Genomic DNA, 72,089 nt, shown 5'->3' with positions numbered 1-72,089 from the left:
GGAGGAAAGGCCTGTGGAGTGGTAATCCCGACCTCTGAGGAAGCAGAAATGTTGCCCTGTCGAGGTCTGTAACTCTGAGAAAGCTCTTTGAGGCTGACTCTGGGAGGTGGAGCCTGCATCGACACCCGGTGTGAGGTGACATTGGCAGGCACCATAGGTAAAAAGGGTGAGGGAAATGCATTGTCCATTCTCTCCTGCTCTCTATCTCTCTCCAGTGCCCTTAATGATAGAACCTCTTAAAAAGCAGCTAGCAAAGGTAAAAATGTCATTTGTGGAGTATCCTTTGGCATCAGAAGCAGAGTATAGGTTTAGAGCAGGGGGACAACAGCTTACTGCCTCACGCAGGTATGTAGGACACCTTCAGATTACCAGAGGATGCATCAGTCACTGGTAGGGACATTTGGTATCAGGAAGAGGTTGATTTAATGGGAAGTCTCCCGGTCATGTAGGTATGGCCTACAGCCGGCATATGAGTCACTGGGACTTCAGAGTTCCTGGGGCCTCTCTCCTGTTTGCATAGTCCTGTTGCTTGGGGCAGAGAGTGGGGCTGGTGTGGAAAGAACAAGATTGCGGCATACAGAGCTGTGGGTGGTGGTGCCAGTGCCCCTTGTTCAGCCATGAAGGTTCTAGAAACTCCACAGTAGTCAGAACCAGCCTTACTGGGCCGAGCTGCAGTCTGGGGTTTGGCAGGGAAGAAACTAACAGAATATCTGAAGGACCACGCTAATATCATTTTCATGAGCAATCAGTGTATTGGTCTAGAGAAGCATCTGCACCTGCTCATGGCTCAGGTTTCTGGAATTATAAGGAATACAGAGAACCTTGGTAATCTAAATCTACAGATTCATGTACTCGTCAAGTACTTATGGAATATCTAGCAGACTCTGTCCACCATGCTGGATGAATCAGGTAAAGACGAATCGGCCTTCAGGGGAGTTCAGACATTAACAGACGTGTGCAATAGTGTTACAGTCACTTTTGTTCTGGCAGAGTGGGAACGGAGGTGAAGGAAAGGTAATGAGGGCACATCAGGGACAGCTTCAGAGAGAAGATATGACCTGGGTCTTGATATAAGAATGGACACCTAGTCGGTGACAAGGAGGCAAGAAGAAGCAACATGAACAGAGATCCAGAGAAATAGGACAGCCTGGCGCACATGAGAAAGTGGGAGAAATAACATGAGAAGCTTAGGGTTCCCATTAACAGAGGAGCTTCTGCCTCTTCCTTTGCTCAAACATGCTACCAGGTAGCAGCAACCTGACCGGTTTGGGTTTCACCTCCTGCTCACCTCTGATGAGAGCAATAATCATCACTATCCCAGAGAGCAACCAAAGGAAGAGGAAATGCGGAAGATTTGGACAATACATCATTGGCCTAATCGGCTCTTTGGATAATTGAGACAAAGCAGCCATGTGAACAGTCTTGATGTACTGGTGAAGTCAGAGTACAATGCCCTTGGCATCTGACTTTTTCTAGAACCAGTCCTTGTGGTCTTTTTGGTCTTTTTCACATTTTAGAGAGGATGGATCCACAGCATCTGGGTACGCGGGATGTGATGAGCAGGTCTCTCTGAATGAGCTGGCCATTGGAGTCAATCACTTCCAGGAAGCTGTCCTATGATTTAAGCTCTAGCAGCCTCCTCTCACCTCCCTCCCCCACAGAACCTTTGGCTTCCATCTGACCAGCCTTGACACCCGGTGTCTAAACACCGATAAAATTGATTCCCCTAAGTGTGGGAAAGTCCTAGAGCATTGATTATTTCCTCCTCTTCACCCCCCATGCCCTGGTATTAACACTCTCCCAGAATGTACCTTGCTTGTTTGGTTGGAGGAGGTCAAAGCCCTGGTAAAGAATGAGTGGAATTCTACAGAACCAGGCCAGTCTTGATAAATGACAGCCGGGGGGGATGGTGTGGGGAGGGGAAAGGATCTAGTGCTCTTCGAGAGACCAAAGGTTTGCCATTCTAAATACTTCAAGTTTCAAAAAAGGATCTACAGAATATCTTTCTTTTTTCAAGATAAAATACTTTACAATTATTTTTGAGAGTGTTATTATTATGCCTCCGATAGCTAGAACCACTCAGGCAGGATTGGCTGTCACTCCTTTGGGGAGTCTTTTTATTTTGACACTTTTTTTTTTCTTATTTCTGTGAACCTGCTCAGTCCATTTCTAGCTGTGAATATCCCATTGTCCTCTGCCCAGGGCTCTGCCATGAAGTAGCTCGTGACCCTCCTCAACTTGCTGTAAAATGAGGGGTTGGTTGGTGGTCACTCGTGTTCCTTCCAGGTTTGACTTTTATGGTCTTTAATGTCAAGGAGCCTCACTGAGTCTGCACAATAAATATAGACAAGTTCTAACTTTCGGTGAGCTGTCTGCAAGGTGGTACCAGCACGAGACAGAGAGTCCTCACACGGTCTTTTATATCTTCTCAAACCCAGAGGTCACAATGGCAACGCACCATGGAAAATCATGGCAACGTTTTTGGTTATTCCGGCATGGGTAGGCCACAGGCTTCCCCCTGTGAAGAAGGTACATGCCCACATTATCAGGCAGTTACACATAGATCCAGATGCCTTGGTTACAAATGCTACTGAGATCTCCTAGTTAGGATCACAAGTGCAGAAAACCAAATGGCTCTTGAACACATCTTCTCTGAAAGGCCTCTCCAAGTCCTGAGAAATGTCTTTTTATTATTTCAGCTTCTGCATAGACCAAGGGGGAGCATCCGTCTCTGTTACCTCTGGATTTAAAAATAAGTGAAGGACTTTGGTGCCTAGGACTAAATAAGATAGGATTGTAGTTGTATACCCTCCGTTCTGTGACGATGAACATTTCTGTCCATTCAGTGCCGTGGTTCTCATCTGGAGATGATTTTGCCTCCGGTGGACCTTTGCAGTGTCTGTAGACATTTTTCATTGTCAGACTAGGGGGATGGGTGTTACTATTCACCTAGCGAACAGAGGCCAGGGATGCAACTAAACACCCTACAATGCCCAGGAAGACCCTGCACAACAAGGAATTATTTGGTCTCACCTGTCAATAGGGCTTGAGAAATCCTGTGAAATCCTGTGAGAAATAGTGATTGAGAAATCCTGATTTAGTGCCTCCAGGTTCCAGAGCAGTAGAATGGTGGTGGGGGTTGGGCTAAAGCTTTCCTGTTGTTTAGTGGGAAGATTCAAATTCAATATTTATATTTGGCTTTGTTTACGGCCAACAAGCATGGCTGGCTGTGGAGCCAAAGAAAACACCTCCTTTATCAAAACTGGCTTCAAAAGATGTCTGCCTCCCCTTTTCTGGTGAATCCTATCTCCACTCACAAGTGTGGAAAGAGGGAAGGAGGTCCCTGAGAGGCTCCCCAAGGATATGATAACTGGATGAAGAAACCCTCGAACTGAAGAGGCCTAGTGACCACATCCTCCATTCCTCTGCTTTGAAGCTCCAAAACCAGGGTTATCCAAGATGAAACCACGAATTATGCAATTTTCAACATTGCTCTCCATATCTACTCTTCCCTCCACCATTCACGCTCTTGTTGGTGCATCATTTTCTTCTGGACACTTTCCCCTCTTCCCTGAGCCATAATCTGGCTACTTTGGATCCCTGCATCTATGGGAAAACACAATCTAATTGGTTATTTCATGGCCAATGTCAGCAACTCATTGTGCTACCATTAGCAACCCTACTAACCTTTTAAAATGGAACTCTTGACGAAGAAATAATGCTTAGTCCACCTTTACAATGGCGGAGCACTAAATGATATTACACGCAGGAAGAAAACATTTTTGACTATGGACCTCTTTCATCCATCTTCAAATTGTTGTGTATAGGCAATCATTTACTCAATTGCTACCTTCTTGACGATAATATTCTGAGCAACACATTGTATATATTATACATTATAATATCATATATCTTCCTTGGAACCACACCTGGATATTTTAGCGGGTTGGAATTCTCCAGATAATATCACTATATTTGCTCAACTCTAAGCTCTTGAGTATAATGGAAAAGTAACCCGTCTGAATTGTCTCAGAATATTCATGATTTATAGCTGCTAAACTACAAACCAGTTAAGTCCCCTGGCATTAAACATGATTTGCCTTTGAGTATGCCTTATTAGCACTTCTCCAGCCTCCTCTGACATAGAGTCCCAGACCATAGATATGGCGTGTGTGGCCCGCTCCTCTGGCTCCTGAGTTTAACAGAAGGAAGGAGGGGGTACCTTCCTAATCAGGGAAAGAAAAGCCGAATGAAGTTCAGGAGCCTAGTCCCCTCTTTCCTCCAATTCCCTAAGAAAAGGCTGAGCCTGAGGTTCTCAGTGATGATGAACCACAGTCTGTTTTCATCTCCTCAGGCTTCCCCACACCTTTTATGACTCTGTTTTAGAGGAAGAAAACCGCCCTTCAAAGGCTTGGCTGTACCAAATTTTCCTACCATATGTTCTTATTAAAATGTTTATGATACTCTTTATCTTAGGATTATGATGTTAGGACTGCAATCAATTAACAAAATGTACTGCAAACTATAAATTACCACTGAGATTTTTAAAAAAATATGGCGGGAATACATGTATGGTTTTAATCAGTTTTAAAGCCAGTCCCAAAGTATTTTTAATATCAAAGAATGTTAGCAGGTCACTATTATTTTCAGGCTAGAAAAATACTGAATATATATTTGCTGATGTTGGGGTCACACCCCTTGTGATGTTGTTTGTCACAAGAATATATCAAGTACGTTTCAAGGCTGATAGCAGCAGAGCAGTTACTGACATAGCTTAGAAATTTTTCAGTTGTCCATAATTTGTCATTATTAGACAAATATGGCCTCTGCAATTCCTTTGATGTTGGTATTTTAGCAGAGCAGTAACGTGTGTTCATATATTAGCCTTCCAAGCATATGGTAAATAAGCTATTTCCATTAAATGTTTTGACTGATGATTAAAGTAATTATGCTTGTTGTAAAAATTTTGGAAATTTTACACTTTCTAATAAGTGTAAAGAAGAAAATCAATACCATTCACGATCCCATCACCCATTTATAACACCGTGAACTTTTTGATGAACATGTGGATACATGAACATTTAACGTATCACATACATGCACATTTATAAACAAGTAAAACATAGAAGTGTTTTGGTAATTCTATTGCATATATGATTTTCTATACTTTGATTAATATTTTACTCTGAGATTTCTCCTACTGGTACAGAATTCTTTATAAACAATTTTTAAAGGTCTGGTGTTAAAGCATTATGTGGGCACCACATAACGTTATTCTTAGCAGTTACACAAAAAGGCTGGTTTCTGTTTTTCACTCTTACAAACAATGCCACGAGCATCACTGTCTCAATCCTGTCGACTTCGTGAGGATGAAATGAGATGATGCACATAAAATTTCTTTTTTTTTAATTTGAAATTTAGTGTCAAATTGGTTTCCATACAACAAGTGCTCATCCCAACAGGTGCCCTCCTCCTCAATGCCCGTCACCCACTTTCCCCTCCCTCCCACCCCCATCAACCCTCAGTTTATTCTCAGCTTTTAAGAGTCTCTTATGGTTTGCCTCCTTCCCTCTCTGTAACTTTTTTTTCCCTCTTCCTCCCCCCCCCCCCCACCATGGTCTTCTGTTAAGTTTCTCAGGATCCACATAAGAGTGAAAACATACGGTATCTGTCTTTCTCTGTATGACTTATTTCACTTAGCACAACACTCTCCAGTTCCATCCACGCTCTACAAAGGGCCATACTTCATTCTTTCTCATTGCCAAGTAGTATTCCATTGTGTATATAAACCACAATTTCTTCATCCATTCATCAGTTGATGGACATTTAGGCTCTTTCCATAATTTGGCCATTGAAAGTTGGCTGTTGAAAGTGCTGCTATAAAGATTGGGGTACAAGTGCCCCTTTGCATCAGCACTCCTGTATCCCTTGGGTAAATTCCCAGCAGTGGTATTGCTGGGTCATAGGGTAGAAGAGGCAGCAGATTGAAAATTTCTAATATAATAGTGATAAACATTCAAACTGTTATTCTTTCCAACAGTCTCCCCACCCCACCCCACCCCCCATCTACTTTTCCTTTTCTCTGTCTTTCATGCATTTCTTTTCCCCTTAAGAATAAGACCCTAGAATTGTAGCTGTTTAGTTAAAGTAATATACATTTTTTTAAGGTCCCAGTATGGGTCACTAGGTTACTTAGTAGAGAGTTTATACCAATTTTTCTTCCACACTGAGTGTTGCTATTTGAATCCAGTTCCTGGCTGGTTTGTGCAACTTCATTATCCTCTGTTCCAGTCTAAGGTCATGTTAAAATACAAGAGGGCGGGGAGCAGGGTGCGCTCTGGAGTCAATTATCACGGAGTGGGAAGGCACGTGAGCACGTTGCCATGTCAAATCCTTGCTCGCTTCTGGCTTTATCCAGCTGAAACCACCAGAGGATCAGCCCAGCTGGTTCCTGAACCAATCGTGACAAGACTGGAGGTACATTAGGAGTTCCATCTCCTCCAAGAGTCAAGAATTAGGCTCATTGTGGGTGTCACTTCACTTCTTTCTTGTAGTGGAGACCCTGCCCTAAACACTAGCCTACCTGGTTGGGGGCTTGAGCCACTCTCTGGCTCCTGCTGATCCCTTACCCCTGGGGAAATGCAGTCTGTTTCCAACTGCACGGGCCACATGGAAGCACACCGCTGTCATTCTGTCACAGCAACTTAGAAATAAATGTTCGCTCCTCAGTCTCACCTACAAGAGCCAACCTCCTGGAGCATTTACTGTCTTTTCCATTCCTCTTTGGAGTTTTGGCCACCTCTGTTCCCAAAACACTGGCCTGGGGGCTGAGGTGACCCCACTGTTCCCAGCGTCCTCCCTGCATCCTCGGCCAATGCCGCTAAGTTCTGAGCCTGCTCGTGGCCAGCTCAGCTCACAAAACAACACCTTCTGATATGCTTCTTGCTATCTCGTGGCTATGAGGAGAAGCAGCAGCTGGCTGGAAACATGTTAAATAGACCTGGATCCTATGGGAATCACAGAGTTAACCATTCCCACCCGTTAGGCCACCTTTCACATTTGATTGATTTTTTTTGATTGGTTGTTTGCCTGACCTGATCAGAGAGTTTGGACAGCAGTTTCTGTTGACATTTTATTTCACTTTGGGTAAAGTTTAAACATGACTTATCACAACACTGACACATCTAGAAGGCCATGTTTTGCCCCCCCCCCCTTTCAGTTATGAGAACATTGAGTATCAAGACTTTTTTTTTTTTTTTTTTTTATACATAGGAAGCAAGTTCATTGCTTTGGATCTTTTTGGAGAAAATTCTTAGGCATTCCAGACTGTTACACTATTCTCTTTTGCTCCAGAGTCAAAAACTTTCACATACAGGTCAAAACCATCCATTTCTTGGAGCTATGATACTATGATGTTGCAAGTACCAGGACCAAGACTTCTGCGTGTCTCTTTTTTCCAAGTGAAGTGGCTGAAGATATGGAACTGAAGTTCAAGTGTCATAGCGCCCCTGAGTCTCAAGTCTGATAAAAGTTCCTAAAGGTCCTCTGCTTCAACCTGCTGCTTAGTGTGGATATGTTTCCTACAACATCCTTGCATGGGAATCACAGGTCCCTGTACTTGTCTAGCACACTCCATTTTGGGGCTTATTCTCCTAATGAAAACCTCTTTCTGGTGTTAAATGGGAAATTACCTCCAATTTCCATTCACTCCATATTTGCTCAATACCTGCTATATGCCAGCTGCTCGTCCCATGGACTACAAAGCTGGGTAAACCCCGGGATTTGCCTTGGAAGGGGTTAAGGGTGGAACAGTGGAAATGGTCAAGAGTATGGTGCTCAAATTTCCCAGGGGCAAAGGTGGAAGAGCACCTGGTTCTGCTAGGGGAGGTGGAAGAAGGCTCTGCAGAAGATGTGAGCTCAGAACTGAGGCTCGCGAGGTAGGGATGGGATCTCACCCACAAAGTCGAGGAAGAGGAAGAAAAGTGCCTTGCGTAGTGAGGAAAAGGCCATTATCTCTCCATCCATCCGTATCTGCCGCTTTCTGTTATGGGTGTGCTATGGCATGGATGATCCTGGAAAGCTGGGCTAGAGTGGACCTTGGGTGCCCTGCTGAGGGTTTCGAGCTTTTTGCTGCTGGGAAGAGGAGACATTAAAGTGAGGATGCATGGGCATCAGTGGTATAACTTCTGACTGAGCAGGAGAGCCAGGAGCTTGGGGCTGAGGCAGCACCGAATTCAATACATATTTGGAGGCAGGGTCACAGAACTTAGCGACCGCTGCATCTGAAGAGTGATGGAGAACATTGTTCTGAATTCTGCAGCACCCTGAACACAGTCCCGCTTCCCTAGGAGTCTTCCCTTCTCTGGCGCTCAACTGGTTTACACACCACATGTTTGCTGGAACCTTCAGCATCCTTGTCACTGCTCTAAACTCAGAGGTTTGTTGGGGCTCCTCTGGAATGTGGTCCCCAGAGTCAAACACATATACCCAAAGATACCCCACCAGGGGAGATGATAGTGTCTTTTCAAGTGAACAGGACACTCCTTCAATTCCATATTCTGTCCTTACCTCCCTTCATGCTTGGGAGAGGACCCATCCCCTCCCTAAGTCTCTGTCTGTTCATCAGCATGATCTATTCAATAGGGCACACGATCGCTTAAAGGAAAAGGGGTAATTTCTTTTTTACATTCACTTGTTCATTCAGTAAGAATTTATGGTATTTATAGTGTACAAAGCATTATAAGCATTGCAATCAAATACCTACTATGCACCAGGCACAGCACTGGGCCCATGGGATATAATGTTGGAAAAATTCTAGAATGTGCCTTTAATGAGTTCAGTCTAAATAAGCATCTAAATATCTAAAGAGATGTGTAAAACAAGTTTTCTACTAATAAGGGACTTAGAGCCTAGAAGGCAAGGACAGCCACCCATACTTTGATTCATATTTTACTAATACGTGGTGTGCATTGAGTGCTTTTTCTGGGCAGGTATCCTTCCAGGGGTTGACAGGAGTGCACTCACGTTGTTCTCATAAAACACTGTGAGGCAGGTAGATTATCTCCCTAACCTTCCCATTTTAGAGAGGAGGAAACGGAGGCACAGTTGCTCAAGGTCACACAACTATGAACGAGAGGAATCAGAACGTAAACACAAGAATTTTGCCTCCCGAGTCTGTACCCTTTACCGGTACGTTGTATAATCTCTTGCAGATAGGATTGAAAGAAATGCCGTGAAAGAGAAAGCGCCAACTCCTGTGCCTCGAAAAAAGTGGCCCGTTTTGATCCCTTTGTAAATGATTCATCCCCGGTGTGGGCTTTTCTCGGGCAAGCTTCCAGGTATGGGGGAGGAGGGCATCATTGCCTACCTTGTGCATCTATCTGCTGCGCCTGCATTTATAGCAGGAGAGCTCACACCCAGATGGGCCTCGGCGTTAAAGTGATAATGTTTTATGCTTTTTGCTTTCAGCAGGTGACAGTAAAAAAAAAAATCAATGGTTTATAATTACAGGTCCTTGAAGTTCAGCGTTGCCACAGACTGCAATGAAAATTCATTTGTAGTAGGACAGCCACAGATTAGCAATTTATCTCTCCCCAAATAGCAGGGTGGTTTATTATATTGCTGCTTTGCTACCTCTTACAGAAGGGACCAGATCATGTGCCAGGTTGCCCCAGTGAGTAATTGCCTGGTTTTATTATATGGGATAAATCAATCACATAGACTTCTTGCGTTGGCTTAATGAGGTTAGATCAGCAAGCATCGAGCTTGGGAAACAGTTGTTGGTCAACAGCCTCCAAACGCTGACAGAGGGCCCTTGAAGGGCTGAATTTGGAGTGAATACTCAGCAGTTGGCCTGAAGGTGGGTGGTAAGAATCTGGGGTTTGCTTTGGGAATTGCCTTTCAAGAGGGCAAGAGTTCTAAAATACAGTTGAGCCTGCAGAGAGCTTTTGCACATTGGTAGATGAGTAACTAAATAAGCAAAGCAAAACAAAACCAAAAACAAATAAAAATGAGTCTTTTTTTTTTTTCATCTGATAGCCCTTGTCATTTCCCCATGCGGTGATGGCTTTATTGGGGATGGGGGGGGCAGTGTATAGAAGGAGAATGGATTATAAAACACAAAGGCCTTCTAGGGGGAAGCACCTTGCTTCTCTACAGCTAACACGGGTTGGGGCTGGGGAGTTGTTTAGTAACCCCTTGTATTTCCAAGTTCCCAGATGTTGCAAGAGCCAGGCTGCATTGCTTGAGCTAGGGTCATGGCAGAGAAAAGGTGTTGCAGTTTCCTTCTGCCCTTTGTACACTGGCTGATCTCTAAATGAGATTCCTCGGAACACCTCTTAGACATCTGCCAACAGGGACAAATTGAAAACCATCAGGAACTTCCTCTCCCTCCAATGAATCCTCCTGCCTAAATGTGCGGTGAAGTCACCCCATTCGCTTCCCTCTGTTAATACAGTCGATGAGCATATCACACTCTAGAGACTAAAGTGACCACAAGGGGCTGTGTTGAGGTCGCTGGAGTAGAGAGGAGCACAGTCAGAGAGAAGTTTCAGGGGATGCCCACTATTTACATTCTCGAATTCAGACTCAGTCATGTCTCGCCTCTTGGGATGCAGCGATAAGCCCTAAGGAAATTTTGGATGAGGAACCTTTGAAGACTTCCTGCCCCAGATAATGCATTTCATGTTTGTACTTTGTCCTTTTCATTACAAGACTTAGACTTACCAGAAAAACAAAGCTTTCAGTTCTCAACTCAGAAGACAGAAATTTCTTGACATCTGAGCAGAAGGGGGATCGCTGAGACACAAGAAAGCAGTTTGTAACAGGGCCATGATGGTATATCGATCAGGGTTGGCTGCCGACTATCAGTCAGGGCAGTACGGGGTGGTAACAAACAGCCCCCAGATATTTTTTTAACCCGTTTGTGTAAAATAAAACACGGATACTGCAATCCCCAAGAAACAATATTTATCATATTATTAAAAAGCTAACACTCTTGTAACAGGCATTCAAGTTAAGAAAGGGATGTCAGATAGGCACCCCAGAAGCTCTTCACATGCCCTGTCCTTCCTCTCCCTCCAAAACTAGCCACTTGCTCCCCTTTTTGTAAAAAGCCCCAAATCTTAATGGATTAAAACAACTAAAGTTCATTGTTTGCTCAGACTACTTATCTATCACAAGAAGCTGAGTGTTGCTCCTTCGTCATTGTATCTTTATTCTGGGACGCAGGCTGACAGAACTTTCCAGAACATTGCCAGTAAGCACGGCAGAAGGAACAGTGCCTTCTGGGGAGACACACATTGGCCCCGTCTGGAAATGATAAATATGACCTTCAGTCGCAACTCCTTGGCCAGTGCTGGCCCCGTGAAGTTCCCAGGAAATGTAATCCCACCCTGTCCCCAGAAGGGGGAGCTGAGGGGGGGGGGCGGAATATTTGGCAAACAGCACTCAAAAGTCTACCACAGATTTGGATTTGGACTCTGGGTTCAAATGTTAATTCTACCGGTGGCCAGTTGTGTGTTTTGGACAAGTAAAATTTTTTTTTTAATTTATTTATTTTGAGAGAGAGACAGAGAGAGCAAGCAGGGAAGGGGCAGAGAGAGAGGGAGAGAGAGAATCTCAAGCAGGCTCTGTATTGTCAGTGCAAAGGTCATGACCTGAGCCAAAACCAAGAGTCGGACGCTTACCCAACTGAGCCACCCAGGTACCCCTGGACAAGTAACTTTTTAAATGCTGTTACCTCATTTATAAAATTTATAGAGTTCTGAGAAGTGATGCTTTAAAGCCTTAGGACAATGCCTGGCAGTGGTAATCTTTCCTGAGAACTTATTGCGAAGACTGTTTAAACACCCCCTATTCAGGTAAGATGTTCAAGATTGGAAGAGATTTCTTCCAACTGCTGTCTGAGACGGGGTGGGGGCACGGATCAGATGATTTGAGGGGTCTGCGCTGCCATAACCGCATGTGTAAACACAAAGTAACAGAGAGAGGGGCCATTTCTGGAAGCACCTTGGAGTCTTTCTGTTTCCTACCCCGAGACCTATCAGTTTGAGGAGGGGGTGGAGGGAGAGAAGGAAAGGAAAGACAAGACATCCTCACTGCATATCCCTTTGGGGTTTCAATGGTGTTGTTATTGCTTCGGGATGTTGGTCTTTCTCCCCTTCTTGGATGACAAGAAAGTGATTCATGTTCGGGGGGCGGGGGGGATCCCTTCCCCTCTTTCACTGACAGTGAAACTGTCAAAAAGCCCATCCCTATAAACACTAACCTGGCAAAGGAGACCAAGCCTCCATATGGAAAATCAAAGTAAGGGATCTGGCAGGGAGTTGCAAAGATGGTTTGAATCAGAGGCAGAGACAGCCCATGGATACTGGGGTGGGGGCTTGGGGGCCGTCTGCGCCCTCGTGCCAAGATGGCTGGGAACCTGGGCCAGTGAGTTTCCATTCGTTGGGGAAGGCAGGCCCCGTCTGCACTGGAAGCCAGATCATGGCAGGTCTCTGGTTTAAATTCGGCTCATCGGAGGGTCCTCTGAGCTAATTGGGAAGGAGTCGGGCTGTGTTTTCTTTCCCTCTTCATAACGAGGGGAATTGCTTACAGCTCTGGACTTTATTAGGGGGGAATTTGACAATGTTTTGTTGGACAGAGGCTTTGTCCAGGGAACTAATCTCTCACACCTGTTTGGCTTTGTTAAGGAGCCAAGGGGTCCCGGCCTATTCGCTATTGGTTACTGTAGGAATGGACGGAAGGGGAAGAAAGGAAGGGACCAAAGGGAGGATGAGGGTTTTCCTCCTTACTCCTAACTCAGAAAATCCAGTGGTAAAGATGATTACAAATGCCAGTGATGGAGTTAAAAACTATTCAATTTGCATCTGGAGTAGACCCTCCAACAATATCAATTCCCTAAAGACGTAGTAAGCATTGCTGTCTGCGAGGCACTGGCCTGTGCTCGCAGCCAAGTAAGACAGGCAGAATTTCTGCCCGTTGGGGAATTCATATACCGGTCATCCCACGAAATGGTGGAACTGACTGGCATGATTCTAGGAAGCCAGACCTAGGAACTGCTGTTGGCTCCTTGCCTGTGCATATTGTCTTTCACTGGAGCACCTTGCATCCTTTGTAGGCTATTTCATGAGCCAGGGGAACCTTGGCTTCTATCCTCCAGGGGAAACGTGTTGCTCATTAGTGCTGCTAGAATTATGGTCAATGGAACCTGCGGAGAATACGTGTAGGCATATATACCTGTGGGAGAAGGGATGAACGTAGGACAAACCCAGGGCTTGTGGTTACCAGGTGCACACATTCCCTCTTCTTGTCACATGGGTGCTGGCAAGGGAAGAGTCTGTCAGCGCTGGAGCAAGAAGCTGGTTGAATGGCTTGGGGAATAATAATAATAATAATACCCTCATGGGTAGCAAAGAAGAGGCATCCCACACAGGGATCAAGAACTCCATCTCTTGAGTTATCTGGGTTTGAATCTGAGCTAGATCCAGCTACATAATGGGGGGGGGGGCATCAATGAGATCACAACCTCCATTCCAGGACATGCTCAGAATCTGGATTAGGGGTGAGTGAGAGCCCCCCTCGTTTCCTCCCCCCAGGTGGGAATGGCTGAGCCTTCCTCTCTGGAGAAATACAGGACAGGCACTTGACCCTGTCCCTATGTGTACCTGTGCCACGGGTGCGAAAGTTGATGACGGAACATGAATTTTCCTTGTCTACCTGCTGCCCCGGTGGTTAGGGGCGGGGGTGGCAGAAGGGAGGACAGGCAGGCCCAGATCATCAGGGAGGGGAAGCAGGTGGATGAGGACCCATCCCAGGAAGGCTGGTAGGCAGTGGGAGGCAGGACCATATGTGAGCAGAGGCCCCAGGACCCCGCACATACCCCATTTGACTTTATTTACAGAACACAAATTCAAAGATAAAATTATTAAGAATTTGAAGATAACACCTGAAGAACATTGTACCCCAAGCATGGGCCCTTAGAATCTCTCTGGATGATTGCAATGGTTGCCCACCTAGGAAGCTGGTCCCGGTCCCAGCTTCCCCACTTAGAAGCACTAAAAGCTTGAGAATGTCCCTTACCCTCTGTAAGCCTGAATTTCCCATGTACGAAGTCATGATGATGAAGATACCGATCTGTAAGGGATGTTATAAAAATGCTTATGGACCTACCTCCTTGCTTTTCTACGGTATGATGTATGAGTGAAGCTTAATTTTTCTCCACCTACTTCACTGAGGGGCCCCACTCTTTCCTTTTGTCTTTTTGTGGCCAGCGGTAGAAGATTCCAAGATATTTAGCCAAACATAGGGAGAAAGACAGAACATGGGGCCCTCTGCCCTTCAATATATATACACACCACACACACAGCACTCACATGCAAAAACACACACACACGCACAGATCCACACACATACACAGACACACATGTACACACATTACCTTCATTAACATTAAACGCTAATGTGGATTTTTTAGGCACTTCAAGGAGACTAAGTTTCTTCGCTGGTGCTGTGAGGGTCCCCATGAGCAGATAGGAGTTGTGGCCAACGATCCCTGGCTATCCCGTTCTCCCTATCCCCATGCAACCACAGAAACTTGCTCTTTGGTCTGAATTATATTTTGCTGTTTTGTGTAGGATTTTGTTTGAAAAACTTAAGAGTTCTGCTATTCTAAAAAAAAGAAAAATAGTATGAAAACCGGCACACGAATCAGTGGGTTTAATCGACCAAGTTTGATTCTCTGGCCACATGGGTGCTGACTTGGGGAGGTGGCTGAGACAGATCGAAACGGGGGCTCTGGTGTTATAGGTTTCTTGCCCAAGGAAATACAGCTAGTAAGCATGATGGGGTTTGACAACAGAACCGTCAGATTCCCAAGTGCCTTCTCTTCCCACTGCATTGCCTCCTTGCTTACACACAGGTCAAAGAGGTAAGGAACTTTCTAGAAGCACTACTCCAACTTGGGGATTTTAATCGGATCTTGAGAAACACCAGGCTGGGAGTCAGAAGATCTGTATTCTTCTTGGATCTTAGTCACCCTCAATTGCATGGGTACTTTGGCAAAGGACATATGCTTTGTTGGGCCTCAATATGTTCATCTGTAAAGTGGGAATGCTCTGTCTTACCTTTATCACAAAACACTCATGAGGTTCTCATGATATAGTCTGTGCAAAAGTCCCTTGGGAAACTGCAAAATACTATCCAGATGTATGAAAATTGTATACATCTTGCTTCCTTTGCCTGTCCTTTGATGAGCCTAGTTCTTGGCAGGCCTGATGAAGCAAGGCCAATAGGAAGAGCTCATACTGTGTCGTTTGTCTACCAATAGCCTCCTCTCCGTGTTTTGTGACCTGCCTCTGTTAAGCCAAAGCCAGATGACGAACCAAACACACACACACACACACACGTGTACATACACATATATGTCTATGTAATTGTCATCCTATAAATTGTTAAAATTATCCCCTTTCCTTACATGTAGTTATGCTATGGGACAATGGTGTGTTGGTAATTATTTAATAACCAGCTCTCTGGGGGCACCTGGGTGGCTCAGTCGGTTAAGCTTCTGACTCTTGATTTCAGCTCAGGTCACCATCTCACAGTTCATGAGCCCCTCATGAGCCCTGCACATCAAGATCTGCACTGAGAGTCCACCTGGGTTTCTCTCTCTCTCCCTTTCTCTCTGCCCCTCCCCCGCTCATGCTGTCTCTCTTTCTCTCTCCTTTTTCTCTCAAGATAAGTAAATAAACTTAAAAAAAAAAACCAACCAACTCTCTGAAGAAAGCATATTTGGGTTTATACACACACAAGTAGATTATGAATCTCATTCACATAAAGGATATGAAGCCCATAATTTGCGAATAATTATAAAATATGCAAAACTCTTTACTGTAAATTCCATATAGTTAATTGATACTTGAGAAACATTCCACCGACTTCTCTTCTGTAGTTGATGAAAGAGTCTATACTCTTTCTGACATGAATGCTGGTTGATATGATATTTGCATTTTCTTTAAAGAATCAAAGAATGAAGACATTTGTTGGAGCCTCACTTCTTAGTCGATGATGTAAGCGATTTCTTCACTGAGTCAGAGAATAGTTTTAAATACTGAAAGAGTATTTCACATATATATATGGTAAGCACTATAGATGTGATAGAATTTTATGTGTAATCTACATCCATAGTATTTTCTTTGTCATTCTCAAGTCTAAACAATTATAAAACCATAAATCAAATCCTGATGTATAGCATTTTTAGATTTCCATGGTATTGATGTTCCCACCATGACCAATTTTAAGCTACAAATGTGACATCACAGAACACAGAATAGGGAAAAGATGGGCAGTGGTCAGCATTAGATGATAGTTCCACCATATACACACAATATATGTAAATAACCTCAAGTCCATTGATCGTGGTAAAACTTTGTGAAATAGTAAAGAAGTGATAGCTCATTGGGGCGCCTGGGTGGCTCAGTCAGTTGAGCGTCCAACTTCGGCTCAGGTCATGATCTCACAGTTTGTGGGTTCAAGCCCTGCGTCGAGCTCTGTGCTGATGGCTCAGAGCCTGGAGCCTGCTTCAGATTCTGTGTCTCCTCTCTCTGCCCCTCCCCTGCTCACACTTTGTCTCACTCTGTTTCTCAAAAAGTAAATAAATGTAAAAAAAATTAAAAAAAAAGAAGTGATAGCTCATTTACCTTGGTTTTTAATATAATTTATTTAGCTGCAAGTTTATAGAATTTCACTTCTAATAGAGGCTGTGCTCACAAAACTCTTGTAAATCTAACAATCAGCCCCTGGGATTGGGCATGAGCTGGCCCCAGCACACGACTGTGTATTTGCTTTTTTTTCTTCCTTGAGAACCTGGAACTTGTCAACATTCAGAAAGAGTATTCAGTACTAATACGGGTTAGATGTTGGGATTTAGTGACACAATCCTGGTTCTCATGGAGCTTACAGTCTCTTTGGAAAACAAATAAAGCAGTGATTTAGAGAGTTTTCTACGTGTGTTTTTGATTTTTAAGGACGAGCTAGACAAATCCTGTTTGGTTCAGGTGCATATTTCTTCCGTCTTTATTTCCTAGTTACCTTCTAGGCCTGGCTGTTTCTGTCACTGCTGGCTAAAAAGTCTTCCTCTTAATGAAGAACCTTGGCTCAGGACCGTGGAGCTGAGGGCTATGCTACGAGGTGCTGTATCCGAGTCTGAAATCTACATATAACTGACCTGGCACCCACCCCATTTAGAAGAGAGATCCTTTTATAAACATCTGCGATTTGTTTAGACCACAGTGACCACCACCCCCCCCCCCTTCCTGTATCATCAGAACTTAATTCTAAGGCCTCCATCCTCTTCCTTGGGCAAGTGCGAATTCTGGGATCCCGAACAGAAATCAACACAGGAACAAAAACTTTAAAGTACCCACTTACCCTTTGTTAAGAACAAAATAGGGTTCATGTCGAGAGGGCTTCCTCATTTTGTAGATTTCCCCTCAAATCAGGGACTTTCCAAGCAGTGGTTACGCCTCTGCTTATGTGAAATGGTGGCAGGGCTCTGAGAATATCGATCATTTTGTCCAGGACTGGATGCCTGTGTGTGTACACGCACCTGTCCACACACACACACACACACGCAAGGAGGAAAAGACTCTCTCCATGTACGAGCACAGGCTCTTCATCAAAAAGGACTAGCAGTGAGTCCTCTGGTCATCATTTGTAATAGCTCCTGAAATGAGTTGGAAAACTTTAATCAAGTTACTGCTTTATTTTCAGCTTCTGTTATCTTTTGAACTCCAGCGGGTTGGGGGATGGGTTAACCAGCAGCGCAGACTTTTTCTAAAGAGCCTTTGTCTCTCTGCCCAGGTATTAAGTTGGTGGTGTAACAATCATAGGTACATTTGGTTCACTCCCCCCCGCCCCCCCAAACCGAGTGCCGTCCTGGGTCTGAATGTGGGCCTGTGTTCTCCCGGTCCACCGTCCTCAGGCCTGCACAGGGGACTGAAAGAGAATGGGCCACAGGAATGCACCCAGAACAGAGCCAAATTGTTCAAGCTGCGTGAAGAAGAAAGAAAAAACGAGTTGGGGGGGTGGTTGGGAGAAGAAGAAAAGGTTTCCTTGTTGGTTCGATTTCTCTGGAGATATCTGGAGGATAACACGGCAATTTTTTTTCTAGGAGGGGCACCGGGGAGCAAAAACTAGAGAGCCGGGTTTTATCGGCACAGCGGCCCATACAGAGAGGTGACATTGGAGAGAACAATTGCTAGGTTGTTTGGTCACATTTGCTGGTATGAATGAAGCTTAAGAAAAGCTGTCTTTGGATTGCTACTAATAGTCATCTTCAACATGCCTGCTCTCTCTCTCTCTCTCTCTCTTTCTCGGTTCCCTTATGAAATAAGGGCACACTGGTAATAAACAAAGCACTATAAAAGATCAGATTGACGTATTCCGTGGGCTCATTCAATGTTGGGAGCGAGGCTTCTGCACACCATCGCTGGTGCTTTCGGCTCCAAAAGCTGGGCCGGGACGGAGAGATGGTGGTGGGATGAGGCTAGACCCCCTTCTCCCTTTCTGGAACCTTGCCGAATCCATCAGGGCCGTGTCCCTGGTCGGCTAACCCACACCTGACGGCTAAGGGACACAGGAAAAGACGGCAGAGTAGAGACCCTTGGATTTGCTCCTTTGGATTTTGGATTTTGACCTGAGTTTCTTTGTCAGTCCTCATGCCCGACCCAGGTGAGTAGCCTCCCGGGTTAAAACGCCGTCGTTGAGTTGAATCTGACTACCGCCGCCTCCCTTTGACGTTGATTCAGTTGTGACTCTTATTTTTTCTGTCCTTTGCCACGGTTTAGGGCACTAGTGGGACAATCTCTCAGCGGAGTCCTTTCTGGCCACCTGCTGCATGAGAGGCATGTCCGGCTGTGCAGGGATCGTATCCTCGGGCAGGAATGAGCTGGGTGGGCTCATGTGATTTGGGAGGATAGTCAGCAATGGTGGGTGAAGGGGAGCACGCGTGAGTCTTCTCCTGACAGGCAAGCTTTCTCGCCATGAGCCTCTTGCTCCTGGCCAGGCCTCTGCCTTCTGCCTTCACTTTCTCTATAACTTGCCCTGTGCTTTCCATTTGCAAGACTCGCCAAAAGCACCCAAGAGAACCGTCCGGTTTCAAAGACAAGGAGCTTAGATGAGTGAACGGTGGGCACCGGCTGTGGATCTTGTTTCTCTCGTGAATTGGTACCCAGTGCCCTGGCCTAGAAAGTTCATCCGCACACAGGTGCTGGTGAGCTGGGCTCCTATAGGCTCAGCCCCTGAGTGGAAGAGTAAGGATGAAAGCGGGGACCCCAGGGTTTGGGGGCTCTGTGCCTCATCAGAGCCTAGCTCTTCTTCGCATTGCTATTTGTCCTTCTTTTCCTGGATCACAAGCACCATTGCTGGGAATATAACCTCATAACAGACCTGAATGAAATTATCTCAAGTTTGCAGACGGGAATGGAAGGCTGGTGTGTGTGTGTGTGTGTGTGTGTGTGTGTGTGTGTGGCGCGCGTGTGTGTGCGCGGAGGAACACATCCGAGGATGTGACACGCATCCTTCAAAGACCTGCTTTTACTGAGCCTCAAAAATGCTCGTACCACATATACACAGTGTGATTACAGCAGGGGCTTAGATCTGCACGTCCTAAAGGGCAAACTGTCGTAGCATCTATGTATTCATTTCGATCTTTCCATTAGTGAGTAATGCCAAACAGTGGTTCAGTATATGCAGTCTATAGGATTAGACACTCGTAAGTTGATACAATATGTTTAGCCTTGGGATTTTAGGCATTTCCCAAATGGCCCATTTATTATTATTAGTAGTAGTAATTTTTATTTTACTTTTTATTTTATTTTATTATGATTTCTTTATTATTACAGATTATTATTTATTTTTAACCTCCGTTTTGGGAGTCAGCTTTGAAAATCATTCATCAGGAGTCATCCTCCAGTTATTACAAAGGGGAGACCTTCTGGAGTTTAACTAAAACCTGAAACTTCCTAGATGAGAAAGACTGTGTGTGTGCGTGTGCATATGAAAACATGCACCGTGGGAGCTGTAGACAACATAGTGGTATAGTGCTCGTTCTATTTAGGTGTGCGTACAGGACTGTGAAGTAATCTTATGGGAGAACATTGAGTCATTGTGGCTTGGTCATTTAGGCTGAGGCTCCAGATTTTTCAACAGAGCTTTTTCGGAGAGCATCCTACTGCGAACACGTAGTATTAATTCGTAGGAACGGGGTTCTATGTAATACCTCATCTACGCATTTCCTAGACACGCACAAAGTTTAACGTATGTTGATCTGCTTGATAATGAGCAATAGATGGTTGAAAGCTGTCCTGATTTGTTGTCTCATAGAAAATTTCCTTTTTATTTGCTCAGCGTTGAGACTTTTTTTTTGTGCCTGTATTTTCCAAATGGCACTGATTTCTCTGGAAGTAATGGGGCATTTAATATGGCTCCTCTAAGAGAAAGCTAGTAAATGTCTGGCCTTCACCTGTGCTGGGAACATAGTAGGGGTTCAGTAACCTTTTGAAGAATAAAGGAATGATTGAGTAGTGTCTGACTGCAGGCGATGTTCACCTCTATATTTGTTTATACACATAGGTATTCTCTTGAGTAGAATATTCACAGAGTCACTGGACCAGCTGTCTTTGAACTCAGCCGACCTATTCTTTTCTTAGTTATCCGTAACTTAAATGCAATCACTTGATTGCTTTGGTATTATGTAAATGGATCACCAACCTTTCTGTGCTTCAAATTTTCTTCTTTGTGTATCTCTCACTATTATCTGCATTTAATCCACAAGATGTATTATGGACTTTATTGACATATATCATATATGTGTCAGTGTAGGCTAACACAAGAGTTCGTGTTCTCTGAGACCACCGCTTAAAATATGTTTGCAGTGTATACAGAGCCCTGGAATAGACTTTAATTTCCTTTCCCAATATATACTCATTATTCCAGAATGGCCAGCAGGATGTAGTAGTACGGGGGTCAGAGATTGTTATTCATATGAGGTGAAAGGGGGAGAGAGTACATCATTCTGGAGAGTTCTACCATTAACACTAACCACAAGTCACAATCTACTGCTGTGTTCTATAAGCCTTTTGCCGGCACAACGTTGGATGAAGCGGTTGCCAGTGATGTCTGGCCCCGGACATCTGCCTTTCACAGACTTATGGGGGCATGGGGACCCGGGGCTCAGACATGTGCATTATTCACTGTTTCTTTCTCTGCTTATTAGCCTTGTGGGTAAGGGCAGCATTAAGCAATGGCCCCGCAGCCTTCGAGAACAACACGGCAAAACGCAGGAGAACACACAGTCTTGTGTTTGGGGCTTTAAGAGGCTCTGAGGTGACTTGGTGCTTGGGAGGAGTTGAGAGCAGATTGGCTTATAGCCATTACTGTTGGCTAATAATTGCACTAATCTTTTGGAGGGAGGTTTTGTGCGCTCGCATGTTCCCCCTCCCCTCAATACCCAAGTCAGAGAACAATGGGGGACTGTGTTTCTGCATTATTCCATGAGATAGGTCAGGGAACTTCCACCGGGTGGATAAGGTCTGCGATGGATGACCCACGACATTAGCCCCAAGCCATCACGAAGGAACCGGTGAGCAGAGCACAACTGCTCTGGCCAAATTACAGGGAAATTTTTCCCTGGCTGAGCCAATGGAACAGCAGCTGTTCGGGGGTTATCAGATCCAGTGCCCTTTGGGGGACCTCAGAAGCAAGTGAAATTCTCGCCGAGAGGGAAGAGAAGCAGGGAGGGCTGTGTGCGCGCTTACTCCTGCTCATGCATACACTGCAGACTATCCGTTTTCTCTCGCCTAAAATTCGCTCAGTAAAACCATTCTCTTTTTCTCTCTTTTTTAGAATGGATGATATTTATTTATTTATTTAAAATGTTTATTTTTGAGAGAGAGAGAGAGAATGTGAGCAGGAAAGGGGCAGAAAGAGAGGGGGACAGAGGATCCGAAGTAGGCTCTGCACTGACAGCAGACAGCCCAATACGGGGCTCAAACTCACGAACTAGGAGATCACGACCAGAGCCGAAGTCAGACACTCAACCGACTGAGCCACCCAGGTGCCCCGGAATGGATGGTATTTAACTCACACTTGGAGCAGAGATGCTAAGTGGGGATGTCCCTACAGAATGAACTGTGTGTGTGCGCACCTGTAGGGCAGCGGGGGGTGGTGAACATATTCGTATATAAGGTCAAAGTCCAGTTGTCAGGAGTGAAATTAATCTGCAAGACTGGTCTATGAGGCAGACATGTCCTCTCGTGGAGAAAATGTTATTTAAATGTTCACTTGTGATGAGATTTCTCCCTGTAATTTATAAAGCAAGTATTTGGTAAATACCTTTGCCTAGAAGGTCAGAACAAGAATCTCAAGGGTCATAAGATCCAAAGAGCAGGTAAACCTCACAGTGCCTCTGTCACCGTGCATGCCAATTTCCTACACTCTCCCCCAAACGGAGCACATAATCACATTAAACATCCTGAGCCCTACTATTTCCTTTTAGTGAATTTCCACGGGCTGGTCGTTCACATGTGAGGCGTTGGGAAAGCAGGGTCCTTGCCAACATATCAATTGGGGTAAGCGCAGAGCATTTTAATTCCACTCCGCCTCTCAGCCCCAGGTTTCCCTAGTGCCCACTTGGGGGGTGTTTCCCGCCTCTCCATCTGCTCCCCGTTAAGCAACTGCTGGGTTTAGTACAAGGAGGCTGGTGTGGTGGTGGATGGAGCACGCAGTTCGTGTAATTTGGCAGGAGGTTGCATGCTGGCACCAGAGGGCAGTGAAAAGGAGAGGAGGTGAGCGTGTTTCCACAGGACAGGGTGTGTTCGGGGGGGGGGGGGGGGACAGACGCTGGGGGCTGGCAGCGGGAGGCCACCTAACTGCCACTAGTGGCTGATGCCCCTGGAACTGCTGGTCTGAACTGGATTAAGATCCAAGCAGAGACACAGTTTCTTCCTTCTCAGACCCCGGGAGTTCTTCAGCCTGAGTGTTCCAGCTCCCCACGAACATTTCCAAATTAAAAAAAATAAAATAAAATAAAAATACGTGTGGAAAATACAGTAGAAGTGACAGTGCCTTCCCAGTTTCCGACAGTTCTGTTTTGACTTCACAATCAGCCAAGCTCCAGCCCCTGAGTAGCTGGCTTAATGTGTCACCGTGAGTTATTAACCGTTTCCCTGCCTCTCTTGGTGGGTGTCCTTCTGGCGCCTTGCCTCCGGCTGGCTCAGTGACCTGCTAATCCTGTGTCCTTTCTCTCAGGCTTCAGGCATGACCTGAATGGCTCGGTTTCTCTCATGAAGTCAAATTTGAATTCACTTCGCTCCCGTTGGCTTTTGCCAAGTGGTGGCTGAAACAGGAGGGCGATGAGTAGGGCAAAAAGAATGACTCCAGAGTCAGCTCTCAAGGGTCCAGAGTGTCCCTTAGACATCCAACTGTCTAGTACATTTTTCTTGCTTAAGGGCCAAAAGGCAGAGGAAGGCTCATTCCAGAACTGGGAAGACGTGGGACACAGTCTGTTGGGAAGTGGAGGGAGAGCTCATCTCATATATTTTAATGCAGCAAATTTAGTCTTTGTGAGAAGGAGTCAGTTCCTCCAGGCATCTTAGCTCTCCTTTTCCCACCATCTGTCTGGTGCCTCGTGCTTTCGTTTTGTCAGTTGGGCACTCAGGATCTTCTTAGGCAATATCACATATTCAGAACATTACCCAGTGTTCCCTTTTCCCTCAAAACTCCCACGTCCCCAGGACCATTCTCCTTGGAGCTTTGAACTTTTGGGCCATGCAACGTATTACTATGGGGAATAATTCAAATTAATAAATTGCTTGGGGCCTACTGATTTAATGCATTTTTTAAAAAATGAATTTCAAAATGAAGGCATCTTTTAGAAACAACTTAACATGGATTAAAAATTCTGTTTTGTTTTTATAAAACATAAATTATCTTAAAAGAGGTAGCAAATTCGCATGACCTCTGAGTCAAAGTATACATGTGCATGTAGTGAAATCTTCTCCTCCAGTAACTCAGCTCCCTCTCTGCAGGCAACTGAAATTGCTAGTTTACGGCCTATTTTTGTCCACAGACGTTTTGTGCATATGTGAGCAAAATACATTATCTCTCCCTTTTTAAAAATTTGTAATAAATGCTTTATTTTAGAAAAGCTTTAAGTTTAAAGAAAAGTTGCAGAGATATTACTGAGTTCCTATGTGTACCATCACCCAGTCCCCCTCTCCTTAACATATTTTTTTTTTTCAATTTTTCAGAGAGAGAGGGAGAGAGAGAGAGACAGAGCTCGAATGAGGTAAGGGCAGATAGAGAGGGAGACACAGAATCCGAATCAGGGGGCTCGAACCACAAACCACAAGATCATGACCTGAGCGGAAGTCGGACATTTAACCGACTGAGCCACCCAGGAGCCCCTTATGTTATTATGTACATTTGTCACAGGTAAGGACATTACAATTAACCACATTTCAGAGTTTACCAGATTTCACTAGTTTCGTTCCAAAGTCCCTTCTCTGCTCCAGGATCTCATCTGGGACACTACCTTAAATTCAGTTGTCATCTCCTCTGAGCCCCTTCTAGTCTGTGATGATTTCTTAGACTTCCCTTGTTTTGATGATCTTGACAGGTTTTTTTTTTGGGGAGGAGTCATTGGATGCTCCTCAATTTGAGTCAGATTGGTGTTTTTCTCATGTTTACCCAGGGGGTATGGGTTTGGGGGAGGATGACCTAAGTGGTGACGTGTGTTTTCATCATTGCATCATGCATACATGGCGTCCACATGACTGATCACTGGGGATGTGACCCTTGATCTCCTGAGCAAGGTCGTGTTTGCCAGGTTTCTCCACTGTAAAGTTGCTTCCTCTGCCTCCATACTGTATTCTTTGAAATCATTTGGTGAAAGTCACCAAATGCATCCCATACTCAATGGGGAGAGTTATGTTCTGCCTCCTGGAAGCCCCTTTCATTCTTAACAATATGGCAGCCTACTTCACAACCTTTACTGTGCCTTGACTTTTTTTAAACAATGTATTTTAGAGATGGCTCCATTATTAGTTGGGAACTTCCACATCTGTTGTTAATTTTCACTGATTCTGTGAATGTATTGACACCATACATGATTTAACTAGTCCCCTTGTGATGGGCCTTTAGGCTGCTTCAAACGTTTTGGTTTTGTACACGATGCTGAAATAAAAATCCGGTACACATTCAAGTGTATCTTCAGGATAAATTTCCAAAAGTTGAATTGCTGCTTGAAGAGAATGTGATTGGTAATTTCTCGAGCTATTGCCATACTGTCTTCCATAGAGAGTGGATGAATTTATATGCCCCCAGTGATATCTAATCAACATGATTTGGTGGATGAAATTTCAAGTTGGTGGAGGAAATGTTTTTAAACTGGTGGTCCATTCAATGCTTCCACAGATCTCCTTAAATCACAGCACAGTAGGAAAAACAATAGATAATCCAATTATCTGGGTGCAAAATGGCCTGTGAGCTAATTTAATGAGGCTAGAGCCCGGCCCACCCCCATCCTGAAGACTTCACCTGTCTCCGGTCTGACTCCTTACCTAGGCTCCCGTTCATGCCCGTTTCCTGGCATGCTCTGAAAACTTTTCATCTGTGCCTAGAACATTCTTTATTCTTTCAAGACTCTCACCTTTTCCCCAGCTATCCATATACCCATTGAAAGCTCACATCTTGGTTGGGCCCATTTGGCTCCTTCTTTGTCAGTTTAACCCAGATGCACTCCATCTGCCTTATATTTTTTTGCACCTGTATATTATGTTCAGACTCTTTGAAGTCATTGCTACATCAAACAAAGATTTTGCCTCTCAGGTGCACTGTGAATATTCTGGGGCAGGGGGCTATTTCTTCTCTTTATTGTATCATTCTCCAAGGACTCTTGGACCCACTGTTCTGTGAATCCATGCTGTCAGTAGTGCCACCAATGGACCCTCTTCTTCTCCATCCCCTGGAACAGGAAAGAGCCCTGTGGAAGGAAACCACCTCTGTGAGGATGTCTGCCTATCACTGGTCTCTCGGTAACCATCCTCTCCTCAGAATTACATGAGAGGGACAAATATTTGCTTTGTGACTAAGTGATAATTTCCCAGAGGTGGTGAGACATAGCTATGAAGGTCACTAGTGAGATTTGAAATTATGTCAAAATGTTGCAAATCACTGAAAACTAACTCTGGGCCCCAAAAGAGGCCCCACTATTGTGGATAGTGGGGACCATGGTTTCTGTGATGTGTTGGCACTGGGCTGACATGAATTTATTTACTGCAGCTGGATTGGCTGCCTACTGGGAAGGCTCCCCCACTTGGCCTTATGCTAGGATCCTTTTGGTCTAAGTCCTAGCTGAGGCAGGAATACTCTGCTCTCACACAGGTTGTCTTTTGCCTCAGTCTCTGAAACCCAGCCTTCCTACAATCAGAGCCCTGAGAAGGCCAGTGTTGCACTTGGGGACAGACTCTTCTCTGTGACCAATGAAACATCCCCTATCACACCTCTACTTTCTAACCCCCTTATACATTTCTACTGACATGGTTGTTATTCCATTTGGTTCCCATCCATTCAATCTATTTAAATTGTGGGATTTTAGAATCTGAAGGAATCTTCGAACCCTAAGGAAAAGGAACCCAGAAAGGTAGAGTCTTTCTCAAACTCACAAAGCTGGTTGAAGAAGCCCAATGGTCAGCTCAGGTGGGTCTCTGACACCCATGAGATTTTTTTTTTTTCTATCACATGCCCTTATTACCCACTAATAATAGCTAACACTTAGTGAGGACTTTCTATGAGCTTAGCACACACAGTAAAAGGTTGTGCAATGGTTTTATAACAATCCTCTAAGGCAGGCACCTACCATTTTACCCATTTGGCAGATGAGAAAATTGAGGAAATCGTGAGCAAGTTACTTGCCCAAGATCACATGGCTAATAATAGGGGAAGTTAGGACAGACTGCAGAGCGTGCCTTCTGCACGACATTACATAGCAAAGTAGCATGTAGAATGGACGGCATTAGGTTTTACAAAGAGGCTATGGAAGAAACAATCTCTGCCCTTGACCGTCTTTGTTCTAGTTGAGGGGGTGCTAGGGTTGCCAGTAAAATACGGAACACTCAGTTACACCTGAATTCCAAATAAGCACCACATATTTTTTTAGTATAATTATGCCTCAAATATTACCTGGAACATATTTATACTAAGCATTATTTGTTGTGTATCTGAAACTCAAATTTAACCAGACATGCTGCTAAATCTGGCAACTGCACGGAGAGCACCTAGAGAACGTTGACGAGCCGAGGCTCCTGCAGTGTAGGCTCTATGTACTTCCTTATTCTCACCGCACGCGGTATCTTCTCCCCTCCTTCCTTGCTTCTCCCTCCCGGCTACAGGCACACCTTCCAGAATGGGCAACCTTGCCACACACAGCAAGTTGTACGGCTGTGTCCCAGGCTGTCCGGCATGGAGACGTTTTTCTTTCTGCCTGTGTGCCCAACCCTGGGGTGTGTCCTGTGGCTCCCAAGGCCTCCACTCTCCTCCAGGAGCACTCTTCCTCTTGGCTCTCCCCGCTTGCTCTGCCCAAGCCTCCACCAGCCCAGACGTCCGTTCCACCAAGGTCTCCACCCTGCCCAGTGGGTGCGCTGGTTTGCATCAGGTCACTGTGTGCTCATTAGTATTCGCCCAAGTCACGGGGCCCAAAGGGAAAGAGACGGCCAAGTCATCTGGCTACTCCTTCATCCTCTCTCTGAGATAGGCTTTCACGGGAATCCGGGTGAGCTGTTGGGGTGGGGTGGGTGGGTGCTCTGAGCACACTAGGTAACAGTCGCCGCCTGTGTACTCTCTGGGATGGGGGCGTTCCGCTGGCTATTTTAAGGCCAGACTGGTGAATGCTGGGTTCCCCTTCATTTACCTAGGCTCTCAGTATTTTCCCTGGCACACTCTGAGGTGGTCAAAGAATGTGGGAAACCAGGCAAAGGAAAAAATTAATGCTCTGTGATGACGCCCCTGGTAGCTGCTGCTAAGTTCCATGGAAAAGACGGGAGTTGGGGGGGAACGGGGGGCTCGCTATCTGTGTCTATGGGTGTCTCCAAAAGCTTTTAGCTGTATTGGCACCTACTCAACTCTAGAGATGGTGGAAAAAGAAAATTGGCTGCTAACTCAGTCCGAGGCCTGCCTGGTGGCCCCAACTCCACCCACTCCTGTGGAGTGGCTTTGCCCACAGTGAATGCCCCTTTATCGTCAGTGAGCGATACTGACTTTTCAAAAATACTGTGTAGGCCTTGTGTCCCAGATGCCTGTGGCATGCTGGCTCTGCTTCCTTTTCAAGGTTGTTGGCTTAAAAACCCACCCAGAAACCTGAGAAAAATATCTCCAGTTGGCAGCTCAGGAGGCTGACACCAACCGCCTCCTGTTTCTTAGCCCGCTGGCCCCCAGCTACCGAGAGGACAGTTATTATAAGTGAAGGGAGAAATTTTGGTGGTGGAAATACGCAGCAGGTAAATCACAGTTGGTTAAGAGTCCTATGGGGAGCGTTCCCTGCATCGCGTAGACTTGTGTGGTGAAGACATAGTTCATTATCTTCCATGAACAGTAGCTTGGCTTTGCAGGAAAGTTCCATTGGCTTTCTGCAGGTCTGGCCATCTTGGTTAGCAGCTTTCTATCAGAGCCGATGGTAGAAATTGAGTCCAAATGTGGGTCTGAAGTTGGGAGTGGGGTTGGATATTGGCTTTACCTGTGGATCAAGCATTTGTTATATGCTGACTGTGTACCAGGCCCTTGATGAATCATTCTGCATACATTATGTCATTTGACCTTCACAACAACACCATGTGGTAGATGCCATTAGACCCACTTTATGGATACCAGGTTGAGTATCTTGACCTTGGCCCCGGACAAGGTCAGCCTAGAACACCTCCTGTGCTGTATCTCCCATTACGCTAAGTCTCACTAACGGAAGGATTTTTCTCTTGAGTTTTTTTCCGTCTAATTGCAGCTTCACTCTTCCTGGAAAAATTGGTCATGCCTGGATTGAGAGATCCACTTGAAGATTTTCCAGTCGTTTATCATGTATTTGTAACTGAGTTTTATTTAGATGCCGGTAATGTGGTCTTACAACTCTTCGATCAAAGTGTGTAACCAATGCCTCTCCCAAAAACTATTGTCTTCTTGTCATACCTGGATGGGTTTTGTCAAGTGGGGAGTTCATGCATTTCACTGGTCAAAAGATGGAGACCATTAAACGTGGTCTCCAGCTGCCTCATAGGACGATCACTTGGGGCTGTGAAGAGTGAGCCCAAAGGGTCCATGAAACAATGCTCCATGCGACCTGTTGCTCCTGTAAAGCAGTGCCCAGCATACAAGCTCTCCGTGTTACTTTCTAACTTCCCAGTTGGAAGTGAGCTGTGGGAAAGTGCTCAAAGCCCCTGGTATTTGACTAAGTCTAGGCAACACCATACGACCACGTTCTATCGAGTCCTACCCAGGTCCCCACTCTGATCCCAGTTCCCACTATTACTTCTATCAGCCAGCCCCCTTTGCCTTCAGTCGATGGTATCACTTCCAATTTCGATGACTGCTGGCTTGTCTTCATTTTGATGGCAACTACAAGTGAAAAAGCCCAGTAGCCTTGGCCTGTGGCCACCCCATTATTAACACAAGTTATGATTTTTCATTCAGTGCTTGACCACCCGGCAAGCACACTCTCCTCCTAATAGGCAGACCTTCTCTCTGCCTGGAGACAGGAGTTGGTGAAGCACAGATACCTAGAAAAAAACATCGTGCTCCCATCTTCCTCCAGAAGACATCGACCCAGCACCCTGGAAAGTAAAATGAGACGGTGGTATTTGTTCGGCTGGTCTAGGTCCTTCCCTAACCCCCAGACTTGCCCACTACTCTTCATCAGATGATTTTCACCCCCTCTATGAACATTTCATCTAACCTTATACGTATTTTGGTACATAGTATATAAGAGCTGGCTCTTATATACTATTACTGATCACTTTTTCCCCAAATTCTTTGGCCTGTGTTCTTTGTATTATGCAGCAAAGACATTCATTCCATCGCATTTCCAAATTGCCCACTATGGGCCAAGTCCGATGCTTGGTTCCCTGAAGAGTGTGGATGAGGTCAAGGGTGAATAAGGGAGACTCAGTGACCGGGCCTTGGATGAGCCAACAACTGCGGACGACACACAGGCTGTACTAGCACAGCACCAACAAGGCATCATAAAAACGTGCTCTTGCCAAAATATGAAGAACAGCTAAACCTCATAGAAATGAACTGGAAAAATACAATCACGCATTCATTCTTAGTTTCATTCAACATACATTTTTGGAAGGTCTTAAATATCTAAACTTCTAAGTTCAACCGTAGTGGAAAATGAACAAGCTTCCTGTCCTCAAGTTGCTTATAACTGGGGTCTTAGGGGAGGCTGTAATCAGCTCTTGTTTATATTTTTATTGTAAAACATAAATATGGAATCTAACACTTACTAGGAAGTATATTATTTGGGACACGCAAGGACATTCGTTAGATTCAGACAGACACCGCTGTTCCCTAGTCATTCTTAGATTTTAAAATATTAAAACAACTTAAAATCAGAGCATTTCTCTGTGTTGAGGTCGTCAACATGAGCTGACGAGGCGTGTTGAGCATGCAAGAAGGGTGGCCGGCATGAGTCTAATTCATCCGAGAAATCCTCGCAGGTGTCGTGGATTCAAGACGGAATTTGAAGAACTTGCAGGGCACAGAGAGACAGGGCTCCAGGAAGGGAAGACGTCTGGACAGAATGTAGAGGGAAGTGAGGAAATCAGAATGGTGGTGGGTGGTGGGCATGGGGGCAAAAAGATTCACTTAATGAGGCAGGAAGAGCAAAGCTGTGTGGTAAGGAAGGGGAAGAATAATGAGGAAGGAATCCTTGTAAGATTTACTCAGATCCTGGTGAGGCTGAGCAGTTTTTAATTATTATTATTGAAACAAATTTTGGGGTAGGCTCTTCCGATCCCAAGGCCATGATCTTTCCTTCATGGTGCATCATGCGTGCTTGAAAAGGGCAGTAAGGGGGTGCCTGGGTGGCTCAGTCGGTTAAGCGTCCTACTCTTGATTTTGGTTCAGGTCATGAGATCTAGCCCTGGGTCAGGTTCTGTGCTGACAGCACGGAGCCTGCTTGGGATTCTCTCTCTCTCTCTCTCTCTCTCTCTTTCTTTGTCTCCCTCTCTCTCTGCTCCTCCCCTGTGTGCTCTGTCTCTTGCATGCTGTCTCTCAAAATAAATAAATAAATATTTTTTAAAAATAAAAAAATAAAAAGGGAAGTAGTAAAAGTCACCAGATAAAAAGGGCCCAATGCTGAGAGTCAGTTTACAAAATTTACCTTGAAACAAATGAAAAAAAAAAAAATAGCATAGAGAGTAAAGTGTGCATGGATTCTAAACATAAAAATAGAAGGTGGAAAAAAAATGTATTTTCAGCTGGCCGCAACCAGACTCCCAGAAATCTTTTTGCACTTCCCTGTGCTATTAGCATCTATTTGGTTAAAATTTTGAGGAATACTGCCCTCCGTCCCGTCACCAACATTCACCTCTCAGTTTGTACACTTAACACAAGACATGCCATGAAAAACATTTGTACCTTCAAAACAGCGTGATATCAAAACACCTAAAGCAAACTGTTAGAATTTGCAAGAACAATTTGGGCAAAAAAACACACCTGTGAACCCAAATAAGCACAAAACCACAAAAACAGCAAAGGGAGTCGCTTCTGTTGGGCAGCTCTTCGCGAACATCTCTTTCCTTCCTTTCTTATGGTTCTTTTGGAAAACCTCCAAGATCTGCTTTAAGCACCAATTGTACCGGTCATGCCCACAGCTGGAATATTGATGCCAGCGGAAGAATCTGTGATGTAAGTAAGCTCAGTTGCTTAAGCATCCGATTTCATTTTAGCTCAGGTCACGATCTCAAGTCATGAGATCAAACCTGGTTGGGATTCTCTCTCCCTCCCTCTCTCTGCCCCTCCCCTCCCATGCTCTCTCTCTCTCTCTCTCTGTCTGTCTTTCAAAATAAATAAATAAACATAAAAGTAAAATTAAAATAAAATAAAATACATTTTCAAGCATGGTACCCAGCCTAGCACCCCACATCCCCTGCATTCTACTCCTAATCTCTGATAGTGGCATCTCTTTTGAGAAAACAGAGGCCCCAGCGCCATGACATTCAGACAAGGGAGGCCATCTCTCTTCTGCAACCTTGCACAGAATTAGGTCATGGAATTTCAAGAGTGTTGGGTCCCAACACTTCCAACACGTCTTGGAAGACAACTTCCGCTTTTCCTTTTTTCCCTTTTGATAAATGCTAAGCTCCGTGTCAAAATATTTACGATCAGAGCCAGGAAAATCGGACGTTTTCTTTTGACTTAGTTCTCTGCCTCTGGTTGGGTGTTCTGGCCACTTCTCTTCCCACTGCTCATTCCTCTTTCCTCCTTTCCACTTTTCCAACTTTTCCTCAGTTCCCGCTATTTCCATCTTTTCCTCTCTCTTTATAGTATTTCTCATGGCTCATGTACAATGCAGAACAAGGGAATGGGGAATAATTGCCTAAATAAGTAGACTGTCCAGTGGACAGGTTGTAATGGTCGGGTCAATGAGGGCCAAGATCTCTCTCATGTAGTTAGGAGGTACCCACTTTGAAGACTTTTTTTGAAAATGAAGTAAACCCTTTGAAAGTCTAAGCTGTAAATGGGTAACACTAAGGTACAAATTCAAATATTTTTTTCCCTCATTATCTTCAAAAACTTTCTGCCCTAACCAGCTGCCTACTCTGTCCTATCACTGATACATATTTCAATATTACTGTTGTTGTTTAAATTGACTGAATTCAATGAAACCCAAACTATAGGTCAATTTGGCAAACGTTTGTAAACTTGTTTTGTTGGGCAAGATGAGTACGATGTAACTTACGTCCTGCCCTGGAGGAACTTCACACTTTGGTGGGGAGAATAAATAAATATATATCCATTTATATAGATAAATGTATTAGTTATCTATCACTGTGTAACAAATTACCCCAAAATTTAGTGGCTTGAGATAATCCACATTTGTCACTGCACAGTTTGTGTAAGTCAGGAATATGGGCATGGCTTAGCTGGATCCTTTGCCTCAAGTTTTCTTATAAGAGTAAAAAGTGTTGGTTTAGGGTCTGCGGTTCTTTCTGAAGACTCAACTATAGGAATTTTCATTTCTTAGTTCACTAATGGGGTTGTTGGAAGGGTTCAGTTCCTTGATGGTTTCTTAAGCTCAATTTCTCAATTTCTCACCAGCTGTGGGCTGAAGGCCACCCTTAGTTCCTTGCCACATGGCCCTCTCCCCCATGGCAGTTTGCTATCAAAGTATGCAAGCTGAGAAGGCAATAGAGATTCTGCTGACAAACCAAAGTTACCATCTTATATAAACTAATTTTAGCAATGACAGCCCATCACTTTTGTGTATTCCATTGTTTAGAAGTGAGTCATCAGGTCTAGCCCACGCTCAGAAAGAGAGGATTACATGAGGGTCTTTAGACCAGCAGGGATGACCACTGGGAGCTATGTAAGAAGCTGCCTATTACACATAAAGGTTAAGAGATTATTAAAGTGAGGCTCAAAGAAGCCATGATTCTGTCAAAGCAGGGAGTGGTGGAAGAAATCTTCTCTCTACAAAAGGAGGTGTTTTCTGACTACACTGGGCTTCTTTAGGTTTTGGCATCTACCCAGTGATTTGTGGAATGATCCTTGACTTGCAGAATTTGTGACTGGAGCCTTGAGAGCTAACCACTTAAGGTGTTATGTCCCTAATCATGGAGAAACAGGGTGCCTCCACAGGGTCCCAAAAGCCATATTTATAGTTGTTCTATTCAACATCTGTCTCAAGGAAAGTTTCGTAGTCCCTTGGTCATTTAGTTGTTTATTTATTCACTTATTTATGTATCGGTTAATGCTAGACAGTGAAACTCAAAGATGAATTACCTTTGAGGCACCTGGATGGCTCAGTCAGTTAAGTGTCTGACTCTTGGTTTTGGCTCAGGTCATGATCTCACAGTTTATGAGATGCAGCCACATATCAGCCTCTGCACTATCACTGCAGAGCTTGGGATTCTCTCTCTCCCTCTCTCTTCTCCTTCCCCCCAATCTCAAAATAAATAAATAACTTTAAAAAACCTTAAAAAAAAAGATGAATTACCTTTGAGGCAATCAAGATCTAGATCACAGGACTCAGAAATGAGGTAATCAAGACTAGATCATGGGACTCAGAAGTGAGTAAGATTTACTTTTGAGGGTCTCTCCTCAATCCAGACAAGGGTTCAACAAACTACATCCTGTGGATCAAATCTACCCCTGCCCTCATCTGTTTCTGTATAGCTCATGAGATAAAAATGGTTTATACGTTTCTTAATGTTTGAAAGAACAAACAACAGAAGAAAAATGTTTTGTGGCACATGAAAATGGTATGAAACTCAAATTGCAGTACCCGTAAAGCTTTATTTGGACACAATCATGCCCATTTATTTACATATTGTCTATGGCTGCTTTTGCAGAGTTGAGAACATATGACGTATAAAGTCTAAAATATTTACAGTCTGGCTCTTTAAGAGGAAGTTTGCCTACTCCTGGTCCGGAGAAGGATGGACATACAAACAAATAATTAACCGCCTTATGATACGTGATATTCTAGACACACATACCAGGGTCGTCAGGAGCACACAGGCGTGAATTCTGTTCATAACTGCTTCTGGGTTGGTGATGAAAGGCTTCGTGGAGGTCTCCTTGAGAATAAGTAAGGGTTTTCCTGAAATGGGAGGTGTTAGAGAGAAAATTATTCATGGCGCTTGTTAAAGATGGTTCAGGAAGACTTTACCCAAAAGAGACTGCTGCAATGTGGATTTTGTAGAAAGGGAGATAGAGGGGACTCAACCCTGAATACAACAAGGGCTGGCAGAGATGCATAGCCAAGGAGCAGGGTGGGGTCCCTTGGTGGAAAAGTACTAGGAGGAAATATCAAGACTGGGGGGATTCTGGCTAAACCAACCCAACAAGATTTTTGCTGAAGACTGGCCAGGGTGATAAGATATCCAGGGTGCAGGATGAGGAATTTGATCAGATATCCAGGGTGGGGGATTTTTGCAAAACTGATCCAGCAGGATTCCTGCTGAAACTAGACTGAACGATCCAAGGACAGAGCCCAAGGTTGGGGCCGGGTCAGAAAGAGGATTCAGAACAGTCTGACTCAAGTTTGGTCAGAAGAGAGAGTCTTTGAGTGTCTGTCAGTAGAGAAAAGAGAGAAGGGACAATCTCTTTCAATATCCTTAAATTGGTGACTACGGGATCCTTAGAGGGTTTAAGGTACCCCTGAAATTGTTTGCCAAACCTGTGTTTATATGCATATGTGTGTTTCTTCCCCGCTAGGGAGAGGGTCCGGTTCTCACAACAGGTTGTTTTTTTTTTTTTTTTAACTGTTTAAGAATCACTCTTGCGGGCAGACATGGCAGCCTGTGCAAAGCCACAGATGTGTAAGACACAATAATACACTTTTAGGGGTCAACAGTGAGAATACAAAATAGGTTTCTATGGGGTGTAGATGGAAATAAGGCTAAATAAAGCTACTCGCCATTGGAGGGATAGCCCAGGACCTGAATGGGGCAGAGGTCTGAGGCTGACTCAATATAGTTTAAAGTACTCGCTAGCACAAGGATATTGACCAAAATCAAGTTAAACAGACTTGGTCTCTGCTCTCAAGTGGCCACTCCATCGGAAGCAGCTGATGGATAGGCTAGAAGAACTCAGTCACCTATGGAGAGGCTGTGGGTTGGCAGTTCACTATAGTAACACTGGGGAAGTTGGCCAGATATCCAGCTTTTGAGTCAATCCTTGATCAAACCCCATCTCCTATTCCCCTCCAAACCAAAACAACATGGACTAAACCTGCCGTGGCCCTGCGAAAGTCTGGCCAAACAGCAAAAGGCAGGCACAAGAACCAGCTTCCTCTTCAAGAGGGTGGGGGGTCTTTGTATTTGATGGTGCTGGGGGCACACAGAACAACAGAGAACTCTCCAGTACTGGCAGGGAGAGTCTGCAGGCTCTGGACGTGAGGTGTGTGGGGAGGAGGTAATGGTTTTCACTGAATTCCTTTTTATATTTTATTTAGATTAAGTTCTGCTCAGCGGGGTGATTTCTTAATTAGAGCCGCCCAGCCAGGCAGACCTCCAGCTCAGACCCCTGTGCTGCCTTCTAAGGTTTCATGAGGGACCTTGTCCTGCCTTATTTCCTGAGTTCTAATATTTGAATAGTGTGCAGTGGATTTCAATGGGAGGAAAGACATGTAATTTAATCATCTTTATTAGATTTTGCCTGTGGATGGGGAGAGGGGAAGGAAGGAGGAGGGACGTGTGTCCTCTCTTTGTTAATTTTTTTTCCTTTTTCTCTACCTTTCTTCCAGTGGTCAAAGAAGTTGGAGACTCAACGGCTGTTTCTTTTTCCTTCATTTTTCACACAAAGAAGCTTCATGAGAACATTAAGCCCCAAAGAGAATTGTGTTCATTGCAAGACTTGTCAAGGATTGGTGGAGAGATTTATATAAACAAATCATTCAGTTCTTCCTTTGGTGACCTTGGTCCTGAGAGTGAATGCGATGGTCCTACAGCTTTTTGGCCCTTCATCAGTACAGAAGCTGCAGTCTGTGCTCAGCAAGACCTCACCAAATGCAGGAAAATTAAAGAGAGAAATGGTCCATGGCGTATTCTTACCCACCATAAATTGGCGTCATTTTGGCCACCATCCAGGGGAGAGAAACCAGCCTCCTGAAACAGAGAAAAAAGATCAGAAGCTGCTGTAAGGAAGGGAGGTTTGTCGAGTTGCTTTCCTCAGGATGGGAGAGGAAAACTGAGAAGGAATTAACAGGAGCAAATAGTCAGCAGGGGTCTTTTAGGGGAAATAAATCTACTGGAGTTTTCCAACAAAGAAAGACAGAATGCAGCATAGCACATCAAAAAAGTAATAATAAATAATAGAAAGAAAGAAGGAAAGAAAGAAGGAAAGAAAAAAGAAATAATCATGTCCAGAATTATCCCAATTGTCTTGCTCAATGCAAACATACACACACACACACACACACACACACACACACACACACACACACCCTGCAGCCTATAATCCTCCCTCATGCCCCTATCCTGTTGATCTTTCTTCACTTAAAAATTATCGGCAAAGAATTTATTCATTTGGGAGAATTCCAGGCACTACATTTATGTTCAGTTCAAATGAAATGGGATCCAGACTTTTCAAACTGTGCTGTTCTGCAGATAAAACACAAAGGCAGGACCTCATTATCTGGAGACATGGTCCTTTCTTTTTCCTCTTGCCTTTTGTTTTTAAGCAATTTTAGGCTTGTTTGGAAAGTCTCATAACAGGGGCAGAGCATTTTTCACCACATCTATTTCAGGAGGGTTTTTAGTTAAGAATAATGAATTTACCTCTACACAGATGGAAGAGTTTTACTAAAGCTAGAAAAGACACTTTTACTAATATCCCCGATAGGCTGATCTTAATCCTCTCATTGTTAAAAATGCTTGGTCTACGAGAGTCTTATTTATGTGCCAAATGTCTTTATTAAATCATTAAATTAACACAGAAAAAAAATCCTATTACAATGAGTTTCTGTGTATGATCAAAAGTTGTCCATGGCCTTGCTGATAGCCTACTTATTCCAAAATTTAAAAAGGTGAAATCCCAGGAGAGCCCAACGCTTGGCCAAGTTTTTAAAATTTCATTGTAATATGGCCGGAAGGGTTACTAGGCCCCAGCCAAGAAAAGGCCTAAATTTTTATCAAGGCAGTAGTCCCTAAAAAAAAGAAAACTGTGAAAAATAGGCTTCCCATTCACCCATAGAAATGAACTCTTGGCACCATTGCAATATGATTTGACCTGTAGAAACACGAGTCTCTGATATCCACTTTGATTTAAAAAACCCAAGGGTCACATTCAAAGACCAACTGCACTAGTGAATCCGGGGCTGTGGGATTGTGAAAAGAGTTTAAAAAGTCAAGAGAAGCAAAGTTTGGTATATTGGATTTTGAAATGGAACTAAATATATATATATATATATATATATATATATATATATATATGCATATATGCATATATGCATATATGCATATATATTTGCATATATGCAAATATATATATATTTGAATGCAAAATTAGTACATGTTGACCATAGGAGAAAAAATTCACTCCTGACCCTCCCACTGAGAAAGTACATTTGTTTTGGATTTCTAGACCTGATTCCTGCCTTTATGTGGAAGTGACCATTAAAGATTCTGTGTTAGGGCATAGTCTAGAAGCACGGGGCCTGATGGACATTAGGAGAACCTAAAAAGAGAAGAAGAGATCCAACTTGGAGGGTCCAAGGCCTATGTCCTGTCAAGGGGATTCGGAGGGCTAGGTTAACCAAGTAATGGAAGGTGGCAGGAGGTCCAGATGAAGCGGTACACAAGGTGAGGCAATGCAGGGTGCAAGATCTTGGGTAGAACCAAGAGGTAGTGGGGGGCCTGGGTGGCTCAGCCGGTTAAGCGTCCGACTCTTGGTTTCGGCTCAGGTCATGATCTCACAGTTCCATGAGTTCAAGCCCTGTGTCGGGCTCTGCACTGGCAGCACGGAGCCTGCTTGGGATTCTCTCTCTCTCTCTCTCTCTCTCTCTCCCTCTCTCTCTCTGCCCCTCCCCAGCTCGTGCAGTCTTGGTTTCTCTCAAAATAAATAAATAAATAAATAAGAACCAAGAGGTAGCAAAAGATATGTGGCTGATGTCGGAGAAAGAAAGGAAGCATGCAACGGGCTTGGTCCTGGAGATGCATATAAAGTCCTTTAGCCTTTCAAAGATTGTTAACCCAAATTACTTTTCTTGGTTCTTCCAGATGCCTTAGTATCTCACATTATTACTAGGTACCTGCTATGTTCAAAATAAACATTTGGGAAGCAAGGGTGATTTTTCTCTTTTCTTTTTAATTGCAATTGTGATGTACTCGTGGCCTGACGTTACATGAAGTCTGGCTTAGATTAGCCCCTGGCTGAGAGATCCCTGCTAATTTAGTGACTGCAATTATGCCTGCCTCTAACCGTGGTCTGCTTTTTGTGGCACATGCCCTTGGAGTCGTTTTTCTCCAACAGAAGCAATGGTTATGCTGGCCCTCTATACGTTTTTGCCTCATCGGTGAGACAACCGCCAGGATTAGGGGTATGATCTGTGACCCTGAAACAGAGTGAAATTAATTGGCAATGAGGGGGCTGATTCCATGAAAAAGCCTGAGCACCCGTAAGTCCTCTCATAAAAGAGCCCAACTAACACAGGTGCACACCTGCCTTTCAGCCCTAACGATTCCTCCAATAAAAGCAGCAAAAAGGAACAAACATACAAACATACAACCCTTGCTTTCAGTCTGCAAGGTTGGCAAAGAGGAAACGCTCGCATAATTTAATGCTGGCAGAGGTGGTGAGTGGGTGAGTGGGGGGTGGGGTGGTGTCTCCCCTCTCCTTGTACTAAAAAAATGCAGGAGCTCTAAGTTTGGGGTTTACACAACTTGACTCCAGAGGAAGGTAGAGAGCCTGCACGTTAAAAAAAAAAAATTTTATACCAGTTCTAAAATCTAAATTAAAAAGCAATTTCTCCCTGAGTATTATTTATTAACAGAAAGAAGTATATGCCACGTGCTATCTGTGAACCCACCTTCACGCTTCTAGATTCACAAATGATACCAAGGAAAGCCACTGGTTGAGTCTGTGCATTTAGCGGCAACTAAGGATGTAGACTGAAGCGCGTTGAAAGCTCACTAAAAGTCAGCTCATCTTGCTCTTCCTGAGACGAGGAATGTGGCTGCGAAGCCACGGGAGGCTGGGGGTGTAGAGGCTGCAAGCAGGAAGAGGGGGAAGTGAGCAGGGGGGGTGGTGCCTGGGAGGGCTCCGGGCAAGTAACCAACTCCTTCACTGGGGGCAGGTGCAAATCTCCAGGGTCAGTACAGGGCAACTTGGGAAGGCAAGGGAGGAAAGAGATTTCTGGAAGTCTCCCGCTGTCCCTCCTGCCCGCTTGCCTCCTTTTCCTGGTGGTTGATTGCAAGGAGCCGCGGAAGGAAGGATGTATCAAACCCGAAGAAGAAAGAACCCCTACCATGTTGCCCCCCACGACACCAACTCTGAACTGCAGCAACACCGTGGCAGCGGCACGTTGCAGATTAACAGCAGCAGGGGCAGGAGGCGAGTCGGGGCTGACTGTTTTCTTTAGCGCCAGTGTAGGCACAGGCTCCATATCAAAGGGAGAGGGGAGCGAGTCAGTGCAATCTCGAATCAGGTCCTGGACTAGGGGTGGGGGTGGGACCAAGTCCCAGAAGATGTCAGTCAAACTCGGGCTGGATTTCTAGACCTCATCTCTGTGACCCTTTGAATGTGCAAGGAAACTTACAGTCCATCTGCTACAATTAGTTTGGGGCCGCGGAGGGGGTGGGCGTGCTGAGCAGCTGGGAGGGGCACTTCAGGCCTCCAAGTGTAACTTTTGTTTTATTCTGCTTGTTTTCCCCCTGCGTGGAATTTCTCCCTGGGGGACAGAGTAGGAGGGTCCCAGCTAGCATTATAATGGGTTTCCGCTGGCTCGCCTGGGTGGCTCAATCTAGCTGAGCATCTGACTCTTGATTATGGCTCAAGTGATGATGCCAGGGTGGAGGGATCCAGCCCCACATGGGGCTCTGTGCTGAGTGTGGAGCCTGCTTAAGATTTTCTCTCTCTCTCTCTCTCTCCCTCTGTCCCCTCCCCTACTTGCAGACTCTCGCTCTCTCTCGCTCACATACAAATAAAAAATAAAATGAATTTAAAAAAATGGGTTTCCCCAGAACACAGGATGAAGGCACGGGAGAAAGTGCCCAGAGCCAACCTCAGATCCTTTGTGGGGGATAACTACGGGTCCCCAAACTTGCCCACAATCAAGGGACACCTGGTAACGTAGGTGACCGTGTACTTTTTATTTCCAGCTCTGTCATCTCCCTGAGCAAACGTTAGAGGGATCACACATCTTGATCCTGAATTATCAGGTGGCGTAAGAGAAGCCCCACCAGGGTTGCTATCGATTACTTAGGATGAAAAGGAATCGCTTTGTGGTGGGAGTACTTCTTTATTTTTGCACGTTCTTGAGGACAGCTGGGAAAGGAGGGGGAGAGGACATTTTGGAACTGGCCATTTCTCATGGCTGTCCTGTTCGCCGCTGAGAACATTTTCTCCAGACCCCAGATCTCACTGAGAAGAAATGAGACTTGTGATCGGGCATCCTGGAGCCTGGGTATTTTTCTAAGCCTTTCTATGTCTGCCAGGTCCCCTGAAGCTCTTACCGCTGTAACTCTTCCAACTTTCCATTGTAGATGCAACTTTCCTGGGAAAGAATTATCCTTTGCTCCGTTGCTCAGTCATTCAACAAACACCACCCAGGACATACATCGAGTGGAATAAGGCCTAACACTGTCTTTCAGAGGTACGTTTCCCTAAATATCATCTCCCCGGCCCCAAGACCCTGCCAAGCTTTTGAGAGAACTTCTTTGTGAAAGGGTGAACAAGGCTCACACCCATCAGAAGAAACTCCCTCTGGCATTTCCATTCGGAGGTCATTACTGGCTTCCGTGGAACCACTCTGGGACTGGGAGGGTACCTCAGGGGATAGGGGATGTGAATTTTGAAACTGATAATAAAGACAGCTTATGTGCAGGTAGCTCTTTGCAGTTCACACAGAGCTTTCACGTGCTTTTAACCTGTTACACAGCCAGGCATGAGCTCAAAGCCACGATTCCCCTCTCGCTGGGTCCTGTGATTAGCGCTGGGGCTCAAGTTGCCCAAGGCAGGCCTCCTGGTGACTCGGCAGCCCCACGGTGCTTGTGAGGCCCTGGGTACATGGTAATGTCCCACTCAGAACTTAGCAATCACTCATATTTGCCATCTGTGTGACACACAGCCCCCAACGGTCAGACTACTACCTCCATGACACATGAGGACAGCACCGAAATCCTCTCTACCTGGCTCTGTCTTCCCGTTAGCTACTCACCTAGCGTGGCCGTTCACTCACAAAACAAAACCAACAGAATGAAAAAATGAATTAAGAAAATCACAAGAATGATGATTATAGGGATCGAGCCTGGTTTCAGGATTTGGGGTTATTTCTGTTCTTTGTGGGTATTTCCTTGGACCGAGAATCAGCATTAAAACAAATAAAAAAATAAAGCCCAAACAGCAAAACTATAATGGTTCTCAAGTTTTGACCTTTGTGCCATTTACCATCAGAGGTCATGAGAGCCACAATTACAGGACCCAGAACGGAGTTTATCTGTGAGGGACAGATTGCAGCACATTCTGTTTTCTGGGGCTTTTTCAAATCTAAATATCTTCGCCGGTGATATATGATCGTCTGTGATTGTTTATTTAGTTTTGTCTTTTTTTTTTTTTTTTTTTTTTTTGCTTTTTTTTAAAGGCAGCTTTTAGGGTCAGCCTTCACAAACAGTGGCTCAACATCTCTACAGTGTCAGCCCAGCCCCGGGCTTCTGCCTCGACCAACCCATGATGACCAGGCATGTGACCTGTCCCCAGCCGGCCGGGACACGCTGCTCCTGCCATTATTACTAAAGCTCTGGGGGAGGGCGGGGTGTGGAGAATCAGCAAACCTGACTGGTTCAAATGGATTTCCACTCTTCATGTTCAAGCATTTTGGGTTTGAGGAAATCCCAAACATTTTGAGCCCTGGGCACTTTTTCCATTAATATTTTAAACTGATGTGTATGTCAAGGGAAATTTAATATGTAGGTTTCTGATTCATTTACACTTAACCCATCAAAATATTGTTCTGCAAGAGGCATTTGGTGTCCAAGAAATCTTAAGAGCCTTTTTATAAGCTTTTAAACTTCTTTTAAACGTTAAGAAGCAGAAGTTACCGTCTCCCCAGTGTAAACAGGAGTGAATCCCCGGTGGCGGGAGGGGAAGGGGAGGGTAGAGGGAGGTGGAAGGAAGGCGCCCAGACACACGGACCTCAGTCCCTGAGGGACACCAGCCCGGGGCCCCCCGTGCTTCACAAGCCCCCTCCTGGTGCTTCATGCCTCCCCCACAATCTGGGGGAACGACTGGGCCTACCTTTTTGAATCCTGAGGGCAAAGGCAAGCTCTTTCAGGGGTCCCGCTGTTGGCAGAGAAAGCTCTCGAGTGTTCTCCAGAGAAGGATACAGACTCCAAGATTTTACTTCCAGGCAAGACCCTTTTTTTTCCCCTTCAAAGAAAGTGCTCATAATGTGTCCTTTCATTTATAATTTTATGAACGTCTCAATTGAACATGTAAAGAAAGTGGAAAAATTCTAAGTTGCCGTGGATGTTTGGCATTTTTCCTCGCTCTGCTAAAATCTACTTTCACCCCCAAGCGAAATGGTTTCAGAGCCTCTCATGAAAGGGGGGGAAGGCCCGTGGGGGCAGCCGTCTGGAATCAGAGTCTTCGTGAAAGACATTTGTATTTTAATTATTCGAGTAGGATCTGCTTGGGTTTTCACCCTCTTTCACTTGGCTTTCCATGGTGAAAGTGAACGTTACATTTCGCAATGCCTGTCACTTCCGTAAACAGGCACTCTCGTATTTTATCCTGTTTTACCAACAGAAAGCGGTAGAGGCTGCCGAGCCTAGCATCCCTGGTACAGGTTTGTTTGTTTGTGGCGTATTGTTGTTATTTTTCTGTTTTTCTAAAAATAGGGGGGAAACTTGAGAATAAAAGAAATCATCCGTGATACAAATTTTGTTCTGTTTTTGGAATTTTTTTACGTTTACTTATTTACTTTGAAAGAGAGAGAGAGAAAGAAAGTAAGCGGGTATGCAAGTAGGGGAGGGGCAGAGAGAGAGAGAAAGGGAGAGAATCCCAAGCAGGCTCTACGCTGTCAGCACAGAACCGGATGCAGTGATGGAACTCACAAACCATGAGATCATGACCTGAGCCGAAACCAAAAGCCAGACACTCAACTGACGGAGCCACCCAAGCACCCCTGGATTTTTTTTTAATCCTCATAGTTTCAAGGAAATGCAGAAAGCATTCATATTCAGAAAAGAAGCCGAGGAAAAATGTTAGACGGCACTTCTCTTCAGATTTATCAAATATATTATTATACGGAGGCTTTTTTTTTTTCTGGGTATCAGCGATATCTGTTTTTCTCCTGTCTCGTTTTAAAAAGATTCAGACCCTCGGGGCGCCTGGGTGGCTCAGTCGGTTGAGCGTCCGACTTCGGCTCAGGTCATGATCTCACAGTCCGGGAGTTTGAGCCCCGCGTCGGGCTCTGTGCTGACAGCTCAGAGCCTGGAGCCTGTTTCAGATTCTGTGTCTCCCTCTCTCTCTGACCCTCCCCCGTTCACGCTCTCTCTCTGTCTCAAAAATAAATAAATGTTAAAAAAAAAAAAAAAAGATTCAGGCCCTCTAAAAACTGATGTTTTACAGGGTGCCTGGATGGCTCAGTCAGTTAAGCGTCCGACTTCAGCTCAGGTTCGAGCCCCGCGTCGAGCCCTGTGCTGACAGCTCGGAGCCTGGAACCTGCTTCGGATTCTGCGTCTCCCTCCCTCTCTGCCCCTCCTCTGCTCATGCTCTGTCTCTCTCACTCCCAAAAATGAATGTATGTTAAAAAATTTTTTTAAAAACTGATGTTTTATTCCCATCAAGATATATTTTCTTCAGTTCTCTTACGTGATTTCAGGTGCAGAGACAAGATCGTGCATATGCTGTAGGAGTTGGTGTTATTGGAGCTGGTCGAGAAAAAGGGAGGATAGAGACGGAGCCAGGCAAAACCCTGGTCGCAAGAGTGCAGGCAGCATGCGTTTGGGGAATGCCATGCCTTACCCGTTGGCTCCAATGCCGATACAGATTCTGTGCACTCATCCTTTGCAAGGACCTTTCGAATAGAACCTCTTGAGACACACGTTTTGTACCTGATCAAATGCGTGTTGCTGTCCTTCCAGCCTCGTGGGTAAGGAATGCCTTACCCTGTGTTGCCCGTGTTGTCTGACATGGATGTCGATATTTTTGAGGAAATCAGATTTAGAAATTCTTCCAGAAGTGCCAAAAGGAACATGAAAAACATCCTTCTGAAAAGCAGAGTAGACTTTTGGGTACCTTAAGGTAGTCATCTCTCTCTTATTGTGAAAGTGTCTCTTTTTTCAGTAAAATTTCAAATAGCATCGTTATCATTATAGTCCCTCCAACTATGCTATAGTTTATTGCATTGTTAAATTTTTTGTGTTCTTTTGATTTTTCTTCTTTTGGGAAAAAGGTTATCTAACTTGTGTATCTTTATAACTGCTTTTGCAGTTTTAAACTCTTTTGAGTATTTAATTTTACAGCATCCCCCAAAGCTTGGCTGGAAGGTATGCCCGTGACCATGACGAAATAGCAGAACCGTGACCTCCCAATATTGCATTTGTGCGACTTGACTTACGGGTTGGCAAAGGAAATTCTTGTCTAGGAAGAATAAGGCTAGACATATGTTCGTCAAGTTTTTTTATTTACTTGATTTTTTAAAGTTTATTTATTTATTTTGAGAGAGACAGAAACAGTACAAGTGTTGGGGTGGGGGGTGGGGAGAGGGAGAGAGAGAATCCCAAGCAGGCTCTGTGATGCCAGCACAGAGCCAGATGGGGGCTCAACCTCACAAAACTGCCCCTCCCCTGCCCACACTCTGTCTCTCTGTCTCTCTCTGTCTCAAAAATAAATAAACATGAAAACAAAACTATAAATGTCACCTCCACAAAGCATCAGATGAGCGCAATTCAAACTATGATGCTGAATTCTGAAAATATGTAAATGAACCAAATAATATGCTTCATTTTCAGTTCTTTCATGGCTCTTAGTTACCAGCAGAGGAGGGAGTTGGTTTCCAATTTACTTCCAATCTTAAGAGCTTTATTTGAACATCGAACATTGTTTTCCATTCTAGTTAGAGCTGCAATCCTAAACTTCTCTTAACAGCTACAGTAGAAGACCCTTCCCCAAATTACCCTCTTTTTTATGGACCATTAAACGAGCCGAAAACACTAATTAAATGATCATTAGCTTGAGGATGAATAATTAGATTTACATGTTGCCTCTTATGTTCAAAGAACTGCTTAGGCACAAGCTAATTAATCGACAAATGAAGAATACTCCAGCATTATTGTATAATTAGACAATCTCAGGAGGAAACAAGAGAATTACCAGGAAGAGGCAGACAGTTTTGCAGGGCTCCATGGCATTTATTTTTTCATTGCTCGGGTGAAATGGTCAGACCTGAATTCAACTGCCAACTCATGACTTCTATTTACAAATATATTATTTTTTTTAATTAAATTAAATTAGATTAAATTAAATTTTATTTTATTTTATTTTTAATGTTTATTTATTATTGAGAGACAGAGAAAGACAGAGCATGAGCATGGGAGGGGCAGAGACACAGAATCTGAAGCAGGCTCCAGGCTCCGAGCTGTCAGCACAGAGCCTGTCGCAGGGCTTGAACTCACAAACTGTGAGATCATGACCTGAGCTGAAGTTGGATGCTTAACCAACTGAGCCACCCAGGCGCCCCTAAATATATTCTTTTTTAAAAGATTGAAGTTACCCAAATGATGAGGAATTGGAAATGAAAACACATGAATAACCCAAAATATTGCCTTTAACATGAACTTTTTGGGCTATTTTTTAAGACTTTGTTCCCCATGAACAGTGAACTTAAGTGAGTCTATTTCATGATATGTGGTGACTGTACATTCTTTTCTTCACCAGTGCACTCATTTGCAAAAATTATTGCTGTGTGTGTGTGTGTGTGTGTGTGCACATGCGTGTATGTGTGTGTGTATATGTGGTGGGGTAGAGAATTGCTATTTCTTTCAAACCTTGATTTTCTGAGAGTTAAGGATTTGAGATAGTACAGATTCTAAATATATATGGAGAAAGTGACAAAATTTTGAAATGTTTTTGGGAAACAAATGTCTGTGGTCATAAAAATCATTGATTTGTATATTTATATGTTGGATGTTAGACATCCCTTTGGTGCAATGATGAATACAGATGAAGTGGATGATATATTTATAAATTCTAGAACAAATTATTAAAAACAAGGGCTATTACTAAAAGCGAGTTACTATTACTAGTAACAAATGATGGTCCTCAATGTTCTCATCTGTATGTTGGGTTGGTGGGTATGTAATATTAAAATGTTTGCCCTCAAGGTGTCTGGGTGGCTCAGTTGGTTGAGCGTCCAACTTTGGCTGAGGTCATGATCTTGCAGTTCATGAGTTCAAGCCCCACATTGGGCTCCGTGCTGACAACTCAGAGCCTGGAGCCTGCTTTGGATTCTGTGTCTCCCTCTCTCTCTGCCTCTCCCCGACTTGTGCTCTCTCTCTCTGTCTCTCTCTCTCTCAAAGTTAAATAAACATTTAAAAAAAAATTTTAATGATAAAATAAAATATTTGACGTCTGTGGTCAAATGGTTGTTTATCAAAGTTTCCCTGAAGCACAATTTTCTCAGCTTCGACAAATAGAGGGGTGTAACAAGTGAATTCGGTTCGATTGTCTGGTTTTGGTTGATTTCAAATGTGCTTGTATTGAATGCTAACCCTTCTTCAATTCAGCAACTAGCTTATATATGAAAATTAAACGTTTGGGGGGGAATTTCTTCTATTCATTTTTAAACTTGTAGCTCAGCACTTATTTGTATTAAATTTTCTTTCCCTCCTTCACTCACTTGCAGTAGATTAAAGTGTTGATCTTTTCTTTTGGAAATCATAGTTTGGTAAGTGGATGTCTTTGCAAACAGTAACTTAATTTTCTCTCTGGGAGTTTGCAGTTTCCAACCTGCGGAGACAAACACGGAAACACCGTGCCACACAAGCATTCTGATATGAAATTTGGAAAACTGGGATTGTTGAAAGAGCTAGGAAGCACAGATTGCACTCCCTTTGGACAAAGGTAAACAGGAAACATGCTTTTTTATAAAGTCAGAGATTAAATGAGTTAGTAGAAGCAAGCCTAGACATCCACATAAGCCAGAGTCGAAAACTATACACTAAAATACATCTGATAGCAAAGAGAATGACCCTTTGCAAAAGCCCTCACTTTTTATTTGAATCAAGGATTCTTCGTAAGTTCAGCAACCTGCGGGATTTTAAAAAGAAAACTAAAATCCTCTGAACAGCAGGCTTGCATCCAACACTTTTGCGATTGTCAAATGACCAGATTTGAAACGGCCATCATCTCACACCTAGGGATTTTCTTTTTTTATGTATGTTTTAATTTGTGAGGCATATCCACAGACAAAATGACTCGTGAGAAACAGAATCCTCCAGTGCTCCCAATTGGCCCTATTTCTCTATCAAGTCAAGAAGGTCAATTTTGCCTTGGGATTTTAGAGTGTCCTCAGGTAGCCCTTAAATGTACGCAGTGTTCATCTCGCAGCTATGATCGCTGGTTTCTTTTGAGATGTACTTAAGCTTTTCCGGAAGTTGTTCAGGAAACTGGAAAATCCTTTTCTACAAGGAAACTTTCTTCCTGGGCCTTCTTATAACTTGAGATGATGACCCCTTTGGGTCACGCAACCCATGGATCCCACTCTGTGAGTCTGTTTTATAAAGACAGTATAGTAGGTGATATCTATGAAATACATTTGGAAAGTGGGTAGGAGCTAAGATAATGTCTTTTGAGAGTCACTGGTGGCCTCTGAAATTATAATTCACAGAAAGTCACTGCTAGCCAAGATCTCTTTTGAGTGGAAACCAGAAAAGACAATATAATACAACTCATCTCTTACGAAGCAAGTCTTGATTCTCTTGGAGTTGCTAACACTAACGTCATTGTCCTTTTTCCTCAAAGATGGAATGACACTGGTTAAAAACTAAAGGTCTATTAATTAGCATTTCAGATATGCCCTAAATCACTTGGAAGTATAACAACAATGGAACAGAAAAAGAAGAATAGTATCAACAACAGAGAAATGCTGCCTAACAGAATATTAAGCCTTTTTTAACAAGGAAAGCCATAGCTAAATTTACTCATTTGCTGATGAGCCACAACTTCCCCCATAAGAAGAAGCTCTTTCTTAGCTAGTATGTATTTTTAAGTTTTTTAAAGTTTATTTATTTATTTTGAGAGAGACAGAGACAGTGCAAGTAGACATTAGAGAGAGAGAGGGGGAAAGAGATCCCAAGTAGGCTACGTGCTGCCAGCATAGAACCCGACATGGGGCTTGAACTCACAAAACTGTGAGATTGTGACCTGAGTTGAAACCAAGAGCCGTATGCTTAACTGAGCCACCCAGGCGCCCCCTTAGCTAGTATCTTCTAATGGTTTAAAAGCATAGGTTTAAAAATCCCAACTAACAAAGTGCCTGGATGGTTTAGTTGGTTAAGCGTCCAACTCTTGATCTCGGTTCGGGTCATGATCTCATGGTCCGTGGGATAGAGCCCCACGTTGGGCTTTGTGCTGACAGTTTGGAGCCTTCTTGGGATTCTTGCTTTCCCTCTCTCTCTCTGCCCACCCCCACTCATGGTCTCTCTCTCTCTCTCTCAAAATAAATAAATAAACATTAAAAAAAAAAAATCCCAACTAGCCCAGCTAGCTGTGTGAGCTTGGGACTCCTTAAGCTTCAAATCTTTCATCTGCAAAATGGGGTGCAGAAAGTACTTGACCTTGTGTAGGGTTGACCAATTGTCCCGGCCTGCCTACACCTTTCCCAGTTTTAGCACTGAAAATCCCAGGTTTCAGATAACTCCTTGGTCCTGAGCAAACCAGAACAATTGGTCACTCTATTTATGAGAAACAAATGAGAAAATACATGTAACTTTCATGGCATCATGCCTGGCACATAACAAAAGTTTAATTTATTTTAGCCATGGATTGGAAGGGGTCAAATTTTATCCCTATTTCCCCTCATACATTTTGGATGTGCTTCTGCCAAACAAGAAGGAGATATAACCTCCCATGACCAGCTGTCAGATTTGGTCAGAACCTTCCAGTGACCATGAGGGACTTGGGGCAGCATGTCATCTACCCTTGTGCAGATATTCTAAGGTAGAGTGCTGGGTATAGATGGCACAGGAATGGAACAGCTATAAGATAAGGGCATGCTCTTTTGCTTGTTTGCTTTGTTTGCTTGTTTGAGTGGATTTCACCTCCGCTCAAGTCTCCTTCCCGTGGATATTTTCATCCCTAAGTATCTTGGGTCCCAAATTTTCAACTTTTTCCCCTTCCTCGTATTCAAAATAACCAACACACATCAAACACTTGGTGTGTCACAAATCATCTTTAAACATTTTTACACTTCTACATTAACTAATTAAAAGTAACAGCAACTGTGAAGTTATGACTGATGTTCTCCCCCATTTTCTGAGGACACACAGAAAGATGGAGAAACTTGCCCTGGGTTTAAGAGTTAGTGGGTGGGAGCTGGGATGCAGATCGAGGTGGGCTGACCTCCTTCTGCCTCCCTCTCCTCACCTGTAAAATGGGCTAAGAGGAACTACTCATGTAGCTCACAGGGTTGTAGAAAGAATCAAGTGATTTGAAAACACACGGTCAGCTTGCAAATTTTAGGCAAATGTGCCTTCATCATTCTTCCATTACACTCTTATCTGCTCATCCTTGCTTCATAGTCGTGCAAACATTTTGAGAGCTAATGAGATTATCCTAAGTATAATCAAGGTCCCCTCTGTGATCAAGGATACAAAGACTTATTTCCATGGAAGCCTCTCCTTGGGATGAAATTTAGAGCGGAGAATTGCCCTAAATTTCTCAGATCAACGATGCCCCCGACTTTCCCCCCTGTAAGTAGCACTTGTTGCCGAGACACAGAACATGAAATGAGGTCCCTACCGTCACTATCGTGCAGTACAAAAATGGACCCTGCAGCTTTGAAGGCGGGGAAACAGATGATGTGGCTAGGCAGGGCGCTGAGTTCCCATTACGCAGACTCCCACTGCAAGCTAATTAGAATGCAGGACTGTTCCAAAGAAGCCAACCAAGCCACGGTGTCCTTAGAACACCAACTAAAAGGAGCATGACACGGGAGCTTGGGTTTGCTTTGGATGAGAAAGCTCAGAAGAGACGGTGTGTTCATGCTGCAGATCATTCACTATCCTGCAGCCCCGGGGTGAGCACGCACCCCACAGCATCACTCTGATTAATGGAGGCCCTATATGCACACTGACATCAATATCGGGGCTCCAGAGTGTTAGGAATCTCACCAGGTGTGGCTAGTTTATTTTCAGGTGTGGACAGGATGGTCATTAAAAACAGAGCCAGATTTGGTCTCCTACCTAAACTCAACACCTCAGCTGCCCCGCCCCTGGCAGCATTTCCATGCCTGCAGAGGCTGCCTTTTTCTTGTTGGGCATGCAAACCTTTCACTCATCAGAGGCCCAGAGGACTTTGGAAGACTCCAATGTGTCAGTATCGGTCAACTAATGGAAGCCATGTGTTTGCAGAATGGAAAAAACCTGGCATCCTGAGGATCCAGACATGTCTCATCATAAATGGGTCTAAAGCAGAGATGCCTTTTTTTTTTTTTTAGTTCTTTTTTTTAGGATGTTGGCCCCCCTCCTGATTAGCTATGGATAATGCTATCCTGAATGACCCCACTCCTAAACACGAAGCGCCCTTTCACCAAGGGCAAGGGAAGCAGCTAAGATTTATTGACTACATACAAGGTCCTATGCAATTTCTTAATGTAATGCTGATCACAATGGTTACATCAATGGCTACGAATTTAGTGCATAGACCCGCAAAGAGCTCTCTATGTTGGCCAATTTACTTACCAGGTGGGGAAGTAGGTATTGTCATTCCCATTGTATGGAAGGGAACTAGTATACAAGTTGTATACTTTTCCTCCCATGGCACAATAAGTCAGAGATATAGGAATTACAATTAATTTTATAGCTACAGAGGCTGAGATTTAGAGAGTTTGAGTAAACTTTCCAAGGACACGTGATTGGCAAATGACAGTGGAGGGATCTCAGCGTAGTGTTTAAAAGTCAGGGAGGGGGAGCCTGAGTGGCTCAGTCGGTTAAATGTCCAACTCTTGATTTCGCCTCAGGTCGTGATCTCATGGCTCATGAGTTCGAGCCCTGCATCAAGCTCCGCACTGACAGTGTGGAGCCTGCCTGGGATTCTCTCTCTCTCCCTCTCTCTCTCTCTCTGCCCCTCCCCTGTGCGCTCTCTCTCTCTCTCTCTCTCTCAAAAAAATGAATAAACTAATAACAACAAAACAATATCAGTGAGGTCTGCTGTGCTTACCATAGAATTTCTAAGGTGAGAAGGATTTGATTGCTCAACAGACAGGTACGTTGCATACTTAACATACCACTGTAGTAGCATAAACATCAAAAGAAGGAGACAAATTCTTGAAAGAACTTGATTATTTCATGGAAGTGCCAAGCTATCAAAGTAGTCACTTGGGAAAGGAATCCTGCAGACTCCTTTCTTACGATTTTATATTTTTGCATCTTCAGTAAAAAAAATGATGTCAAAATCTCCATGGCTGAAAGCAATAAAGGTGTATTTTTAATTTGTATTACACATTCACTGTGGGCTGGCCAGGAGGGACAGTGGATCCCGAGAGGGACAGGGGGTCGTTCTGTACTACTCAGCCTTCGCTCAGGGAAGCAGGACGGTCACAAACAGCCCTGGCCTCAGTGGCAGAGGGGAGACAGCATGGGCAATTGTTCACTGGCCGTTGAAGTTAGTCTCCTGCCAGAAAACGTCTGCTCACATCCCATTGGCCCAAGCCAATCTCGTGGCTTATACGACTTTAAGGAGGTGAAGACTGGTGGTACTGCCATGTGCATGGAAGGAAAATACCAAGCCTATTGGGGAACAGCCTGACAATCACAATTCTGCAGATAGAAGATAGGTAGGTAGGTAGACAGATAATGATGGACAGAGAACAGATAGATACAAAGATAGACAGTGAGATAAGGAGGACAATAATCTTTTCAGTGTTTGGGGCTCTCAAATGTCATAATCCTCCCCAGAAGGGAGGGAGAAAAGGCTGGTCGTCCCTCCTTGGAGTTGGATAAATGCAAACAGTAAGATCCCACAATCTCCTGTTCTCCTCCAGACCCTGTGATTCTGATTCCTTACTTTCTGCCTCCCACCTCAGTTCCAACGGATGAAGACTTGTTTTCTCACTGGAGTGGGAGCAGGGCTGATGACCTCACTGACCGTCTCCAAGCTGCTTTTGGGGGCAGGTTTGTATGCCACCTCGATGCCTGGGTTGTCTTCATTTCAGACCAGAGCTAAAGGGTCCTGCAGCTCTTGGTGTGAACATGGCTCCAAGCCAGTGGTTGATCTTCTGCAGGGTCACCCAGGGTTCCAAGCTTCCCTTCTTACTTCTTTCCCAGCCCTTCCTGCAGAACATCTCTTCCCACATTAGCATCTGAATCCTGGAGCGTGGGAGGAGGGGGTGAGCACTTTGGGGGATGAGGGATTCTAAAGGCTCCTTACAATTATGAGGGCAGGTGAGCCCTGGGAGTCCTCTGTGGGTCTCATTCTTCCTCACTAGCCTGTGGGGTATGACCCCTTGCTTCAGATGCAAAGATTATAAAAACAGACTGCTTTCCCAAGGAGCAGCCCACAGTACCCACACCCCAAGACAGTTATCTCACAATGCAGTAGGGCACCTAGGCTCAAGACTCCCTTCTTTTGCGCTGTATCACTGGCTCTCACCAGCTTCATCCTTTTTAGAGATAAAAGGCTGTGTCTGAAAGGTCAGTTCTGATGGTCCTGGGCCCTTTCATGAAAGTCATCTGAATTGCTCATTTCTTTATTCCTCTCCTCCTATGGCCTGGTTTCGCTCTGACATAGCTCCCGAAGGAATCACTTTGACATTTCGTCAAAAATTGGTTGCAAACTGAGCTGTTTTCAAAAGTAAGGTCTTATTTAAAAAAAAAAATACTTCCTTTTCTTTTGTGGTTCATTAGCATCTTCTATTTTTTTTTTTTTTTTCTTTTTCTCTGTCTCTTTCTACTGGAAGCCAGAAGTATTTCACCCTGGCTTGCCAAATGATTTTTATCTCAGTAGAAAAAGAACTTGCTATTTCCTGAAAATCTACCACCATCACGACCACCACCACCCCCCTTTTGAAAATACATTTTGTGCTGGGAATCAAAGTCAGGTAACTTGATAAGGAGTTAATGAAAACAAATTAATTCTGTCTGCATTTAAAAGAGAGACAGCTTGGCCTCACAGAGTTATCTTATTTGCTTCCCGAAGTTGGCACTTTCTCGATGTAACACTGTTGAAAACTCTAGGTAGTTGGGGGAAATAAACAAGGGCATACAATTTTCCCACTGGAGTAAGGTGATTATGTGTGTGTAAATTATTCAGATAATTTTTGAGGGGTTGTGGGAGAAATTTCATTCCAACACATCTGGCTAATTGCATCTAAATTGTCATTTTGACCCTCCGTTATGTGGACAATTTGCATTAAATCCTGGGATACAGAATACGAATTCTAAATAGTGTTTGTGTGACAGCTGTAAAAACAGTATTTTAATCATCCGAGGTCTCTCCTTCTGGAATGGGATTGTATAACTGTAGGAGAGGTGTCATGACCCTTACTCCCTCCTCCCCTTTCTAAGCCCTGTGCTCCCAAGGATAGAACATGCTCACTTTATAATCATTCTGGACTTGAAGGAAGACTTCCCAGTTTGAGGAAATATGTATCATTCAAAGCTGGCAGCTTTTATATTCTTGTAGAGTCACTGAAAAAAAAATGTCGCCCTAAAAGTGACATCACAAGGGGGTAGTCTAGGGGACAAGAGACTACATTTTATATCCAGTCATGCTTTCTTATGTAGCTACCAGAGGAATGGTAACAATGTATTGGAGGTCATTGTTATATGCAGTATTGTGGGGAGTGGGGGCCAGGGTCCGGGCTGGCCAGTGTCATTGTTTGGGGGTTTGTCCATTCTCTTGACTTCCAAAGATGATCAAATCAAAGTAGAGAGGATCAGAGGCGAATAAATGTAGGCATCCTAGGAGCCTTGTGTGGCTTTCTCTGGCCCAAAATAATTACATATCAGGATGCCCTTCTTTTTCTTCCTCCTCCATTAGCAGGTCCTTCTAACTGATAGAAAGTACGTGATGTTAGAATCGGACAGTACAGGGGGTACGGGGGAGAAGTTGGAGCTGTGTCCGATGTCACTCCAACTCTTGGTCCAGTGAATTTTCTTTTCCTTGTAGGAACCTCAAATGAAGCCATCCTTTTCTCTTTATCAGTTGAAAGAATTTTCTAAAACTCAACTAGAGATTTAAGGGTCTCACAGACTGAGGTGAAAATCCTAGGCTAAAGCTTAAATATTTGCAGAAATGTCTAAGGTGGACATTTCATACCCATCAGGTTTGAAGGTTGCTTTCTAGATCATTTTGCTTCTTTATGGATCTTATTCCAAAAGATGAAGCGAGGGGTGCTCCACATCTTTATGATCTCAACCAAGACATTATATAAATCATTCCACCTCTTTTTAGGGTTCCCTTCTTGTACTGGGTAGCCTTTAGACAGGATGTTCATAAACTGCTTCAGCAGAAACCGCCTGAACCTTCCTCCAGTTCTGGATGTTTCAGTGAGGTGACTGGGAAGAGGGATGGGTCTGTGGTCTGATCCTAAAATCCAACAGCCAGCAACAGTTATTTGCCTCAGGATTTTGGGGTTTGAGATGTTTGGCTGTTGGTTGAAGATGACAGAAAGGGAGAAACCCAGTAGACGGAAGGGAAGATGCTAGCAATGCCAATGGAATTCAGATGGGGGTGGTGGTGGCAAGGACTCTAACATCCTCCAAATAAGGCTCCATTCAAGTAATTGGGCATTTGTGCCTTGAGTTTCTGGATTCCATTCTCAATATGCATGCTGAGTCATTCCATTTTCTTCCTAGGGCTTTTCAGTTTGCCTTCCAGGATTACAAATTGATATTATCTGCTAAGGCAGACCCAGGCTTGTTAGTATCAGGGCTATTTAAAGTTGAGAATGGCCAGGAGATCCTGGGGAAAGTGCAATAGAGAATTATGGAAACATCAGTTTAGGTAATCTAAATCAAAATCCTCCTTGTCCCAAGTATCTGGTTATCTATTTCTTTCTCTTTTTTTCTTTTTTTCTGAGTTATCAATGAGTCAGACAACCAGCACTGCCTTTTGATGATATGGCTTAGCCTACAAACAATCAAGGTAGACTCCTATATTCCCTTTACATATACTATCACGACATAGTTTCTTGAGGCCTCATTATTAGGGCTTTCTCTTAATTTCAGCCAGTTTTCATAGTAAGTAGGGATTCGGGGAAATGATATGGGACGTTTAGGATAAGACATTAGAGAACTTGAACTTGAGTTTCTGATTTACTACTAATAACCTGTATGATCTCAGCAAGCCATTTAACTTGTCTGAGGGTCAGAGATCTCCAGTGGAAACTGGACTAAGATGCTACAACCAAATATGTAGGAAAACCAATGGGAGGGGCCACTGATGGCTATTGTCTCTGTGTCACTCGTGCACAGTTCTTTTTATTAACCTTTTATTATAAAAGACTTAACCACACTCGCACCAGTACATTTAGGTGAGGAGCTATGATCATTTAAAGGCAATTGTAAACCACAGGTAGTTTAAAGATGAGACGAGGGGGGCGCCTGGGTGGCTCAGTCAGTTAAGCGTCCGACTTCGGCTCAGGTCACGATCTCACAGTCTGTGAGTTCGAGCCCCGCGTCGGGCTCTGGGCTGATGGCTCAGAGCCTGGAGCCTGCTTCCGATTCTGTGTCTCCCTCTCTCTCTGCCCCTCCCCCATTCATGCTCTGTCTCTCTCTGTCTCAAAAATAAATAAAAACGTTAAAAAAAAAATTAAAGATGAGACAGGGATGCCTTATCTATGGCAATCTTTCTCTTTCCAGGCTGTTCTGGGGCACTCTTGTGATTTTATTCCTTTGGGTTCATAAAGTTTTCCCTCAGGAGTCTTTGGCAGGCTGCCTGTATTGGTTTTCTATTGCTGTCATAATAAGTTACCCTAAACTTTGTGGTTTAAAAGAACACAAATTAATACCTCATAGTTTCTGTAGGTTGCCCATCCAACATGGGTCTCACTCACCAGGCTGACATCAAGGTGTCGGCAGGACTGTTTTCCTCACCAGAGGCTCTGGGGGAGAGTCCCTTTCAGCTTCATGCAGTTGTTGATGAACTTGGTTTCTCAGGGTTGCAGGACTGAGGCCCCTGTTTCCTTGCTGGCTGTCGGCAGGGAGTGGCCAGCTGTCCTGGGCTCCCAGCTTCCTTCCTCCTTCTTCAAAGTCAGCAACAGCAAGACAAGTCAAAATTTAAGTTTTGGCCTCCCCTTTGGCCTCCTTGTGCTGGATAATCCAGGATAGTCTCCCTACCGTAAGGTCAGATGATTAGTAACTTTAATTTTCTCTGAAAATTAACACAACAATACCTAAATTAAATGTTTGAATAACCAAGGGCTGGAAATCATGGGGTGTGGAGGAAGCATCAGATTCTAAAGAGTTGTCCTACAGGTAACATACTTATTATCAGTTATCAGCACCTTTAGGAAATTAGCCTAATAGGTGGGTTTCCAGCATTGCTGCCAGCTAAAAGGAGTAGGATGATTTTTTTTTTAAGGCTAAATGGGACATTACATGGGAGATTACTTCAGTGTTTAGGTTCAAGGGTTAGAAACTTTTGGCAGGGAGTATATGAGGGCAGTGAAGATCTAAGCCAGGTTGTAGAGACAGAGAAAGGCTCACTTATTGGAAAAAATAAAATAATAAAATAAAATAAAATAAAATGAAATGAAATGGAATAAAATAAAATAATAAAATAAAATGAAATGAAATGAAATGAAATGGAATAAAATAAAATAATAAAATAAAATAAAATAAAATAAAATGAAATAAAATAAAATAAAATAAAATAAAATAAAATGAAATAAAATAAATAGAGATGACCAAGGGGGAAAATCATTTACTTAACACTATGCTGCTGTGTTTGAGATTGAGATGTATCTACTGATTTGTAACTAATACAATATCTAGAAATATACAGCATGCTCACTGGAAATATAGCTTTGAAAATAAATGGAAAAAATATTCAAATATGTTAAAAAAGATTTGAGAAAATATTTGAAGAGATTTGCTTGAGCTGGGTATGGAAGAAATCCTCCCTTCTCCCTTTCACCCTCCTTAGATTTTATAATTGTGCCCAATTTCTATTTAACGTACTCTTTGTCACTATGTAAGTAGTTTTACAGAGATACATGCATAATGTTTAAATAAAATATATATGCTATATCAAAATATCTTCAGGAAGTAAGACTCCACTGCCTTGTTTGGTGACATTATGTATATATACTGTATATACATTCTATTTGTCCGTAAGTATTGGTATGGAGATGATAGATAGATAGATAGATATGGATAAATGTAGAAATTGACATAAGTATGTTATCATTATACAGGCATAAATACAAGACCTCACATTCTCAAATAAAACCAACTGCAATACCACATTAAAAACAAAACAAAACAAAACAAGCCTATAACAAGTTTCATTTTCACCCAGATTCCATTATTCCATGACCCTTTCTCTTTTAATCTGCCTTGGAGTAGATGTAGATCTCATTCAAATATCCAGAGTCATTCCCATTACAAGTCCTTTCCAGGACAATGGGAAATATATTCGATTTACATGTTCATTTTGTGGTCATCAAGGTTTCCTGTCCGTGGTCCTTCTGTGAATTCCCTTTGGGCTTAGTTTGGCCCATGCTTATAGAAGTGACTGGAAGACACACATGCACAGAGTTTGACCCACCCACAGTACCTGGGGTTTTTCAAATCATACATCTGTCTGGGTCAAGTTGACTATTGTCCGGTGTTCAGGTCCTTGACTGGAAGTAACAAGACTAAGGGAGAAAAGAAATCATATCCTGTCAATAAGCGCTGAAAATATTTAGTGTGGCAAGCTCTGTGTTTTCTTTCTTATGAAAAGCTGATTAATATTCAGTGGTTGAAGGTTAATACCCCATTCATTTTATTCACTTTACATCCTGCACACAGCAGTGACTGTTCCAATTTCAACTCCTAATTCATACAAATCTGGTTCCAATCAGGAGATTAGTAACTTACTGCCTAAGCAGAAACAAATCACACAATTGCTAAGCTTATCTTTCTACCCATGCACAGACATGTACATGTGCTTGAAATGGACTCATTCATGGACAGATGCAAATGCATACAGACCAGCAAAGTCCAATCAAGGTGGATATATCTAGAAAAATTTTATTTGCTTATGCAGGCATGTGATAAGAACAGATAGATGAAACGGACCCCAGAAAGCGTTGTCTAAATAAACTCGTATGTGCAACAGTCTTTAACCTTACTCAATATTTGTGTCTTTGCAAAGTTTTCTGTATCACAAATATTCCTGTGCTGAATCATATTTTCAAAGTATTAGGACAAGACATTATTAAAAGATTCTTTATACTATGTCCTTTCATAGAATATGGTATTATTTTGTAAATTATCCACAACCACTCAATCTATTTGTTTATCAATTCATTTTTATATTTGAGAAGTTTTGTAAAGTTGGACAGATCACTTTTTTTTTTAAGAAGACGAAATTGCTACAGGAAGGATAAACTTGAGAGTAATGATAATGAAGGTTTTTCTGATCCTATGAGTAAAGCTTCAAAACAGGTCACCAAAGTAGGGAGGGCATTTGCATTTTCTGATGACCTTTTGAAATCGTATCTCATTTGTCTAGAAAGGATTAAGGAGGGACCTGCAGGGGTCTGTCTTAGGGCTCCTTCCAGGTTAGTGAGCCTGCGATTGGGAGAGATCTGTCTGTAGTCACTGTAGGAAAGGTAAGTTTAGGTGGACATCTGTATTCAGGGTAGGAAGGAGAGGAAGGCAGGTACGTCAAGATGTTTGCATTTTTGGATGATGGCACACAACAGTTGACCTAAAGAATTCATCGTCTAGGGGCACCTGGGTGGCTCAGTCGGTTAAGTGTCCAACTTGCTTTTCACCTCGGGTCATGAACTTGCGGTTTGTGAATTTATGCCCCGCATCAGGCTCTGTGCTGATGGTATAGAGCTTGCTTGGGATTCTCTCCCTCTTTCTCTGCCCGAAGCCGCTTGCTCTCTCTGTCTCTCTCTCGAAATAAGTAAATTTTTAAAGATTAAAAAAAAGGAATTAATCATCCCAGTAATTGGCAATCTAACGGTGAGAATAACTGGAACTAAGGTGTTTTTTTTTCCTTTTTAAAAATTTTTTTAAAAATATTTATTTTTGGGAGACAGAGACACAGAGTGCAAGCAGGGGAGGGGCAGAGAGAGAGGGAGACACAGAATCTGAAGCAGGCTCCCGGCTCCCAGCTGTCAGCACAGAGCCTGACGCAAGACTTGAACCCACGAAGTGCAGGATCGTGACCTGGGCCAAAGTCGGATGCCCAACCGACTCAGCCACCCAGATGCCCCATCCTTTTTTTTTTTTTAGTAAGTTTTTTATTGTTGTTGTTGTTTTGTATTTCTTTCCGCTTTCACAACATATGTGTTATGTTGCTTAAAAAAAAAAGGATTCAATGGGATGAAGAAGAAAGTCTTGGTATTAAAGACTAAATGCCTTATTTGAGGGCCTCAATTCTGGTTATAGTTTTTTCCTAAAAAGATATTTCCTAAAGCCTTGCAGAGCTAGGAATCAATGAGAGACTCTTCCAGCTTATCTGAAAGCCTGAATCTCATCTATCACCTACAGACTTCTATGATTCTATCCTTTTTTCCTTTCCTCTTTGACCTTTATATTAGGAAAAAAAGGCAAAATACAGAATTTTGGGCTAAAAACATGCCACAAACAAATAAACAATCCTGTCTTAGAATCCTGTCTCTTCCACTTACCAGCCTGGATGGTCTTGGCCTCTTCAAATGTCCAAATCTGGGCTCAAGATGAAAAATTGCAAGAGATAAAGATGATGACAAGCATATCATGGGCCCTCAGTGGTGACGATCACCATGGCTTTGCTGTGAGGGCTATGCGGTCTATATCTGAGGAAGCATTTGGAAATTGGTACATTGCAGAGAAAATTATACATCCTTATTATTTCTCCGTGCAGTTATATTTCAAATGGCCTGAATGGCTTTCATCCGCCCTGTGTCTGTCTACTTTCCAGACAAATTCCAGCTCTGGTCAGTGACCATCTGTGTTCTCTTTGAATCGTAGGGAAACACAACCCCTCAACTCTTGAGCTAAGTCAAACATCTTCTAGCTGTTGCTGAAGCCCTGGGTCGGCAACGGGCCGAGGAACTGGGGAAGTTTCTATCAGTGAGGACTGTATTTCTAAAAAAATTTACGATGTCCTTGTCAAAAATGTTTGAGGGACGCCTGGGTGGCTCAGTCGGTTGATCGTCTGACTTCCGCTCAGGTCATGATCTCGCGGTTCGTGGGTTCGAGACCCGTGTCGGGCTCTGTGCTGACAGCTCAGAGCCTGGAGCCTGCTCCGGATTCTGTGTCTCCCTCTCTCTCTGTTCCTCCCCACTCACACTCTTTCTCTCTCTCTCTCTCTCTCTCAAAAATAAGTAAACATTAAAAAAAAGTTTTTTAAAAACTTTTTTTTAATGTTTGAGAATATGGAAGTCCAGATCCCAGATTAATGTCCTTGGAAATCAGATGTCATCCTTACCTGGGGAAGAACTTGGAGTCTCAGGTGGGACTTTTCTAATCACCTGGCCTATGTCATCCTTTTAAATTGTGGCAACATACACATAACATAGAATTTACCTTGTTAACCACCTCTAAGTGTAGGGTTCAGTGGCATAAGTACATTCACATTGTTGTACGGGATCACTGCCATCCTTCTCCAGAACTCCTTCCTCTTACAAAATGGAAACTCTGTCCCCATTAAACACCAACTTTCCATTTCATCCTTCTCCCCGACCCTGGCAGCCTCCATTCTACCTCCCGTCTCTATGAATTTACCGACTCTTGCTACCTCCTATAAATAGAATCGTACCTACATGTCCTTTTATGACTGGCTTGTTCCACTTAGCATCATGTCCTCAAGGTTCACCCATGTGGTAGGTACCATCCCTTTTCGTGCCAGGAGAGTGGGAGTGATGTCCCTCGAGGACATCTGGGGGTATCAAGGATCCAACACGTTTAGAGTCTCTGTGAGGTCACTGGGTACTGACAGGAACCCAGGGGGGTGATAGCAACATTAGCTTCACTCCTTATTGGTGATGATAAACCACCCTTAGCAGCTCCAGACTTGCAGGGCTTCTGAAGAGAATTCTAGAAGACACGGACGGGATCCTGACAGAAAAGCCCACACCCTCAGCGACCCGGAGGTGGCGATCCCTTTGGGGAGACTTGGAGGCTGTGTCGTAATGGGGTTTCTCACTGCTTAGCACTTAGCACTCTCTTTTTATTTCGCAGATGCCATCAGGAGGGACTCTGGCTTGTGGAAATACTATGTTCTCTTCCTGCCTTCGGGTGACTGTACAAACTTAAAAAAAAAAAAAAAAAAAAAAAAAAAGCCCAGGCTGCAGCTCCACACAGGGTGTCTAGCCAAAATGCAAAGTTTTACCACAGCACACAAGTAGACAGTGTTTTTCAAGTGCGGGAACCGAGTGAGGTGCCTTTCAGCACCTTTGCCGGCACCTTCTTTAAAAATGATTTAAATTGGAGGCAATAGCATCGAACGCTGAACATCTGACATTCAGACAAGACTTAATGAATCATACACTTTAACAACATCACTCTCCTCCAGCCACTTCACTTGGAGTCCATGGTGGTTGTTTCTCCCCCCCATAAAAACATTTGTTCTGCAGACCATTTGCTGGTTAGAGTGTCCTGGGCAACTCTTCATTCATGGCAGGGAGAGCTGGTCCAAGAGACACTGCAAACCTGAGTTCCCCCCGTGTCCAGTCTCTCCAGCTCTGAACTTCAGACTCGAGAGACAACAGTGGTTCTTCGGAACCCGACTTAGAACCACCTCGGTCTCTCCCCAGCGCGGTCTACTGCAGAGTATTTGAGCTGCGCGACCAAATGTCCCCAACCTACAACAGCCGGTGCTGTCATTTGCCTGACTTGAATCAAACTAACAAAAAAGCTATGACTCTGTGGATGGGAAAATACCAGTGTTAGGGGGAAAAGACAACAATTCTGATATTCAGGTTGGAGCAAATCATTATCTTCAGTGTTGTTATTTAATCCTCTCTCCGTGGGGGTGACAGTATGTCTCATAGCTTGCCTGACAACTGCTAAGGACACAGGCAGCGTGGTCCAAGGTTGCCCAGCTTCACCAAGGACCATAAGCTATTGTCTCACACACCTTTTGGACGGGTTACCAACTCAACGCCACTGGCAGAGAAAGCGGGAAGGGGGGGGCATTCCCTCGGGGCTGCAACGTATGCAAACAATTTAATCTTCCAATCCAATCCTTAATGTAAATGTTTAATATAAACCTGATGTTAACACGATGTACATGAATTTACTGGCCGGCAAAGCTGGGATTTACATCATTCTGAAAATCAGATGTTCTTTCCAGCAGGGATTGGGAAAACCTTTAAATATGGCAAGGTTTTCCCTCTGAATGGCAGGTGCATCCCTAACGCGCACAGGCCCAGGGCTCTCCCAGGGGACTGGGTGTTCACAGATGCCAGATCCCGTGTGCAAGTTAAAAGATCCTCAGCTGTTGCTTTGTATACCTCCCCGTGAATGGCAGGTTACATTCTAGACTGGTTACTGGCAAACTAAGGTCTAGGGGCCAAATCAGGCCCACAGATTGTTTGTCTTTTTAACAACTTTCATGAAATATAATTGATATACAAGAAATAGCACATATGTAATGTATACAATTTTATGAGTTTGGACATAAGCGCACACCTGCGAAACTGTCACTACAATCAAGGCGATAGACGCATCCATCACCCCCGAAAGTTTCCTTGTGTCCCATTGGGGTTTTTTTTTGTTGTTTTGGTTTTGTTTTGTTTCGTTTTGTTTTTGTACTTTGGGGTGAAGAACACTTAATGTGAGATCTACCCTCTTAACACATTTTTAGGGGAAGGCGTTTAATGGAAATAAGTTTTGGTTATGGAAGAAGAGTACCTTCTAGGGATCTTCTGTAGAACACAGTGTCTGTCATTAACAATACTGAATTGCCCACTGCCTGTTTTTGCATGGTACACAAGCTAAGAAAGGGTTAAAGGGTTGAAAAGAATAGAGAAAAGGGAAGTGGTACCTGGGTGGCTCCATCTGTTAAGCTTCTGACTTCGGCTCAGGTCATGATCTCACGGTTTGTGGGTTCAAGCCCCACGTCAGGCTCTGTGCTGGCAGCTCAGAGCCTGGAGACTGCTTGGGATTTGGATTTTGTGTCTCCCTTTCTCTCTACCCCTCCCCCGCTCATGTTCTATCTCTCTCTCAAAAATAAATAAGCATTTAAAAAATTTTTAAAACAAAGGGAAATAGCATTTTATGACATGTGAAAAATCTATGAAATTTAAACTCTGGTCTCCATGAAGTTTCATCGGAACACAACCATGCTCGTTCACTTGTGTGGGGTCTGTGGCTGTCTCTTCAACATAGTCGTAGAGTTGCATAGTTGTGGTGGTGGCTCTGTGGCACAGAGAGGCTCAAATATGTACTCTTTGGCTCTTCATGGAAGAAGTTTGCGGCCCCCTGCTCAATGCAGTCTGCACAGTGATAATGACAATGGTGGCTAGCAATTATTGATGGCTTCTTTACATTGTGCCCACTGGATGCATACTGCCTGCCCCTTCAGCACACGGTGTGCAGTATGTTAATTTCCACATAAACAATTATATTTGCTAAGTGTTTGTGGGTTTGTCATCCTTAGGGACCTTACCGTTGTTTACTTCTACGCCTACAGATTTGGACTTTTCAAAATGTTAACAATTATCAGGAAGAAATAAAAATAGTCATAGTTTTTTTTTTTGTTTTTTTTTTTACTCCTTCAAATTTTACCATCGCTCCAGATATTTGATGCTGGGTAAATTAGGTATTAAACAAAACTGGCTACTCATCAGTATGACCAGGGGAAACTTAGAAGATGCCTGTACTTAATGAAGCAGGGTCTGTGCATGGAACCCAGAACTTTTGTTTGTTTGGTTTTCATTTTTAGGCTTTACCAGTGATGCTTAGATTCAGCCTGATTTGGGAAAAAAACCGGCCAAGATTATTATTTTATTGTACACCCTTCAGAAGGATAAAGCCTGTATTGTGAATACCACCTGATTGGGAACTCTTTGAGAGTAAAACTCATGTCCCTATTTTCTTAATCTCTGGCCTCCCGAGCCCCAAATTCCCCCAACTCCACCCCCCCCCCCCCCTGCCCCATGCCCTCCATTGCCACAAGGGTAATAAGATAGGACTTTGCACATAGGAGGTGCCCAAACGTGGTTACTTGACTGACTAGATAGCACAGTTCCTGATAATAAGTGTTGACCTCCTCCCCCTGCTTGGGAAAGAACTTATCTATGAAAATAAAGCAGTACCCACAGAACACTGAATGCTTACATGAAAATATTTAGGGCAGTCTGGGACTGGCCCAGGTTGCAGCTTTTGTTCCTGACCAAATTTTCACAAAGGAGTCAGACTGACCCTCACTGAGACTGAAAATTCCTATCTGGCCTTAATGTAACCTCCTAGAAAGGTGAGGAGTAATTATCAGCAGATTTAATATCTGTAGTTTTATGATGGGATCCTAATTTTTTTCCTCCAAGCTTTTAGGATTAATATCCCTAGTTTATAGGCTGCATGGAAACGTCTCTTTGGCCCCTCCGAATGAAATAATTAGCTACACATGCTATCCAACACTCTTCTATGCTTTGGCCCCTCATTAGTTTCAAATCTCAATTTAATTTCCAGGAGAAATAGTTCAGGGTTTCCTGAGACTTAGCAATTGAATCTGACCAACGGCAGGGGGTCCAGTACCCAGACTGCTTTTTTTTCCTGGTCCCGCCTCCGCCTCTCACCACGGCCCACCCCCCACCCCCCACCCCCCCCCCCATCAGATCTCTGTAAGATTCAATTTTGCTGCCTCTGTGTTTGCAAATGGGACAGACCAGAAATTGTTTCCTGAAATACAAATGCTTCCATTTGTTCTCTTCCTAATTGCTCCTGGAGTTCGATTTGGAGCCGGTAGCTTTCTGGAATAGTTTTTCATAGGTTGATCTGTGGTAAATTGATATGGCCCTAGAATCAAACATCTGAATTGCTAACTCAAGAGAAATGATGCTAATTTGCCATTAATTCATTTGATGGTAACTGTATGTAAATGCCAGTTTTGTCCTCATTGCCGTAACTCTGCTGCTACTCCTCAAACCCTGAAGCACATGGGTAGTTCTTTTTTAGTTTCAGCTTGCAGATGTACACATGGGTTTGGCCATCCTGGAGAAGGAAGATTGGTAGGCTCTTATCCATGAGCTCTGAGCCCCACCTTTGACCACCAAGTAAGTAGTAGACTTTAAAGAAGGTAAACATGTTTGAAGGCAATGCTCTGTTATGGTGATAAAGCATCAAACTTTAAAGACTATTTTGGTAAATTTAGGTATTCGTCTTAGAGAACCTCTCGTCCTAACAAAAGAAAAAAAAAATGGAGTGGAAATTTTGAGATGTGAAGAAGCCATGAGAAAGAAATTGCGTACGAGGAGGACAGCATGTGAAGAATGGTCTTGCACTACCTTGCAAAATTATGAAATGACACTGGCCATCGGTCATGTCTGGGAAAATGTTAACATGTCTAGAATGCAATGCTTCGTGTATATAATTTATATAGAAATGGGAAAATGTACTGCATGAGCACTCTCCACTAAGTGCTACCTCTGGAAATTTCCTTGGCATCTTTGATCAAGTGGAGTTGTTTTATTTTGTTTTTTTCCTCCTTGTCAGGAGGAAATTGGAGGCTTCTGATAACTATATTCTTGCCAGGCGGAGATATGATGAGAAAAGTATGGATTTCAGTGTCAGAGAGAAATAAGTTGGGTTCTGAGTTTTACCGTTTATTAGCTGTGCCCAGTTAGGTGAGGCCCTCAACCTTATAAAGCCTCAATTTCCTCATGGCTATATTATTCCTATATGTTGGTATTGAGAATTAATGGGAAAAAAATTATGTATACAATATATTAGTAAATATTACTTCCATATCAGAGCTCACATTTCAGTATTTCAAAATGTGGCCATTTTTGTTTTAGGCACTTAAATCCTCCTTATCTGTCCCTGGACATATTGAGTTCTTTTTCTGCTGTGTAGTTTTGTTCATTGTTGTTTTTTTTTTTTTAACAACCTAAGTTATTTAAATTGTGAAAAAAAAACATCATGGAGTGCTTGCCTGGTCAACCATACCCTGAAATTGGAATAGCATGGATATGATTAGTTGAGCTCCTAAAAGAATAGTCCATTAATTTATGAATCTTTTCAAAAACAAAACTACGTGATACCTTTATGAAGACTCCATGGAATTTTCCATGAAGCTGGGGTTGTCAGAAGACGGGACATTGAGGTGTTTTTTTTAAGTTTGTTTGTTTATTTATTTATTTTGAGAGAGAGAGAGACAGAGAGCAAGTGGGGGAGGGGCACAGAGAGGGAGAGAGAGAATCCCAAGCAGGCTCTGCATTGTCAGCACAGATCCCGATGCAGATCTCAAACTCAAGAGCTATGAGATCATGACTTGAGCCGAGATCAAGATGCTTAACCAACCGAGCCACCCAGGCACCCCTGTTTTGTTTTGTTCTGTATCAGGGAGAGAATGAGGGGGGGAAGGGAACAGTAGACTCAGGTAAACAAGTGAGGGCAGATAAAGAGGTTTAAAGACAGAGGATATATGGAACCCTCTTCTTAAGGACTAAAGGATACTCTCAAGCAGGGCTATATTTGAGAGACTAGACGTGGTTCAGCTGCAAAATAGAGAATAGGAAGAATGAGGGGTTTGCTTACCCTGAGGATTAGCATCCTGGCAGACCAAGGCAAGACCCTCCATGGCTTGCTCCATGCCTGGCTCTCTTTGCTTCTACTAGTACCTACCCAAATGGGTTTTCCTGCCCAGGTCTGTGTCTTCAATCCATACTCACTGCGTCATTTGCAGGCTCCACACTTAACCCTCCAAAAATTTTCCCTGACCAATTACATTTCATGACCAATCACTTAGTCATTGTTCTATTCATACTTAGGTATGTAGAATGAACTATAGTATAACACTGCCATTTTCTTTCCAGTTATAATTATTAAACACAGACCTATTTCCTCTTTCCCTCTCAACAATAATAATTCTGAAAGCAAGAGGTGGTGTTCAGATGTTATATTAATCGCACAGTAATAGGACCTAGCATTATACTGATCACATAATAGGCAACTTTGTAATGTCTGTTGGAGTGAATTTATTTGATTGTATTAAAACAAAAAAACAGTTACAGAATTACCTATTTGGTCTTGTCCTATTGCTTGGTTCACAACTAACTTTGCTGCTCACTTTAGACTATATTGGCTGAGAACAGAAGATTTTGATTTAAAAATGCCATTATTACGCATGAAGGACAGCAAATCAATTAGTTCTCAAATATCAGGCTAAGTTTTGAACTGAAGTTTGTCTTCTTGAAACTTAAGGAGATAAAAGTGGAATCTGGTTACCCTCCTGGAAGTTTGCACCAGCTCCTGGCCTACTGAAATTACATGGCTTTAGGATTCAACTTTTGTACTGTATTCTTGCCTAGTGACCTGTAGGTTCTGGTGCAAAGTTGGGGATGCTAACTGGGTGCATTATCCCCAAATGAACAAAACATTTTCAGGGTGATGTCACAGTTCACCATTGGATGTTACCATCAGATTTCAGTTCAATGGTAATTTAAATCCTTTTTCCTGCACATATTATTCATCAGAGCCCCTCTTCATCTTTGGTCCTTTACAATCCTGAATCAGTGCTTATCCTAGAAATGGACAGCAAGAGAATAATATCAGAATCCCCTAGGGCTCAGGGGAAAGAAAATCATGACACAATGGTCTTATTAAAAAAGATTTATTATAGGGGCTCCTGGGTCAGTTAAGTGTCCGACTTCGGCTCAGGTCATAATCACATGGCTTGTGGTTTCGAACCCCGTGTTGGGCTCTGTGCTGACAGCTCAGAGCCTGGAGCCTGCTTCGGATTCTGTGTCTCCCTCTCTCTCTCTGCCCCTCCCCTGCTCGCACTCTGTCTCTCTATCTCTCTCAAAAATAAATAAACATTTAAAAAACACTTAAAAAAAAAAAAAAGAAAAGTTTATAAAGTCAAACAATAAAATGACCTGGGATAAGGAAATGAAGGTGTGATTAATTCTTTTGTTTAGAAGTGGTCTTCCGGGGTTTGGATTCCTTCTGAAGGCTTTGTCAATCTTAGCATATCATTTAATACGATCTTTGTTCTTACCCAACTCATCTTGCATTTGAAAGATGACTGCCACAGCTTCAGGGGTCACAGACAGACCCATCACCATGAGGCAGAAAGGGGCCTCCGCTTTCTAGCTCTTCTTAGTTACAAGGAAACTCTTCCTTGAAACCTCTCCCTTCTCAGACTTCCCTTACATCCCATTGGTAAGAAGTGGGCCACATGTCCTTTCCTAAACCAATCACTCTCCAGGAGAAAAGGATTATACAATCGAGTGAGACTAATCAGTATTCATCCCCCTTTGGTCACAAGCTGAAGGAATGAACAGTTGAACAAAATCCAGGCAGGCTGGCATAGAAGGGTGAGGGATGGGTGGGTGTGTGGGTAAGGCCATCAGTAAAGGATAGTGCTTGCTATATTGAAGAATGTACCACAAAAGAGGCTTATGGAATGTCTCCATTGAGATAAGGTACAAACAGCTCTGCTAAAAGTTGACAAAGGCTAGTTGACTTCTTAAGAGTTAGACACATACCCTTGCTACAATATTCAGGGCTGTGGGCTTAGATGAGTGGATTCCACGTTCTGCATTGTTTGATTGCCTCTGTGTCTCCCTTGTAAGACTATGACATTGGGTGGCTCAGTCAGATGAGCGTCTGACTCTTGATTTTGGCTCAGGTCATGATCTCACAGTTGGCTCAGATGAGCATCTGATTTGATTTTGGCCCAGGTCATGATCTCACAGTTTGTTAACTAGAGCCCCATTTCAGGCTCTGCTAACAGCATGGAACCTGTTTGGGATTCTCTCTCTCCCTCTCTCCCTGCCCCTCCCCCACCTTGCTCTCTCTCTCTCTCTCTCAAAACAAGTAAATTAACATTAAAAAAAAAAAAAAGACTGGGGCACCTGGGTGGCTCAGTCAGTTAAGTATCCGACTTCGGCTCAGGTCATGATCTCACGGTTCATGCATTCAAGCCCTGCCTCGGGCTCTGTGCTGATGGCTCAGAGTCTGGAGCCTGCTTCTGATTCTGTGTCTCCCTCTCTCTCTGCCCCTAACCCACTAGCATTCTGTCTCTCTCTTTCAAAAATAAATAAACATTAAAAAAAATAATAATAAAAAGAAGAAGACTATGACATCGGGTACTGTTAGAGGAAGTGATATTGAATTCTTGCAATTTGGTTATTGCCAAAGCCACAGCATGATGAATCGGAGTTCTTTCAAGTTTTTGCTGGATACCTACCTCCAACATGAACAATAGTAGCAATGCTATATAAGACCTGCATTAAGTTTCAAGCTTGATTTAGTGCCAAATCCTCCAAAAAAGAACCAGAATTGAGGGAAATGGAGATAATCAGAAGTTTAGACCTCATATTGAGTTGTTTTTATTGGCTGGCATAATGCATGGATTATTTCCCTCTTCATGGAACAAAACATGATACCACATTTCTTTATAATTAAATTAAAGCTAAAGAACAACAAAGACATTATCATTCATATGATGCATTTGAAAGATATTGCTAGCACTCGATTGGAATAAAGGATAGAATGCCTTTACTTTGTTGCCTTATGAAATGCCAAGTTTTCAGGGCAAATCCTATTAAGGGCTTTAGTTCCTGCCTGATATTTTACTTTGTTCTCTGCTAGCTGCCACTGCATGGAGATGTCTGAAGATTGCTCAGGCTCTGGTTGGACTTAATCCGGAAACTGAAACTTCTAAATGGGGGAAATTTGCCCATTCCTTTATTCTGTCATCTATTTATGAACTATCTACCATATTTATAATAATTTTATTGTAATTGCCTGCTTACTTATTGAGTCCCTCCGCTAGTCTGGAAGCTTCTGGTGAAACTTGTTCCCAGTTGTATCTTCAATGCCTGGCATAATAAGCACTCAGCAAATATTTATTCAGTGTTGGAACTCTCAGTGACCTTATAATCTGAGAAGGAAGATAAGACATGTAAACAACAACAACTACAAAAATATTATGTTGGGCTGAGGGGCTGCCACAAAGGAGTTATTAGAATTTTCAAGACAGAGGGGTACCTGGGTGGCTCAGTCAGTTAAGAGGCCAATTCTTGATTTCATCTCAGGTCATGATCTCATGGTCATGAGTTCAAGCCCCACATCAGACTCTGCGCTCACAGTGTAGAGCCTGCTTTGGATCATCTGTCTCCCTCTCTTTGCCTCTCTCTCTCAATCTGTCTCTCTCTCAAATAAATAAATAAATAAATATTAAAAAAAAGAATTTGGAAGACAGAGAAAGACCCCAAATAATATACTCATTCATGTTTGGGGCAGGAGGGAATTATCTATCTATCTATCTATCTATTTATCATCTATCTACCTACCTACCCTCCTACCTACCTACTTATACAGCACACTTTAGTTCTCTATTTAGAAGTCATAAACAAGCCAAGCAAATAAATTGATACAAAAGTTTTGAGAGGGTATAAATGTATTTATTGGCAGTATTTACTCTGTTTGTTTTCTATTTAAAATATAGGCAATCTATATGAGTTCCTCACAGATAGCAGATAGTAAGGTGTTGCTTTTCTATACAATTTAGCACACCCTCTACTCTGAATATTTAGGCCATTCACATTTAGTATCATT

General features: G+C 43.5%; 1 long non-coding RNA gene across 1 annotated transcript; it reads left to right on the top strand.

Annotated features, from left to right (window-relative positions):
• Positions 1-18,404: 18,404 nt before the first annotated feature.
• Positions 18,405-42,686, top strand: LOC122206416. The gene is made up of 4 exons (XR_006196449.1): positions 18,405-18,729; positions 36,518-36,909; positions 41,475-41,584; positions 42,572-42,686. It is a non-coding gene; the product is annotated as an uncharacterized LOC122206416 (long non-coding RNA).
• The last annotated feature ends 29,403 nt before the right edge of the window (positions 42,687-72,089 follow it).

This window comes from Panthera leo, chromosome E1, assembly GCF_018350215.1.
Source record: "Panthera leo isolate Ple1 chromosome E1, P.leo_Ple1_pat1.1, whole genome shotgun sequence".
NCBI lineage: Eukaryota > Metazoa > Chordata > Mammalia > Carnivora > Felidae > Panthera > Panthera leo.
Note: the sequence above shows the minus strand (reverse complement) of the source record. Positions and strands in the feature narration are given on the sequence as shown.